Genomic DNA, 60,948 nt, shown 5'->3' on the forward strand with positions numbered 1-60,948 from the left:
TGACTTTGTACCTAGACTTTTCTCATAACTAATAGTTAGTTAAGTGTGAATTAATATAATTAAGAGTTAGTAAGTTAGATTTCTTTGTGAAAGCAAATTACGGTATTTTAATAGATATTTGCAAAATCAGCCATTTTTAAATATCATCCATGCATTTTACTGGAGATAGTCGTGATCTAATACACGGGATCGAGTTCAGGCTGATATCAACAAGAAATAGTGGATCAAATATCAGCTTAAACAATCACTTATCTGATTGTGTAACAAATAGAAATGATTTGAATTGGTTTTGGAAACTATAAACATTTACATATAAAAGACATATTAGTATTTGTATATTAGAATTGATTTTGTTGTACTTTATACTTTCTTTTATCGCTTATACAACATATAGCCAAAAGTGTGTGGACACCTGACCATCGCACTCATATATGGTTCTTCCCCAAACAATGTATAGAAAGTGGTTCAGTCAAACATCTGGCGCTTTGATGTCCAATTGGTCCTTCTTCAGCTTGAAACATCAAAGTTTCAGAGTCTGATGCTTGAGGAAAGTGACACCAAATTATCATCTAAAGAACTGCAACATTTTGTCCATCTTTATAGACAATAGGCTAAATAAAAAACTAATTACATGTTTGTTTACAGCACCGAACAATTCCATGTGCTTGTAATTTTCATGAATTGCTTTTCTACTTGTCTCCACACCCATGTGTGGTTCTTCTCCAAACTATTGCCACATTGTTGGAAACACACAATTGTATGTAACATTACGATGTCACTTCACTTGATTTGGAACTAAAAGAAGCACAAACCTGTTCCAGTCTGACAATAACCCTGTGAAATCCACAAAGCCAGCTCCATGAAGACATGGTGTGTTTAGGTTTGAGAAAAAGAACTTGAGTGTCCTGCACAGATACCTTACTGAACTCAACCCCATTAAACCATCAACCTTGGCATGAACTGAAACAGAAGCCTTCTCAACATCCCAACATCAGGACATAAATCTAGTGGAATGCCTTCCCAACAGAAAAGGGTGAAACTATTATAACAGGACAGGATGTCTAGATCTCTAATGGGATATTCAACAAGGACAAGTGATCAGATGTCTACAAACTTTTGGCTGTGTAGTGTATAATCAAGTCATTTTTTAACGCATTAGTTGTGCATATTCTTAGTCATTTTAAAGCAGTACATATCAGAAGGCTTCACAAGGTTGCACGAACACAGTCACAGGGAGCACCGACCTTCATAAGTTAGTGTGCCAAAAGGCATCGTCCTGTGTACATCGGGAGCTGTGCACATGTGCTGTTCTTACCATGTGCGTTACCACGTCTGCTATTTCATCATGGACAGCAAGTTTGACATTTGACATGATTTGGCAAGTTTACGATGATGCTGCAATGAATCGTTCGAGGTGTTTTGAGTGGCATGCTCACTCTAAGAACAGAAGAACATCACAGGAAGGATCATTACCAGTGACGAAACTTTGCTGTATTGGTGCATCACCTCCATGACCGAGAAAGACGTGGCACTGCCACAGCTCAACCAAGTGCATGTTCATTGTCTTTTTGGACATTTGAGGCATAGTGCATCGAGAAGTCGTCCTTAAGGACCAGACTGTCAATAGCGAACTCAAAGTCCAGCTTTTGAGGCATCTGAGGGAGGACATATAGCAAAAGCGACCCGATCTGTGGCATGAGAATCTTGAAACTTTTTGATACCCCTTCGTGTCATTATTGGTGTTTGGGGGTAAAAAATTTTCTTATCTCTTATTCTGTCCATGATAATTTTGCATGTTTTACTATCTTATACAATACAAAGTGATTCAAAACACAATGTAACTGTGTGTCATATACACAGCGTACATATATGTAGCGTCTGTTTCAGAAACTAAACAATGTGACAAGATGTATAAAGTGAGTGTGTGATGATGACGTTTTTAGGCAAGTATAACAAAGAATTCCCTTGATACTGGACTTGCATGGAATGTTCTAGCATTCTGTGTGGAGGACAGTGTGAAAGAGAAAGCTGTGTAAACACACACACACACACACACACACTCCTGTTTATGGGTCTTCTGATAGATCCCTCCTAGGCTTTAGACTGGGAATGGGTGGGAAACTTGCAACCAGTTCAAACAAACACACACACACACACACACACACAGGGTGGAGACTAATCAGACTTTGGGTAAATATAGCCTCAGGCTTGAGACTCCCCCAGCTGGAATCCATCCCACTGTATGTGTGTGTGTGTGTGTGTGTGTGTGTAAGTACGGGTGTGACCCTGCAACACTTCCAGATAATGGCATCTCCCCAGTGGGTTAAATGCCAGCACCGTATCCAGCCGACTCCTTACACACACACACACACACAGGATGTTTACTGTAGCACTGTCTTGCTAACTGCTAATCTCACATCACAGTGGCACAATGTGTCAGCTTTAAAGACACTTTAAAATGAGCACACATCTTGTTTAAGCTCAGTTTTCTAACCCGAGCACCTTAGAGACCCCCTCCTACAACACTACTACACTGTACACAGGCTCAGAGATCACAGCGCTAAAGTTTATCTAGCGTCTTAGTTCAGTTAGCGGTTAGTGCTAAGTGGAATGAGAGTGGATTTTTCTGTAGTACAGAGCATTTTTTCAATGATTTGTTAACACATATGAGGTAAATGTAGATGTTCCCGACAACTATGTATGGCTTCAAGTATTTTTTATTAACGTGAATTTTTATAGCACACAAATTACAGTCATCTGTCCAGGATCACCCAAATGATGAGGGCTTCCACTTCTTGAGTCTGGATCCTCTCATGGTTTCTTCCTCGTGTCATCTTAGGAAATTTTCCAATGGCTTCAGCTCGCTCATTTTAACATTTTTGTTTAAAAGAATTTTAGTTCTGTAAAACGTCTTTGTTACAATGTTTAATTGTTTAAAGTGTTATATAGACACGATAGAATTGAATAGACGACAGAAACATGTTTCTCATTTGTCACATATTATTAAACATAACTATAAATAACTGTGAGTTTATTTCCTACAAGCTAACAAGCTACTGGATTTAAAACAGTACTGTTACTGTAAACTTACTAATGTACTAGAATATAAAATATGCTAACAAGGTATGAGTTTATTACAGTAAAGCTGTACCTCAGACTTACCGCATAAAAGTGGAAATTCCTAAACTCAGGTTTTAACGGACCTTCCTGAGTTCCTGAGTAGATTTTGAAGTTGAGGAAATGTTTTATTGTTTTTTTTTTTCTAGTTGGAGTTATGACCTTTAGTCGAGAGCGGCACATCTCCTCGCGGAAGATCCAATGTGTGATGTGGATGACGTCCTTTGATCTGAACAAAGAGGAAACAATAAATCAAATATATAACAAATAAATGTTTTAGCTTCTTCTTCCCCACAACCGTTTTTTTTTTTTACTTCTACAAGACATTTTCCCAATGAATTATCTTATCTTATCTACTGTATCTTATCTATCTGTCTATCTGTCTGCCTGTCTGTCTGCCTGTCTGTCTGCCAATCGAAAGGTCCTGAGGAATTTTAACGAATTTTAACAGGGTTTTTTGCCTTGTACTCTCCTTTATCAGTTAGTTTGCTTTTTTAATTAATTTAGTAATCCTTCTTACTTAGATTTTATTAGTTCATTTGATTGGTTCATTGTACTTTCACATCAGTTGTGTGCTTTTGCCAATCAGCGATGCATTGGGGGTAAATTTATTTTACAACATTCACAAAGTCAAATATAAAGATCCAGAAATGGTTTCGGCACCGTAGTGTCAAGAGTTTGAGCTACTCTCTGGTTTTGATCCACATGTGTGTGTGTGTGTGTGTCACACTGCTATCACATGACTTCAGGACAGGAGAATACAGCTTCTGTTTTCAGAGCAGAGACCATGTTTCATAAATCTCCACGAGCTCTCCTGCTTTCTCTCTCTCTTTTTCGCACATTCTCACACACAGACCTCTGTACTATCTTGTACCTTTAACAGAACAACAACATGTCACAACTTTCCTGTAAGTCACCAGAATATTGGCGCTGAGTTTCATCATCCTCCTGTTCATGAACCCACACTGATAATTTTTTTTTTTTTTCTTTTAAAGAGACAGAATCTTTTAAAACTCCAGTGCGTTGTCCTTCCTATTTCAGTTAGTGAACTTCTCTCGAGGAGGGGTTGCCCCCGCTATATTAGTTGTAATAAAGGCTGAAATGTAACAAAGTCCACGGGACAGCAAGAGTGAGATCACCGGTAAATTCCTGCTTTTTTAAAAGCAGGGGTGACACCGAATTCAGGAAAAGTTTTCACTTACACTGAGCTTCCTCTTGCAATCTTTTTAAGAGAATGTTTGATTAATTTACAAGCTAAATTCATTTTCTTCTTTTTCTTCTTCTTCTTATTATTAGCAGTAGCAGTAGTAGTAGTACTAATATTCCTACAAAATAAACAAAGATTATAGTTAGAATTAGGGGTTAGTGTAAGTACATTTCTATATAATTAAATGCGCAAAACAAAATTTTATTTGTCAGCTTCAAATTCCTTAAGAGTTACAAGACTTTCTATAGCTACACTCAAAAATGTATAATAAAAAGATTAGACTTTAGTTTTGGTTTCCAGTTTAGTTTGTTGCACAGTAATGTTCCTCATGTTTTCATCAGAATACCAAAGAATTATTAGTGAAGAAGAGCTAGACCTCATCGTGGAAGGCACTAGACGGAAAGACAAGTTATTTGTACAGAACATAAGGCAAAGATTAATTTTGAAAAACCAAATAAATCTATAAATAAATAAATAGATATTTCTTACAATTTTATTTTTATAGCACATCTGACAAGGTACAATGGCTACGTCTACGTGCACAATATTTATTTTAATAATTCCCCTTCTGGAAACTCAACATGGGGCAAACATGCGCAGGAAGAATATATTTATCCCAACAACACAAAAATGATCAGCTCAAGTCTTCACAAGTATTGAATCGGATTGGGCCGGTTCGGATCAGACTGTTCTTATTTAAATGATAGAGTTTTATAATATTAGGGTTCAGGTAAATGCACCAGGTGTAACAAATTAGCTTTACAGAAATTAAAATTCCAGATATACTGTATACCAAAAAATGAGAAACTTATACGTTTATAAATGTATAGCTTTATCAATTTGTCCCCAATGAGCTGACATGAGAAAGATACCTTGAGAGGAACCAGACCAAAAGGCAACTCAACTGTATTTAATGATATGTGATATTTAATTAATTAAAATCTTTAAAATATTTGATGGATATCTAATGAATTACAGTTACTAAATGTCAGATAACTTGTGCAAACGTCTTGAGTTCCTGGAGAGCTATTCCTCAAGATTGCATAAAAAAAAAAAGAAAGTCTGACTCTTTGGAAGCAAAATATGAAGAAAATTCTTTCTTTTAGACAATAAAAGAAAACCCTCATTTGACCTGATCCTGACTTTTCAAGCAAACAGAAGTAAAGCAAATCCCTTTTGCATTTTACGACATCGATTTGTTTATTCTGATCGTCTGACATTCAGACACATCCAGGTGACAGACTGCTTGTCACCCGGCCTGTAAAACACAGACTGCCATTCACAGGATAATTACGCGCTTACACACACACACATACACACACCAGTGCTGCCATTATACATGAGAGGTGGACAGACTCCAAGCCTCTTATTACCGCTTTTCCACAGCCTGTAATTAAGTAAGAAACAGCTTTACAGTTTTGACCCAATCCTAAAATAGTTATTATTGTTCATTTATGGTTTTTTTTAACTAGGCAAGGAAAGACGGATGAAAGAACACTTGAAAGCTGGGAACAAAGAGTGGGAAAGTAACAAAGTAGGAAGGTAATAAAATAATTTCCTGAGTAGCGGAATTCTACATTTAGTTCAAAAGAAAAATTATTTCAGTAAATGTGTTACCCACAAATTATTTCTTTTTAAACCTTATCTCTTTAGATAAATCAGGAGCAAAAGTACAACAACAGCTCAATCAGTGAAGTGCGACCTTTCCCACAAGCTGATCACTTTCCATTCACACTTTATCACCTTGTTAGGGGTTGTAAAACATATTACATACATGTTCTTAAACAAGATTAATTTAATCTTGTCCAAACTTTAGGCTACATAAAAGAAGGTATGCAGGAAAAAAAACCTGTTAAAGATGTCAAGATTCGAAGTACTTTAGTAATCCTAGAGGGAATTTCTTTGCCTTATTACAAGTTGCCACTTTTCGGAACAGAAAGGAAGAAAGCAAACACAACACAAGAACGGTTCAGTAATACAATTTTTTAAAATAAAAACTAAAGTGAGAATCACAGTTTAAAGCTGTTATACAGCAGAGTGAAAGTAAACTGAAATGAAATGACATATGATGGTAGCCAAGAACTGGCTGAACTGGTAAAACTTAAATATAATAACCTAATTCTCTCTTGAGTGTATCTGAATGTGTGAGTCTGGATATGTTCCAGTTTATAGCAGTTAAATTCTATATTCCCTCATCATCCTGTTTTTCAACCCTCTTTGAAGACAGAAATACTGCCTATTATGTACCACAAAGCTCTTTGTCCTGAAGGCTTTATTGACTATTATAAAGCTCTGAAACTGGAGACTCCTTCCAAAAACGCTTCATCATTCCATTCTTATCCATATCAATGATGACCGCATGTGTTTTTAACACACAGACGTGCAAAAAGGAAACACAAGTTTTTACAGCATGGATGAAGATTCGTTGATTTTATTATGACTATTGAGTGTTTTTTTTCCTTTTCTTCCTGGAATAGACCCATCTTTAAGCTTGAAAATACAAAAGAATTGGGATTTCTTTAAAGAGAGGCTGGTCAGTCTGAAGGTGTCCAAGATTCAAATAGCGAGGGGTCTTATTGTAAAATCCCAATTTCTACTGGTAACAGACTCATAGTTCAATTTAATGGAAATGGTAAAAGAATCAAGATCTATGAAGAATAAACATCTTGTTCTATGCCTAGGCGAGTTATTGCTCTTAATGCTACTAAAGAAAAGCTAACAACGTAATAATAATATATTAATAACTAAACATTACTCTTTCATTATTTCAGATGCATTAAACGAAGTGTGTCTATTTTATGTATGTCCGTACAAGTAGGTATTCAGTCTGTCACTCAATCTCTACACCGCTTATCATGTACGGGGTCGCGGGAACTTGGAGCCTATCCCAGGAGCCTTCTGGCACGAGGCGGGGTACAACCTGGACAGGGTGCCAATCCATCGCACACAGTCATTCACACCAATCGAACCATCGTCCATGAAGGCGCGAGGTCATAGTGCTAACTATTACATCATCATGCATCCAGCCAATTAGCCTACTAGCACACAGATACGAGGCGGGAATTGAACCCGGATCTTGGAGGTTCAAGGCGACCGTGCTAACCACTACAGCACTGGAAATGGACATTTTTGGGAGAGATTTTAAATATATTTTATATCTGATGTAGGAAAACTTTTATGTTAAAAAAAGCATTAATGTTTTTAGCAATAATGTTATGATTAACTATAACTGGATAAAATTGCTTTACTTCTTACGTGTCAAATCTTCCCCAAAGTTAATCTAAACCTTAAACCAGAAAACTAGCAGAAATAAATGATGCAATCTGACGAAATAGTGCACAAAAACAGTAAACATCAGAACTAGAACACTACCGCACTAAAAAGCATGCGCACTTTTCTGTGTAGTACGGTAGTAAGCAAATTCCCATTTCGTTGAATGTAAATTACATCAGGTTTTCCGACCAATAGGGACCCGGAATGGGAATGACGCAAACTCGCTCAGCCAATCAAATTGCACCACGATAGTAGATATACAAAGCCGACTGACGCCGCCCGGCATTTTCTGTGGAGCAGGAAGAGGAGCAGCGAAGGAGTCGAAGGAGATTTGATATCCTCCTTTTTTTTATTTTGAAATAATAAAATCGGGTTTTTGAGATCCCGACGACATTCACACGATGGTTGTGGTGACAGCAGGGCCCGGAGGAGCCCATAAAGTGCTTCTCATTTCTCCTTCTTCCTCTTCACACTCCAGCGAGTGTAATGTCGGTGCGCCTCTACGCAAAAGGCAGAGACTTACTCATCTCAGTCCTGAGGAAAAAGCACTTAGGAGGTAAGATTAGCGTTTAAAGTAAATGTTTTATTGAGGAGGTTAGACATTGACGAATGTGTCACAGCGAATCAAATCCTTGATTTCGACACATTGGGTTGCCAGATTGTGCGGAGTTGCGCTCTTTATAAAAAAATAACAGAAGAACAGTTTTTTTCTCTCCCTACCTACAATAGGTTCTGTTCTATAATCATCATATTATTAATATGTATATGACACGTATAAGCGTGTAACCGTTTTTTAAGTAAATGTACGGCACATTCTGTGGTATTTTTCCTTTAATCGGTTCTAAATAGGCTTTAAACCCATTTATCAGGGTTGCCATGTTATTCCCAAAATGTTTATAAAAAAAAATAGGATTAGTTTTCCACACCCACATAAGATCACTAATAGTCAGTTCTTTATTTTGGAATAGTGTTTACTGTGTATGTATATTAAAGTAAATGTATGATAACAGCTGGGATTCTCCTGTAAACGGTTCTAAATAGGCTTTAAATTCCACTGGTTGCCAGATTATCTGCAATCCTTTATTTATTTATTTTTTTTAAAAACGGGTTTGGTTTTCCACTTAACCCTAAAACCTGAGCTTACTATAGTTAGGTTTTTATTCTGAAATATCACCTACTGTGTGTATTTAAAGTAAATGTAGGATAAAAAGGGGGAATTTTTCCTTTCAAATGTTTTTAGGCTATACATTCCTTTGACCAAGGTTGCCAGATTTATTTTAGACAACGGTTAAAAACTTTATAATTTTGATTAAACGCTATATGCAGAATTTAAATATTATGTCCAACCTTTTTGTGATGGAGAAACAGGAATCAGAAATGTCTTATTTAAAGAGAAAAAAAAAAACTTATGTGGCTTGGCCCCCTTCCCCCCTATTTGAACTTGAAACCAGACACGCATAGAATACGTTGATGTATAGTGTTGCCAGATTAAGTGCTTCCCCCCGTACCTTCCTTTCTTTTATTTTTTATTGCTATAATATGAGATGGTTCTACAACAGATCTTGTGGAGGAAAAAGGTACAAAACTGTAGATAAAATTGGAGATAAAAAGTAGGGATAGAGTGGGAGGTTTAAAAAAATAGGATTAAGGTGTGTATAATATGTTAATCTGGCAACCCTCCGTGTGAAACCACACCTATTGCTACAGATTGAATTCTGCCTGCGTGGCACAGACATGGACGAGCATCACCCTGCACTTAGGGTTAATTATGACGTCACTGGATTTGTCTGAGACCATGTATGTTAATGTGTGTTAAATAAATATTGTGTGTGTGTGTTTATAGGAAACTGAAAAACAGGGTCGCAGCACAGACAGCAAGAGACAGAAAAAAGGCCAAAATGGGAGAACTGGAGCAACAAGTCCTGGAACTGGAGCTTGAAGTAAATACAGTTGGATATTTTTAAATGTATATATATATTTATAGTCATGCTTGTTTCTTTGAAATTGTAAAGTAACGTGATTGCTCTTTCTCTCCCAGAATCAGAAACTCCATCTGGAGAACCAGTTGTTAAGGGACAGGACAAGCGATCTGATGAACGAGAACGTGGAGCTGAGACAGAGGCTGGGGTTGGACACCCTGGTCAGGAAAGAGAAGGTAAAGAGGATTTGGACACGGAGTGGGAGGGGCAGTGGTTTAGGGATTAATTGATGTAATCTCTTAAACTAATAATATAATGCAGTTATACATTTAGTGCATGATTTTATTAATTTATTAGAGCTTTTAAAAATGGCCCGTATTCTGCTTTTATTCATGGAAATCATTAATATTATGTTTTGAATGAATAGGAATTCTGAGAGGTTACAGACTACACTGCATTAGTTTAAGTAGTTTATCATGACTGCGATAATGAACAGCTTGTTGCATCTTATAGCCATAAGTGCTAGAGAAGTAACCGGATTAAATATTCTACATCAGCCAATCCATAGCATAGCTCTATCGATGAAAGGAAACCAAAAACGTTCCTACCGTATGACTCCAGCTAGTAAATAATCGCCGGGTCGTGATTGTGATGTTATTGTGTGTAAACTCTCACTCGATCTGTGATTAAACAGTGTGTTTGTTTCCACAGGTGCAGGTGTTGGAGTCCGGAGCGAGCGATTTGGTTTTGCTGAACGGGTCTTCTGAGTCAGCAGCACTCAGGCTACGTGTGCCTCCGCAGCAGGTGCAGGCCCAGCAGTCATCAAAGCCGAAGAGTTCACCCTGGATCCTCACACTCCTGACACTGCAGACTCTGAGGTGAGCGGTTCAGGATTACACGTTAAACCGGGCCTAGTTCTGCCCAGAAACCGTGTTTGGGGTTGGGTTCAGGTTTTGTGATGTGACAAATCGTCACGAAAGTGCCCGATCTACTTTTTTTTTTTTTTTTTTAAGGTACTGATGCAGTTTTATTTTAATTGTTCTTCTAAAGGCAGACGAGTCAATCCAGATAATCGGGTACGCCAGTTATTACAGAGTAGCAGGTGTGTCTTCCAGAAAGTTCTCTTTTTAAGACAATGGATATGACGATCTTAAGTTTTAACTTTAAGAGTTGCTCTCTTCACCAAAAAAAAAAAAAAAAAAAAAAAAAACCGGACACAAAAAAAAATAATTTTAAGGAACACTTGATCCTGGTTTGACTCAAGTCACACATTCACATATGAGGGGTCTTCGAGTTAATCTGGGACTAACTTTTTTGGGTAAAAAATGAGGGATGAAGTGCAGGCCTGTAATGAAGATACTGTAGCCCTATAGGAGGAAAATACAAGGGGTCGAGCCAGCTGTACACGTTGGCCATTTCAACAGCACATGGTCATTATCACTGGAAAAAAAAAACATTAAACTTGGTTAGTTTCAAATCTTGTTAAAAGTTGAGATCATTTGAGTGAGAATTGGGACACCCTGTTATAGTTCCATACTGGAGCTTTTCCCACTTCCTATTTGCAACCAAACATTCATTTATTAATAAAAAAAAATGAATAAAAGACAAATTTGATTAGAAGTGCTGACATCTTGGTTTCAGTTTCTGGATTCAAATCTAGCAGGAACTGGTTTTCTCACCCAGTCCTGTTTAGCCGGTTCAGTCAGCACAACCTAAAAAAAATGGTCCAAGGATCGACGCAGCTGACGTTTCTGCTACGCGATTATGACGGGAAATGCTAGTAACTTCTTGTTTATCTGGCTTGCTAGCTGTACGCGCGTTACGGTAATGTCACACTGGCATCCAGCCATGTGACTACCGGTACACGAGCATGTGGGTTTCGCAATAAGTTTCAGGAATCCGGGTCGTGGCGAATGACCGAGATAAGCCGGACATTTTGAATTTGGAGTGCGTGATGTGTTGTGATTTTTATTATTTATTTTTTTAATATATACTCCTGTCTGCTTTGAAGCACATGCTAAATGTTCTCATCTCTCCTCTACAGTCTGATCTCTTACTTGGCATTCTGGACATCATTGAACCAGAGCTGTTCCTCAAAGAAGCTCAAGAGCCGAACCTCGCTCAGCAGCTCCTTCAGATCGGATCAGCCTCAGGTCCGCTACCTGCCTCCTCACCTGGAGCTGTGGGGGCCGCACCAGTCAAGCTGGAGGCCCTTAATGAACTGATTCAGTTTGACCACATTTACACCAAACCGGTGGTAGTGGAGGAGGAGGATGAGGAGGGGCATGATGATGATGAGTATGATGATGATGAGGAGGATGATGAAGAAGAAGAAAAGGAGGGCAGCTACGAAGAAACCATCGCAGACCAGCAGGACACCATCGTCTTCTCGACTTCCTCCGAAGACGAGGAAGTGGAGGTGGAAGTCGAAACCGTGTCTATAAAGGACGAGCCGGAGGAAGTGACCATCCCCGCGATGGACACCGAATCGACCGGGGTCGAAGACTTCCTGTCCGAGGCGTCCTCGTGCTTCGGAGGCTATGACAAGACGGCGGCGTACCTGATGTCCGACGCATACAGTGACTCTGGATACGAAAGATCCCCTTCCCCTTTCAGCGACATGTCGTCCCCGCTTTGCTCCGACGGCTCCTGGGACGACGTGTTCGCCAACGAACTCTTTCCGCAACTCATTAGCGTCTAAAAAAAAGAAAAAAGAAGAAATGAATAAATAAACCAATCTTTTGGTTGTTAAGAGTAATCCTGGCTTCATCAAGAGATCTCTACATGTCTCTTTAATGTACAGTCGACAATTTCCTTTTTATTTTGTTTATAAATTAAATAAAATCCCCCCTCCTATTATCATAACGCAAAAAAAAAAGCTATTTGTTGTTTTGTGGGAAACAGACGCTACAGAATGTAGCGACAGGATGAATCCATGATACATGTACAGTATTCTTGTCTGAGGGAAAAGACTGGGAAGTTCCACGGGGGGGAAGATTTTCATATAAAAAAAGTATGTATTTATTTGTACCTTGTTCCAGAGTCCTGTATCGTAATCTTTCTGCTTTCTTAATTTTTTTAGTAGCGCCCTCCTTATGGAATCATTTAATTAAAGAAATTCTGCATCGCATCATGATGGTCTCAAGTCTTTCCATTCACACAAAATGGAGTGATGTTCATCCCAAGATGCCTTAACAATATGCTAGCATCCACAGCGTGCACACACACTCCATCCTGTAAGATCTGGTTACATGAGACACAAAGCACCCATGTTTAAAAGTAAAAACATGTTCACTTACACACACACACACACACACACACACACACACACACGAGAAGGATTTTACAAACTTGGGACTAAGCAGCTGTGGTTCCATGAGTTAAACACCTGTTAGGAGGAGACTCATTAGAAAGAAATGCTTAGTTTTGCTTGGGAGCACAAAGGTTTCGACTTTGGGACAATGAAGAAAAAAAAAAAAGGTCATGAGTCCAGATTAACTCTATTTCAGAGAGTCATTCAGTCTATTCAATAAAATTTATTAAAGTTTGGACTTGCCCTCCAAATAAATAAATGGATTTATTTTTATTTTTTTTGCATTCTAGAACAAAAACTATAAAATATCACACAGGGCATTAGGTAATTAAGTAAGAACTACAGTTGGTTATTTTAAGACATGAAGGTTATTGCATATTTTGAACACCTTCAGCACTGTTTTCTAGGGTAGACGGGATTAAAAGGGGTGTCAAAACTTTTGATTGGTAATCTATCTATCGCTAGACCTCTCTCATATACACTACCGCTCAAAAACAAAAAACTTTTGCTGCCTGGCAGGCCGATCCGAGGCATTCCAGCTGTTCAGGATGATGTCATGAGATTTCGCCCCATAGTGTTGGATTGGCCTGATGGTGTTTTTTTTATCTAAAAAAAAAAACCCTTAAATTTTACATAAAAATATTTTAGCTACATGCTAAGAGAGAACCGTCTTTCAGTTGAGGCGAGCGTTTCAGTTTCAGCAGGTGTATGAGGATTTAAATGACACCACACAGAAACCCATGACTGTTTCATACACACACACACACACACACCTCCCTAACAGAATGTTTCCACAAACCATACCATAGATTTGAATAACTTTTGGTAATTAATCATCAAACGTCCATCCATTATAATCGCTATGTTAATTCAGAGCTGAATGATCTCGGTCTTTACAATCCTGATGACTCGGTCACTTTGTCACGGGACAAACTGCTCTGTGAGACTCGGTCACATGTGTCCTGCTGTGGAAGAGGAGATAAGATAAACGCTGTGCCCGTGTATAAGACATTGATCAGGTCAAGATGGCTCCCCTGTTCAAACACCCACACACACACACACACACACAAGCAGATGAAAGTCTGACTTGCGTAACATCTGTGTTGCACTTTGGCTGCAGGGATGAACAGTAGATCCCTCGTCATGTCCGTAATGTATAATCGGTTACGCTGGTATTTTCTTCTTTTCGGTCACACCCTCAGTTTATTTATTCTCAGGCTAAATCTGTCAGTCTGGGTGGAGATGCTTTAGAAACTGAAGAAAGTGCAAAAAAAAAAAAAAAAGTGTGTCTTTGCAAAATACTTATAACTGTATATGACATGACATGACATGGTAACCACCTTTATGTTTGTTTAAGACCATATTCAACAATATTCCATACACAGTCGATGTTAGATCTTTAAAAGACCATGAACGTATTGTCTTTTATCATAAAGTTAATAACTGCAAGCAGATACTTCAGGATGTTTGATTGAATTATTTCTGCCGTGATCGATACGTCTCGTCTGCCTGCAGCAAGTCTAACTGATGAGCTTCTCAATTCAGAAAACAACCATGTCAGGGAACATATCCTGTAATCATGGGAAAAGATCTTTAAATTATTGTCCGTCATCGAGCAAAGAAAGCTTTGTGGTTTGGACATGTTCATAGGAGAGATGGTGAATATATCAATAGAAGGATGCTGAGGTTGGAACTGCCAGGCAGGAGGTCTAGAGGAAGACCAAAGAGGAGATTTATGGATGCAGTGAGAGAGGACATGAAGTTAGTTGGTGTGAGAGAAGAGGAAGCAGAGGATAGGGTTAGATGGAGGCAGATGATTGGCCGTGGCGACCCCTGAAAGGGAACAGCTGAAAGACAAAGAAGAAATCAAAAAGAAAACATCTAAAAAAATGACTGGAATTGTGTCCAACTGTCCAACGTGGTGTTATTATTAAAACCTGGAAGGATATCAATCAGAGATCAGAGATCAGCCAAACACTTGTGGAAGTTGCATCAACAGTAAAACCCAGAGCTATGTTTAATAGTGAAAGTAGGAGCATTTACATACACACACGCACACACACACTTACACACACAATGTGATGAGAACTCACAGGACTAAACAGCTGTGTGTCCATAAGAAAACCACTTGTTAGTGAAACTCATTAGAAATTAGAAAAAAAAGGCTTCAGTTTGCTATGGAGGATAAAAACTGGACTTTGGAGCATCCCGGCCATATCTTCCCGGCCATATTCCAGGATTCAGATTGTAAAAGAGTGGCACGAGGAATGATTTTCACACATGACCTGGACACCACACAGTCCTGACCGTAACCCTATTGAGAGACTTTGGGATGATCTTGGCCAAAAATTAGCCTGACTTTGGATGGAAATGAATGTTGTGATGTTGCACAAGGTGGTTGAAACAATGCATGGTGTAATCAAAGCTAAAGGTGGACCAGGAAAATATTAGAGATGGATGAGAGGTACAGTAGATGATCACTGTGGATCTCCTTTGTCCTTTTGACTCTTAACAAGGGAAAAGAAAAACAAGAAAAACCTTCTAGCATCTAACTCTAGATCTGGAAGACGGGGGTCTGGAGGCTCCCCCAGGGGACTCACGGCACAAGGCGGGGTACACCCTGGACAGGATGCACAAACACACATTCGGCCAGTTAGCCTAATCTGCATGTCTTTGGACTGTGGGAGGAAACCCACCAGGCACAGGGAGAACATGCAAACACAAATGCAAACGCACACAGACCTGAGGCGGGAACTGAATCCTCGACCCCGGCGGGAGGAGGCCGCAGTGCTAACCGCTACGCCTCCGCGGCGCCTTAAATTAGCATCTCTTTCAGTAAAGCTGTAGTGAAAAAACATCCCTGTTGACCTCACTGGAGATGTTTTTTTTTTTCTTGCTTTTTTTAAGTAGTGAACTTCCTGTGGCGGGAAATGCGGTTTGGTTTCTGACGCAGCGATTTTCACGTTGCTTGTGTATTCGAGAAGAAATACAACTGATGTGGTTTCTTTTCATCGCATATAAAGCCATATTTAAGTAAACCATTAAATCATCCCACGTTCTCGAGAAGTATTACGCCAATGGTGATGAGCGCCGAAGGACGATGTCATTCTATAGAGAAGGAACAAAAACTGCAGAAACACCAGAGAAAGATCAGATTTTAGAAGCGGAACTTTCTGTGCGTGCTGTATTTACCCTGCTCATACTGCCGTGTCGTGGAAGGTAAAGTCCGGGCTTAAATTAAAGCGTGATCCCAAGTGATAACATGGACGTGTCATCACCTTGAGTTTCCTGGGATAAACCCAACGCCGTGAAAGTGTCAGGTTTCTGTTTAGAACTTTACAGGAAAATCCCTTTAGAGTAAAAATGTTTTGGTTTTCGTTCCTGAGATATAATAAAGACACCTGAAGAATTACGAGGCATATGGAAATACTTGAGAAGGTGAACGTAATACGATACACTTACAGCTGCTCAGAGAAGGCAATAAACATAAAATATGACATCATGTCCAAACTAACAAAAACACCGGACAATTCCAAATCCAGGGAATGAAAGCTTAACAGCATTGGGTTTTGGAGTTGAGGATCTAAAATAGCAACAGTGGGGGATTTAGCGCGCATCCGAGGCAGGCCGGATCAGCCGTCAGGACACGGTCCAGTCTTGGGTTACGTTTCAGTACAGTTTTAACACACTCATTGCAATTCCTGCTAGGAACAGTCGGATATATTAACTCATAGATTGCACTACTCCACGTCTCCAGCTGATCCTCACTCTGTTCTCTTTATTCCTCTTGGCCTGCAAGCAGGACGCACTCATGAGACGTATCACTTTAGGGCATAGAGATGGGACGTCAATCGAGGGCAGTGTCAGAAAGCAGGGCTAAAAGAATAACCCTGAAGTTGGAATGCGTTCTGAAGTAAGTATCGTGTTTCTGTCCTCAGATGGACTACAACACACACTTACACTTTCTATTTCAGGGGCTGGTGAGGCTTCAGACATCATCGAGATTCCACCGCGTGCAAATGGGAAACTGATGCTGCTGGGCGTTGTTTTATTTCAAGTATTAATAAGGCTTTATAAATAGAAGAATCCAGGACAGAGCTTTTTGTTTCACAGAAAATCAAGCAAATTTGAAAGATATATAAACATACTGTATATAAAACATCTTCACAGAAATCTTCACCCACCATTATACCGTGTATCAGTGACAGTAACGTGCCGCACATGCTGTCAGTCAAAGACTTACACATTTACAGGGTACTGATCCAATAATATCCAATCTATTATTTCTAGCAGCAGTAACTTCCTTGGTATTGATGTGACTCCTAAAACCTGTCCTCAAGACTGATTGATTTCTGCCTCACTTTATGGCTTTGGATAAGAAACATCTCTTAGATAAACAGATGTTAATATACTGTATGTCTTACTTTTTTAAGGACTCTGCAATGCCCCGATCATGTCAGGTCCTGGAGCCATTCTTGACCACAGCCCTAATTATGGCTCTTTCTCACCTTCCATGGGGAAGGCCCGGGTTTGATTCCCACCCAATGTCCAAACCTCAGTCCCAAGACTGGAAAAATGGGAGGGTTGCATCAGGAAGGTCATCCGGCGATAAACCTGTGCCAAGTTGTTGTGCGGATCAGTTGGTCCGCTGTTGCGACCCCTTAATGGGAACAGCTGAAAGATTAACAACATACTGCTTATATTGTATCCTGCCTGGGCACAAAAAAGTAACCAATACAATAAGATCTCGCAGGATTGGAACTAAACAGCTGCGTATCTATTTTGTTAGTGAGACTCATCAGAAAAAAAGACTTGTTAGGAAACATATGGGGCGATGGAAAACGGTCACGTGATCTCCAGATTGAGTCTATTCCAGAGTGATGGACCAGTATGGACCAGCACGGTCATATTCCAGGACTCAGATTGTAAGAGAATTTCCAGGAGCATGAGGAATGATGTGACGTTGCATGAGGTTGTTAAAACGATGCTACAGCGAATACATGGCGTAATCAAACCTACTAGTTAATTAACTATTTTATATATAAATACAGCAGAGGTGCAAAGAAATGCTTGAAAAATAACTTGAAAAGTAACTATATCAAATACTACAAGGTCAGTGTTAAGTATAAGAACATTTTGTTGTTCAAAATATAATAGACTGAGATCTTGCTGTGCATTTTTATTTAATTATAAGGAAATTAGATTGTCAGCCTTATTTTTGGTATTTTTTTCCAGTCAGGAAAATCCTGAAAGCATTTGTTATTTTTTTTTGTCTAAAAAATATGGTTTATTATTGTAATATGTCCATTATATATTACTGATATATACAATATATAAATATAATCATCAAACCTCGACAACCTTTCTATCCTGACTGTCCTGAGTGACTGTCTAAGTGATCTTTGTCTAACTTAAGAGAGATTAGAAAGACATAGCAGCATATTTCTTCATTATCAGAGGAAGTGTAAGTGCGGATCTCAGCACATCTCTAAACCTCACGCTGCAATCTTCCTGTCTGATTTACCAAAAGATCCTGTGCAGCTTTAACCTCTAATACACACAGGGATCAGACTAACTACTGGTTATAGATATATATCAGAAAGACTAAACGCAGAAAGGAAATTAAAAGAAGTAAAAATATGAACCAAGAAGCTTGTTTCAGTTTTGAACACCTGCAGTGGATGCGAGAATAAAAAGTTTCAGCCTCATGCTTTGTTTTTTCATGCTTTAGAAAATGGTGAAGTGTGTATCAGTTGCTTTGAGAGCACACACCATCCTGGTCTGTATCAACATTGTGGTTAGGGTTTTAGTTCTGCTCTGAGGAACCAGTCAGGGCTGGTTTTACTAAAATGATCATGTACATGTATTCATTCGTTTTTTTGTTAATATTTCAGCTGTATAAGAGATCAAACAAAAGATCTGTGTAACCTTTTTTTTAAATAAGCAAACTGATCTTATGAAAACATCTTAATGTACATTTTTAAGATCATCACCTGATTGCTTTTATGTAATCTACTAAATAGATATGTAGGTCCTCTCTTTTGTCTATGTATCTCTACATCACTTGAGCGGTGTCTTTAATTGGAAAGCAATCAATAATATGAAGCTGACTTCCGATTGTCATCCTAAAGTTGATTACTTTCTGGTACAGTATATACACAGGCCGGCCAAAATAAAAGTCACACACTCTAATATTTAACTAGACCACCTTGTGCTTTGTTTACGGCACGCATTAGCAGTGCCATTATTTTGATAAGCTTAAGCAATGACAACATTTATTTCCACCCATTGGGTTAATTTCTCTCCAAGAACTTGAATTGATTGAGTCAGACCTCTGTGTAAAGCCTCAGTACATTCCCAGATTCGCAATATGGTTAAGGTCTGGACTCCATGTGTGATGATCTGAACGATCCATGTGTAAAAAAGTTGTTTCATGCTCCCCGAACCACTTTTCCACAATTTAAGCCTTAGGAATTCCGGCATCATCATCATTGGAATATGTCCGCGCCATCAGAGGAGAAAAAAAATCCATTGATGGAAAAACCTAGTCATCCAGTACATTCGGTATATTCCGTATTTTTGTGCTGGTCTTGATTTGTTCTGTACTTGTCTTTGTTCTTGTCCAATGTGATTAATGTCTAATGTTCAACATTATGGAGTCAATTGTCTAATCTTACATTAGTGTTATTTATTGCTGCTGCCTTACGGTAATTTTCCTCAGGATTAATAAAGAACATTTTATTTTATCTTCACTGTGCACAGTGCTTAAAAGCATTGCCACATCTCTTTATCATTTCCTTTAGATTGTGTGAAGTTTCCTCCATGCAAGTCGCTTCCTGTTTTATCACGTATATCAACTACTAATCAGATTTTAGATCATGTACAGTATGCCCTGAAACAGCATACAGCACTTCTTCGCATTTTTCCTCTGGCAGGAAATGCAGAAGCACAAGTTTGCAGGACGTTTCAAATGCACTATAAGTGAGAGGGAAAGGTGAAGCCGAGGAAAGAGAAATGTCAGACAAAGGTGTGGAGAGATAACAAAACAGAAGTAAATCACACCTACTCTGCGGTGAACCTGGTAAATTTCCATTAAGCAGCTTCGGCCCTTATGGTGAGTGACGTATTTGGGCCAGTGTGTGTGAATGATTCATGCCGGACAAACAGAGTCATCAGCGCTGAGAATGAGTAACTGCTGAATATAAACACTACGTGATGGAGACGTGGCATATGTCCTGTATTTGGATTTGGAAAAAATTAGGTTAATTAACGACACGTGTGTGTTAACAGCTGTCACTTCACTCCTTACTCTAGCTGTGTGATAAGGAACAGGATAATCTAAAATACACTATTAATGCTGTACTTCACTAAAAGCTGTAATTTATAACCAGGGAAAACACTCCCTCATGTCAGGTCAAGTCAGGTTAGAAACTCACAAAGGTTCATCAATCCTGACTTCAGAATCCACAGTATCACGTTTGTCTTTAGTTCATGTTTGAGGAATTGGATCCCGTCATGGTCTCATCATCCATACTGCTTTATCCTGTAAACAGGGTTGCAGGAGGCCTGGAGCCGATCCCAGGAGACCTAGGGCACAAGGCGGGGTACACCCTGCACAGTCACATGATGAGCAACTTGGGAACACCAATTAGCCTAATCTGCATGTCTTTGGACTGTGGGAGGACACCAAGCACGGGGAGAACATGCAAACTCCACGCACACCAACCCCGAGGCTTGAATCGAACCTGGAACCTGGAGGTGCAAGGCGATAGTGCTAACCACTAAGCCACTGTGCCGCCGGTAGATACGGAATCCATCATTAATCACAGTTAGCCAGCTTGATAACAGAAGACTAACATGGGGGAGTCAATATGTATATATATTTTTGTGGATCTAATAAGGTAAAAAAAAAAGATAATAAAAATAAATCACATAATTGTTTTCAACTTGAGGGTGTATGTGTCATCACAGCACGGGCTTTCTTCAAGTCTGTACTTGTCTATCACATGCTCCTGATCAGTTTTTATGCCTTGTGGCTGTATTTATTTTTTTTTCATTTTTGAATTTGAGTTCATAGGAATAAACTTTTACTGTTTAATCGGCATTTATGAAAGGAGTCTTCATTTTCAGCACTTTGTAAAAGTCAGAGGTGAATATGAGGGGCTTAAGGACCTTTGCATTTTTTATTGTAACAAAAAAAGTCTTATTTTAAATTCCAATAATTAATATTTAATTCAAGAAGGTGCAACAATTTTTTTTAAACCAGTTAAAAATTGTTCACTGTTGCATGATATTTAATTTAAAAGGGATGTTTGTGTCAAAATCGGGATTTTGATTGTGCAGAATAACAGAACACACTCATGAGAGTAAAAACTCTCATTATTTCTCTATGTAATCCCCTGCTACACTATTGCACTTATAAATAAATAAATAAATTCTATTTTTATTTATCACATACACAGTCATACACAGTACGATATGCAGTGAAATGCTTAATTTTTCGCATATCCCAGCTTCTTGTTGGTAGGCAGGGGTCAGAGCGCAGGGTCAGCCATTTTTACGGCGCCCCTGGAGCAGACAGGGTTAATGGCCTTGCTCAAGGGCCCACAGCGGCAACCAGGCGGAGCTGGGGCTCGAACCAGTGTTTTACTAGTGCTTGGACACAATCAAGGTAAAAAGTTGCTGGAGCTCCTAGGCAATAAGTGAGGTTCTGCAATGTGCAAGTAGTGTTGGTGAATGATTGTGTGTACAGTTGTACAGACATATGTGTCTCTTCAGCAGGTTGTCGACGTCGATTTTTAAGGACCAGACGTTTCACTCACTGAATGTTTACCGAAACGACTCCAGTGAGCTCCGAGCCACGTCGGCCGCGATCGTCAATTACAGACATACGGCTTTTTAAAAAAACATTTGCACTGTCCAAATGTGTTACTGCAGCTAGGAGTCTCATCATCGTATTGTGCTCTTATAAGTCTTCTTTAAATGTCAATTCATTTTATACCTACATTCCTAGTTTGACTTGAATGGCCCCACGTATAAGGAACAATTGGAATGAGCTGTCAGCTCAGAGCGACTATGTGTTTCTTTTTTTTTAATTAGGAGAAGAAAATAAATGTGACTGTGAACAGAATTTGCTTAAAGAGCTGCAAACATGGAAGAGGGAATAAAGAAAGAATGAAGGAGAAAAGAGTAAGGGAGGAGTTAAAGGGAGACAGAGAGAGGGAGGGAAAGACGTCATTTAAGACGTGCGCTGCGATCACCATGGCTTCACTTCCTGTCCATGTGGCAAGTCTCCTATACACCCTGCCATGTGGAAAATCTTGCATGCACACACACAGACATGCGCGCGCACACACACACACACATCTTGTTTTGATCATTCCTACAAGACCAAACATCTGCGTCCTCATAGGGAGAGCGAATACTGTCTAAAACAGTCTGAAAAATAAAATTATATATATATATATATATATATATATATATATATATATATATATATATATACTGTATACATTACAGCAAAAATTTTAAATACACCTCTAATTACTAGGATTTTTTAAAGTTGAATATTTACATTACAAATGGCTGGATGTAATGTTACATGAGCACCCCGACATCATTTTCACGCACACACACAGAGTGTGGTTTACTAAACAGTGTTGTTTTCACCAGCATGTGTTGGTCCAAAGCAAATATAAGGGCAAGATGTTCATTTCAACAACGGTCCTTTCCAGAACAAGGAAAGTAAAGTCTGGTCAAAAAACAAAGCCATGAATTGAATGGAGATCACCTGGTGAAGTTGCATCATGAATAAAAATGTGGGGTAGAAATCAGAGCTATGTTAAATTGTGTAAATAAGAGCATTTCAGTACGCACACAATGCGATGAGAATTCACAGGATTGGGACTAAACAGCTGTGTGTACATAAGAAAACAACTTGTCAGTCAGACTCATCAGAAAAAAAGACTTCAGTTTGTTAAAATAGCAACGGAAAACTTTGGAGCAATGGAAAAAAGTCATGTGATCTGATGAGCTCAGACCGAACCTATTCCAGAGTGATGGACGCATCAGGGTAGGAAGGGAAGTGCATGAAGCGATCGGGGATAGTGTCCACTGTAGGAGACAGTGTTATGATCTGGGGTTGCTTCAGTTCTTCAGGTCGGCTTTTGACGTTCACTTAAAAGATCATATCAGTAACATGCATTAAATACAGTCAAAGCATTGTGTATTCATACCAGAGGCTTTTGATTTTAGGAGAAGACACTGTTCTAAACCCAAACATGAATACAAAAAAAAACAAAAAAACATGTAAAGAGTATTCTTTGGATTATCCTGATCTATTATTATTGTTTAGTGTCTGATAAGCCACTCTGGGCCATGTGAAAATCAGCACAATGCTGTCTGCATTTCTTTAAAAAATTGTAAAATATAAAGGATTGATAGTTAAATATTAGCTAATTATTATTATCCAGAAAACTAGCTAGCAAACATGCTAGCAAGAACTATGATGCTTTTAAATTTTTTTTTATATTTGATTACTTAGAGAAAAAAACTCACAGTGATTTGATGTTAGATAGCTTTCTAAGAGAGTAAGCAAGCTAATTATCCAGCTTTCATGCTAGTTAAACAGTTAGCTGAGTTGCTAAATATTGTAAGTCAACTCTAGCATTGTCACTGATTAGCAGTCAACCTACTGTAGGTGTTTTGGCTAACAGAAATAAACGTTCACTCAGTTGATACTTACAACACATCCTTCCGTCTGCACTTCCTGCTTTATCATCAGGTCCTTCTTCTTTTAATAGTTGATTTGTCCAGAATTTGTTGATTTAAAAATGGGCAGAAATCTCCAGAAGTGTTTGTGCCGGATTTAGGGATGACTTGGAATAGTAAAAAAAAAAAAAACTTTAAGAGACAATTAAGTAATAATAAAAAACGAGCTCAGCTGTTAACTGCTTGTTTGGTGTATAAGATTTTGTATTTGAGTTAGCTAGCTTTGCTAGCAATTACTTGTGGCAACTTTATTTAGCTAGCCGAACTAGCATGTTCATGATTTTTTAAGCTTGATGAAGCTAACACTAAGTACCTACGTCATCTCAGAATCATACATGAGTGCCCTTTGGTTTTTTACTCTTTCAAAGTAATTAGTGAGAAATTTCTTCTAACAATTACATGTCTGTTTCACTGATGGTGGCACGGTGGTGTAGTGGTTATCACTGTGGCCTTGAACCTCCAGGGTACGGGTTCCATTCCCGGCCAGGCTCGATTCCGGTCTCTGTGTGCATGCAGTTTGCATTTTCTCCCCGTGCTTGGCGGGTTTCATCCCGGTACTCCGGTTTCCTCCCACATTCCAAAGACATATAGGTAAGGTTAATTGACATTCCTGCAATTTGGGAACGTCAATGTGCCCTAAGCCTCCTGGGATAGGCTCCAGGCCCCCAGTGACCCTGAATACAAGTTAAAGCGGTATAGAAGGTGAGTGAGTGAGTGTTTTACTGGTTTCGAGAAACTAACTGTCACACAAGCTTCCTGTTTACTTCTAGTTCCTGCTTTTGTTCCGCCCCAGCTTCAGTGTCCACCTGTCAGTGTTTGCACCTGCCCCTAGTAATAACTCAATAGTCTTGTGTGTTTTTTAAAATGTACCAATTATTCCCAGCGACACATTGTTTCTAATACCCAATAATTGATCACTATTAAATATGCAAATCAGTCTATAAAATCCTCTTTTAAGAAAAATCTGTATTACGTACTTTCCCCTGAAAAGCACTGACACCAGTGTGAGGGACGACTAGACGGTTTAAAGAGAATGAAAATGTAAATCATATGCTATGACCTTCACAGTCACCAGACCCAGCCCGAATAGACACCTGCAGGAGATTGACATTTTACCAAGACATGTTTTTTTTTTTTATCTTAGTTTGTCAGCCATCTGTATATTGTATCGTTACTAGTGTAACTGCTGTACCATGTTTATTCAGCTCAGCTAAACATGGACCTTGACCATGATCAACAGATAAGATACTTCTCGAGGACGTTTAAATTCTGATACTTGTGAGCCAAGGGCACGGTAAAGAATCATGCTGAAGAAAGTTACAACGAAATAAATACACAGTTAAAAGATAAAACACAACTTTCCAATGCTTAGTCACACACAAAGACTGTTACAGTATAAAAGACTCTTGTTAGATAGGGATTTATCTTAACTATAGATAATTAACCATATTAACTAGCAATAAAGCAACAAACGGACTAGCAAGCAGGCAAGCTAATAAAAGTTATGATTTTCAATATACTGTACATTCTAAGGACTACCCGAGCAACATAAATTTATTTAATTTTTTAATTTTTCAGATGTATTTAACTTTAGTAAGGTTGCCTGCTTGCTAATTTGTTAGGATTAGCATTTAAATTACAAAAACTGTGAAAAAAAAAAATTTAAATCATGGTACTGTACATTTTGATATTTTTGACCGATTTGCTGATATAGTGCATTTACCACACTATGATGCATGGTTCTATCATCGTGCATAATTATTAATATTATTTTGTAGTTTTACATTTTTACTGAGATATGAAGCAGGAAGTTGCTGACTTTTAAGTTCCTACCAGTAAAGTAAAAACAAGCTTTGCTGGTTCTTACCCTCATCTCATCATAATGTCAACTCCAGTAACCAGACAAAAGTTATTCACTCATTCAAAATAAAGTTTGTGAGCTTTGAAAAAAAAAACACACCACACACAACCACACACCTGGTTTTATTACCATCAATTAACCCAAATTAAAGCCTTATGCCTACAGCTTAATCTAATCTAAACCTCAAGCTGAAAACCAAACCCCCTGGCTATTTTCCTGGGGACATTGTGAAGACATCTGGTCGTTCAGATTCACGGAAATCACGTTAGTGTAACAGAATATTTGAAGGTGTGTGTTTTAGAGGAATGTGGGCCCTTTTGTACTCGCGCCTTTGTTACGACCGAACAACAAAAGAAACAATATGTGACATTTAGAATGACGTCCTTTCGATTCTGAAATTTAAAAAAGGTTCAGATACCGAGCTTTTCTTTGTCCTGAAATTTTACAGGTCAAACCAGAGTGCGACACTGCAACGTCCTGCAACGCTCCTGTTTAGTGTAACGTTTATGTACAGTATAGATCTTTAATCTCTCTCGGCTTTTAAAAAATATTTTATTAATACTCGGTTCGGCTAGCGGTTTGAAACCCGCAGTGCCACGGCCACAGTCCTACAATAGTTATGCATACATTTATGGCTTACTATAATTTTAACTGATGAGCTAGATTAAAATTTACCTCCCCATAAGTCTCCCTCTCCCTCTTCAAGTGTCATAATTGGGAAATCTAGATTTTTGTTGTACCATAAAAATAAAATAAATATTAAAAATAACTTAAAAATAAATATTGTGCCAAAATTCTTCAAACTATCCATGTAAACAAGTTGCAGGAATTTCCAATATATATATATACTTTATTAGAAATATAACACTGATATAGCCTAATGTCTATATTTGTTTTATTTGTATAGTGTTTTATTATTTAGTAATGTTTATACATAAATTTATTTTTATCTAAAGGCCAGTTTCATTTCAGAAATACATAATTTGTGGGTTGGTAGTTTTAAAATATACCACGTTTTTTGGTCAAAATAATGCTCCTAGTACTCCTACTGTACTGTACGTCTGCTGTTACGGGGGTGGGGATGTTTTTTTTTTCCTTTTTTTTTCAACTTTTTCCTTTTTTATAGTCTTTCCTGATATAATCCAGAAAAATAAAATGTACTGTAAACAAGTTATTTAAAAAAAAATCAATAGTGAGCAGTATAATCTCAGGGCCAAAGTCAGGGCCACCTCACATCCTGACCCGTACTAATATCAGTAAGGTCGCACTCAGTATGGTACTGTCCGAAAATCCCATTTTATCTTCATACTTATTTTATTCAAAAAAAAAATTCGCTGTAATTTAGTGCAGTTTCTTTTCAGAATCAATATAACATCATTTAGAGGTCAGACCTCTCAGAGGGTCATATGTACATATAAATATAGTGTGTAGAAAATACACTGTGTGTGTAAAGTATGTGTATATAAATATAGCACATGGTGTACAGTTTTGTACATATTAATGATAATTATAGAATGTGCGAGTTTGTTTACTATGATATACATGTAGACTTAACATTTATGAAATTTTACTATATTTTATTCATGAGGATAAATATTTGTCTATAATTTAACTATAGTTTTTATATACTCATATAAAAGTCTATAGTATATAGTATATATTTATCTTATCTTACACTAAACCTGGTAATAAGTTATTTGTATGTGACGAACAATGTGTATAGTTTATGCGTTGTATTTTACACTTATATTGTACAATCTATTTACATTACATACAATTATATACAACAAGTCAAACCAGGACTTTTCTAGTGAAAAAAGGGCTTTGACCGGCAAGTGGTAGGGTGTACATGAACATACACACATGGGGTTCAGATGGAGGATTATGGGTAATTTCATGTTTAAACACACACACACACACACACACACACACACACACACACACACCAGTGTGCCAGTAAGTGCTGAATAAATATTGAACTTTCCGTAGTTGTGTTATTGATATAGAGGGCAGAGAGACGGAGACCTGAGTACCAAGGACATGTTGAACAAACACACACACACACACACACACACACACACACATACTCATACACTCAAAGCCTCATTCAGACATACAAATGTATTTCTGTTCGTAAGAAAAGTACACAACTACCTGTGTGTATTGGGTGTGTAGTTATTAAATACATTAACAGAAGAGTTTTTTGTTTGCTCTCTCTTCCTCCCTCCCTCTGTGTGTGTACGCATTTGCAACTGATCAGGACAGTTTAGACGTGTTTGGTAGTAAATATTCACACTTTTAACATTTTCGTTTAAGCTTAGGGACGGTGTGATGACCCTACTGTAAGTCACCGTCATGACCTGGGTGTTGATTATTTCCCTGTAACAGCACATCCTGCGGGGGTTTGTTCCTCTGAAGGAGCATAGATAAGGTTTTTTAAATTAATTAAAGAACACGCAACTAAAAAATCCATGGAATCTCTGGACGCCGCCCGCTCCAGCTGGGAACCTGACTCACGCAGGCCAAACACTCCGACATGTTAAAACCCAGAACCAGGACGCAATTCCAGAGATTCCCCGGCCCTCGCACCCTCCCACTGCACCCCCCAGTGCACCCACCCCCGCCCACTCCCCCTCCCCCTCCCCCTCCCCCCGGGCTGCCTCTGTGACCTCTGACCACTTTGTTTTCCACCGCTCTCGAGGATTTGATAGCTTTAAAGTACAGCTTATCGAAGCTGGATAAGAAAAGTCACTTTAACTTTGGACATTGTGCTTCTGCTGAAGAAAAAAAAACAAAAAACAGGGCCGCTGTAACTCGTACGGTGGAGCGCAGGAGTGTGAGTGAAGCCAAGACAAAAGATTTGATTTTATTCTTTTTATTAGAGTATGCATTGTTTAAACAGAGAGGTTCTGTTGTTGTGTGATAAAGTGCATCAAAAACATGGGCACAGAATTACAGAGATAAGGCTATTCAGAAGAGAAGAGTCTGTCTGTCTGTCTGTCTATCTATAAGCCTATTATTATTATTATTATTATTATTATTATAAAGAGAGATGCAGTATTTGGAGAGATTATCTGAAGGCGTTTACACTCTGTGGAAGGTCGACTTTACTCTGCAGCCAGCAGTCGTAGTCCTCCGTCGACATCCTCACTGCGTTCTCTCTCACTATCTACACCACAGAGAGAGAGAGAGAGAGAGTGTGTGTGTGGGCGGGGGGGGGAGAGGGTTTGGTTGAACATAAATGCACAAAAACAATAAAATTTATTTTATAAATTTTAAAAAATATAAAAAAAAATTTTAATTTGTGATAGTTTTTCTTGTGTTTTTTATTGTTTAAAAGAAGACAGATGTGAAAGAGGGATGGTGTGAAAGAGGGATGGTAGGAAATGAAGAAGTGAATGAGATGACAGATAGAAGGAGGGATGAAGAGAAAGTAGGTAGTAAGAATGGGGATGAATTGAAAGAGAAAAAGATAAAGTAAATGAGAAGACAGAGAGAGAGAAGGAAGGTTGAAGGTAAGGTGATAACAGAGGACGAGAACGAGGGATGAAGTGAACGAGATGACAGATGGGGAGGGATAAAGTTAATGAGAAAAAAGAGGGAAGGAGGGATAAAATAAAGGGAAGAAAGAGGAAGTGAATGAGAAGAGAGGGGAGGCAATAGATATAACGCACTGTATAACTGCACACTACTATAAATGTCATGCACGTTTCTCAGGCAACAGTGTGTGTGTGTGTGTGTGTGTGTGTGTGTGTGTGTGTGTGCCTCTATAGCCACCCACCATAGCTACTCACAATAGTAAGTCTATAGATAAAGCATTTATTTATCTGTAGATAGGTGTGTGTGTTTGTGTGTGTGTGTGTGTGTGTGTGTGTGCGCGTGTGTGTATACCTCTATAGCCACACACAGTTCAGGACAGCAAAGCTCCCAGGGCTGGAGGGAGTTCAGGACTCTGAGGAAGACGTGTGGTCGGATACGCAGAGTTCTCTCCTGTGTGTAACGCTTCAGTTTCTTCAACACACACTCCAACTTCCTAGTCGAGTGTGTGTGAGCAGATAGGCTGCTAAGTAACGTTGAGAGCCTGGAAAGTCATCAAACACACACACACACACACACACACACACACAAAGAGAAGAGAAAAGATAAGGATAAGAAGACATTTAACACATAACAGGCATACACTCACACACACATGCACACACACACCAGACGGTACTGTAGGGTGTGTCTGGTATGTTAGAATCCTGCACTAGTGGACACGGGGTGACACACATCACCGAGGACATCTGACATGGGGAGGCAGACATGTTGGAGAGGGACTGATATCTCTGCACTCCTCTCATCCATCTCTTCCTACAGAGAGAGAGAGAGAGAGAGAGATTTTACTACATCACTAATATATTCTTGATTCTGATTGGTCAATCATCTCTGGCAGAATTACAGCTTCAAATGACATCGCTGAATTCAAAAAACAAGAGATTACATTTCTGTAAGGAGATTTTAATTTAAACGGTTATGGAAGGAGTCTCCAGTGTTAGTGCTTTGTAACAGTCAGAGGTACGTATAATGTGTAATATTATACAGGTAGTCCCCGACTTACGAACATTCGAGAGTTACGAATTTCTGCAGATACGAATGGACCGTAGTTGTACTTCCTCTTCAATGACGGAAATCTTAAGATCTCACAATTGTACAAAAAGTAGATCTGCAGTGTACCAAATACCAATATTTACAATTATATGCAATATTTTCAGTGTATAGGTGAATATATAAAATGTCTTTTTATATATATCGGTATCATTAAATCAGTCCGGGAGCACGATGATAGAAAATGTCTGTCTTGTAAATCTGCCCTGATGGTGAATAATCCAAATTTTTGAAACTCCTCAACAAAACAGAGTTTACAGTCTAAAATACAGTGGAAAACAGCTCTGAGACAAAATGGCGTCCCCTCATGATTTTAAGGTGCAGAGACAAGATTTTACTGTGAGATTCATTTCCTTAGGCGTGGTTACGGCTTTTGGCCACATGATGGCAATGTGGGGAAAGGGGACAAAGATGTAGTCAAGTGGATTGGTATGCTTTACATTGTATATTCGTGTCAAAGGCGTATAACTAACTCACTTTGCCCGACTTAAGAACAAATCGGAGTTACGGACGTGCATCCGGAACGGAACTCGTTTGTATGTCGGGGACTACCTGTACACTGGATAACATCAATAACAATACTGTTAGTTAAGGAAGTAACTCACTTGGCTTTGAGGTCGAGAGTGTCGGTTAAATTCATTGATAACTCGTGAGCTTCTTCTTTAAACATGAGCTTCATTTCCTCCAGCATGGCCGCCTTCTCGTAGCTAAACACCGTGGAGGCCAGAGAACGTTCTGAACTAAATAACATAAAAACATACACAGATGATTGGATATGTTGGGACAAAGTGTGTACAGAAAGTGTGTGAAGTGGTAGATTGTGTAATGGGAGAGTGTGTAATGGTAGAGTGTGTAGGGGTGGAGTGTGTAGGGGTAGTGTGTGTTTACAGAATTACATCACTTCCACCTCCATGATCTCTGACAGGCTTAATAGATACAAGAGTGTGTTTGGGAAAATTCTCACCATTTTGAGGTGTGTGACTCCAGTTTCCCACTGATTGTGCTGTCCTGTGTGCTATACAGAGTACTCAGAGTGTCAAAACTGTAGACACACACACACACACACACACACACACACACACACACACACACACACACACACACACACACATTTCAACACACAGAATTGCATTACACCTCAACAGTCATGGTTTCATCATCACTCTTTGACGTCCAACTTCACACCCAAAACCACAGACCACCAACACACCGCTCATTTTCTGTAACACAAAGCCATCTGAAACGGAGCGCAGAAGTTCGTAAGATCGTGTGTGGTTATTTAAGGTTTTGTGTGTGTTTTGTGAGAGCTGCCTTATACCTGATCGTATCTGTCTCAGGGTCTGTCTCTGTGGTTGAGCCGTAAAGCTCATTAGAAACACTCTGGTGAACCTCGTTGAGCAGCTTCTGCAAGTCTGAGACAAACACACACACACACACACTACTGTTTAGTATCCGGATGTTTCTAGGGAATAAAGTCACTAATTAAACCCACATTGTAAGGTTTAGTAAGAAATGGAAACGGCCGATCAGTACGAAGGCTTATTCTACAATTCAAAAGGCGTCCTAAATTATCCACTCAGTTAGTGATGGCTGTGCAGCAGAGGTGTTCTGTAAAGACAAAAGGTAGACACCTGGGGAAAATAAAAAGACATAAAAGGACAAATTTCGGGCCGGGACACGCCTGGCAGATACTTGTTGTAAGGGGTGATGGAGACAAGACAAAACAAAACCCAGGAGCCCTCCAGGAGTAAAAAAAAAAAAAAGATATATGTGAAGACAGACAGATGAGAAAGACAAACTAGAGAAAACAGCATTAAAGGAAACAAGATAGAGGACAGAAGGAAAACTAGGATTAAAGAGTTAGGAAGCAACGCAGGACGAAGGACAACAGGAAGACATGAGGAAAGATTAGGAAAAACACAACAGGTAAAGTCTGTGAAGATGGGAAGACATGAAGGCAAAGAACGGTAGGATGTGTGTAGGAAATCACATGAGGGAGGGAAACAAAGAAACAAACAAAAGGATAAAAGGAGTAAAAGATATTATTTGTGACATGAAATGTACCCCACTGTATAAGTATTTGGCCAAACCTGTTAATTATTGAATTCAGGTGTTTCTATCAATCAGGCCCCTTATCCCCAGTAAAGGACAATCTTAATGCTTTAGCATACCAAGACATCTTGGACAATGCTACGCTTCTATGCAACTTTATAGCAACAGTTTGGTGAATGCCATTACTTATTCCATCGTGACTGAGCCCCAGTGCACAAAGTAAGGACTATAAAGATACGGTTTGATGAGTTCGGTGTGGAAGAACTTAACCGGCCCTAACACAAAGCCCTGACCTCAACCCCATGAAGCACCTTTGCGATAGACTGGAACGGAGATTGCGAGCCAGGCCTTCTCGTCCAACATCAGTGCCTGACCTCATAAATGCTCTACAGAATAAACGGGCCACAGAAACACTCCAACATCATGTGGACGGCCTTCTGGAAGCTGTTATAGCTGCGAAAGGGGGACCGACTCCATATTGAAGTATACTGTATACATTCGGATACAACGTCTTGGCAGGTTTGGCCAAATACTTCTGTTAGATATCATACAACTTTACAATCAAAACTTAATTTCCGTTCCGTCGCTCCCTCCACTGGTTTCCTGTAGCTGTTCGCGTCAGATTTAAAACAGCTGTACCACACTCCACCACATACGAGGGGCGCTCAAGTCAAGTCAAGACAAGTGATGAAATTTACATTTATTTGGCAGACGCCCTTATCTAAAGTGGCTTGCATTTTTATCTCATTGTATATCTGAGCATGAGGGTTAAGAGCCCTGCTCGAGGGCCCAACACTGGCAGCTTGGTGGTGGTGGGGGTTGAACCTTCTGATCAGTAGTCCAACACCTTAACCACTGAGCTTCCCCTGCCTTTCTGGTGAATGACGGCATAAAAACAATTGACATTTAGAGAAGACTTCAAGCATGGTACGGTGATAAGACTCTTAGCCGCAGTAAAACTTCTAAACAGTGCAAACGTTTTAAAGAAGGCTGTACACCCGTGAATTATGATCCCGGCCGAGGTGGCTCGGAACCCACTGCAGTCGTTCCTGTGGATATTCACAAAATCTACAGCGCCAACTTGTGTAAGAGTCCTTGTGTACAGTCCTGACCTCGCCCCAAGACATTTCCACATGTTTGGGCCATAAAGGAGTTCCTGGGAGGCCGGGGTTTCAGATGTGAATCAGACAGTCAGTCAGGTCATGGCTCCAGCGGACTGAGAAAACTTTTTACCTTGACAGTATTCAAGCACTAGTGAAACACTGGGATATATTTATTGGTGTAAAGGTTTATAGATTTTGTTTTTAGTCCAGCCTTTTGATTTTAACTTATTAATTTTTAAAGTATTTGTCATGCTATGCTAAATGACACAATATACCTGTATAAATAATCTAGAAATACTTGCAAATAACTATATCAATCATTTAAACATCCATCTATTAAACTAGTTTTATTTTAATTCCTTTGTAAAATATAAACCGGAAACATATTTTAAAAGTCATGTTGAGGAAATGTAAAATAATCATGATGTTAGGTCGCCCTCTGCTGGTCAATCCCTGTAACACACGTCCAGTGTAACGTTGTTGTTTAAGGACAAATCTGATTATTACTGTAGAGTTTGGTTTTTATATGAGAAATGACTCACACCAGAGAATGCGCATACAGGTATGAAAAGCTGTTATATCCCTGATAAATTGAGCTTCGATTAATGATTAATTTATTATGAGGGTTTTTAAGCTCATCGTTGAAATCATTTTTAAAAAGATAAAAGAAACAAAGACATAGACAAGGCTGAATAGATAGATATAAAGATATAGATAGATAGATAGATAGATAGATAGATAGATAGATAGATAGACAATTATAGATAGATAGATGGATAGATGGATGGATAGATAGATAGATAGATAGACAAATATAGTTAGATAGATAGATAGATAGATAGACAATTATAGATAGATAGATAGATGGATAGATAGATAGATAGATGGATAGATAGATAGATAGACAATTATAGAAAGATAGATGGATAGATAGATAGATAGATAGATAGACAGACAGACAATTATAGATAGATAGATAGATGGATAGATAGATAGATGGATAGATAGATAGATAGATAGATAGATAGATAGATAGATAGATAGATAGATAGACTTTATTGATCTTGAGAGGGAAATCATTGTATCACAGCAGCAGGTTACACATACAATAGTGGGGGGGGGAGGGGGGCAGAATGTAATTGTAACTTATATAAATTAATACAATTTTGCAGATGTTATATAGGAAAAACAGAGTGCACACTGGCAATTCAAAATAAGAAGAGAAATGAAATGTGCAAACTTTCAGTGTATGTGTGTGTGTGTGTGTGTGTGTGTGAAGTGACAGTGAATAATAGGATCTGTATATAAGTCTCTATTGTCTCCTGTTACACGGAGGTGAGTTGGTTGGTTGTACAGTGCGATGGCGAACGGTAGGAATGATTTCCTGAACCGTTCTTTGTGACAGCGATGCTGTCCACGTGTTAGAGGATGAACTCCAATGCCACTGTATGAGATCATGTGGGTGGGATGGATTTCTTTGATTGACAGGAGCTTTTTCAGTGATCTGTTGTCCCCCACTGTCTCCAACCTGTCCAGTTTGTGTCCAATTATGTGTTCAGACTTGCGGGTGATTTTGTGTATAGCACTTATGTTTTTTGTATAGCACTTTGAACAGTGGATGTTGTCAGAAAGCAGCTTTACAGAAATAAAATTCTGGTTATAAATGAACAAATGCTACTCACTAATAAGAAAGCCAGAGGTGACGGAGGTGAGGAAAAACTTCCTCTGTGCCGCACATTATGGTTTCCTGTTATGAGTTGTCAACGTTCACACATTCACACCGACACACACACACTCACACATACACACACACCATACCTACACATAAACACACCCTACATACACACATAGTGTCATGTGGCCTACATTTAGAGATGGGAGGATCCGCCTCTGACATCACCACGCTTGGACACTCGCGCTCTTCTTCCGCGAAAGTGACGTCACAGGATGATGCGTTGCCTGGCAACGAGGATGTTAACACAGATGACGCCACAGTACTGAGGGCTGGGGACTTGTGGGTCAGAGAGGTGATGCGGGACAGTCTGATTACAGGACGCAGAGACTGAGAGAGAGAGAGAGAAGATATTAATACTACATGTCACAAACACTGGGAATAATGATTATAATAACTATACTGTATATCAAACTCATTCATATCTATAAACAAGTATTCATATCGCTTGTCACATTACAACCACAAACGTCAAAAAATAATTTTACTGTGATTTTTATGTGACAGACCAACACAAAGTGCCACATATTTGTGAAGTAGATTTGTGTTCAGCGCTCCTGAGTCAATCCTTTGTGCTTTTACGTGTGTCTCCACCAGCCTTGCACATCTACAGAGAGAAAACTTTGCCCATTCGTCTTTGCATAATAGCAAAATGTACAAACATTCACATTGTGGTTGTAAAGTGACAAAATGGTGAAAAGTTCAAGGGGTATGAAGTGATAAATAGGTAGATGAGTGATAAACTATGGGAGGATAGAGACCTTAGGTGGAGAGATGAACCGCTCCCACTTGGCCTGAATCAACTTCTCTCTGTTCATAGCCTTCAGACTGTTTCTGCTCTGCCCTGGTTCCCTGAGAGACAGAGAGAGAGAGAGAGAGAGAGAGAGAGAGACACACACATACACACATTATATATATATAACATTTATGATTTAATATTATTACTATTAACAATTCAGTACAAAGGGGCTGTAAAGGCATCCTGGCTGCCACCAGGGGGAGCACTCCTTCTATGCAGTAATTAACTGAAACCATTATCACAAAAGCAAATGATTACAGGAGGTTTCTGTTTTTGAGGACACTCCGACAACCTTCTTTCACACATACAGAGCCTTTAACAAATGAAATACAGATTATATCGAAATTTCCTCATTCTGCCTAGCCTTTAACCTATATGATTACACAATCATATGCTTGTTGCCATAGAAACAATCAACCATCAGGTTATGAACACGTTATGAAGATTTCCTGATATGTAGAAAAAATATTTTGTATAGTATGTACTTGACTTCTGGCTTCAATGAATGTAACACATGAACACACACATACACACTCGCACACAAGCTTTTGTGTCTTGAAGCTAAACTCAGTTACACACACACACACACACACACACACACACACACACACACTTCATAAAGCTCCTACACTCATTATATTCACCCTGGACTCCGAGGTCACAGTGTTATTAAGGTCAGTGTTTTGCCTCAGGGAAGAAGCGCAGTGTGCTACTGTGAGTTAGACTCACGCTTACTCTCAAACACACACTCAACACTCCGAATAAACAACACACTGATAATAAACTGATACGCCTATACTAAAAAAAATTAAAATAAAACCCACAAAGGACAGGTTTTGCATGCGCCCTGATTACTTATTGAATTATTTAAAGCAACAGTTCAGCTCTAATATAAAATAGACGTGTGGAACAGAAGGCAGTACACACCCTTCAACACACACACACACACACACACACACTACTACTACTGACACATGTAATGTCCCATTTACTGACACGTCTACTGGCGTGCCATTACATTTACTTACATGTCTACTGACGCATCCGCTGTTACGTTTACTGACATGTTTACTGCTATAATTATGACGCGTTTACTCACACGACTACTGTTGCGTTTACAAACATGTCTACTGACACACATGTTTTTGGTGGTAATGCAACCTACTGGATTACAAATGCCTTTAAACAACAAGTAAGAAGAGGGAACTGACTTGTTACATCTACTGACACATCTACTGCTATGACACTATGACACTATGACACAATAACATCTACTGACATGTCTCCTAGCACACCTGTGTTACATTTAGTTTCACAGCTACTGACACATCCGCTGTTATGTTTACTGACGTGCCCACTGACACGCCCACCGTTACATTTACAGACATACAGTATCTACAGACACACCTCTGATATGTTTACAGACACATGCTTATGCTTACTGACATGTCTACTGACACATCCGTTGTTATATTTACTAACAAGTCTACTGTCCCATCAACTGACATGACTACACACCTCTGATATGTCCCAGCTCTGTTAAGTTTACTGACATGTCTACTGACACACCTCTGATACGTTTACAGACATACTGTATCTACTGACACACCTCTGATACATTTACAGACACATCTAATGACCCAGTGCTGTCCCATTTACTGACATGCCAACTGTTACATTTATGGGCACGTCTACTAACACGTACGTTACATTTACTGACCTGTCTACTGACATGCCTAATGTTACATTTATAGACATGTCTATTGACACACCTTCTGTTATGTTTACTGACATCTACTGTTATGTTTACAAACATGTCTACTGACACATCTCTGCGGGAATGCGAGCTACTGGATTCCACCCACTGTTAACAACAAGGAGGAAAAAGACACATCTATTACGTTTACTGACATGTTTACTGTTACATTTACTGACACATTAACTGTCACTTCTACAGTCATGTCTAAAGTCTTACCTACTGTCATGTCTACTGACACATCTATTTTCAGGTATAATGTTCCATTAAACTGTCACATCCGATGACAATTCTACTGACATGGCTACTGACAATGTTACTGACACATTGACTGTCATGTCTACTGACATATTCTGTCATGGCTACCATCATATCTGAGTTTACATTTACCAACATATCCAGCTCTCAATTTATTGACACCATTTACTGACATGACTGAAACGTCTACTGACACATCTACTGCTGCATCTACAGTACTGTCATGTCTACTGACACGTTTGCTGACACATCCACTGTACTTTCATATCCAGCATTACATTTCCTGTTACACCTAATGACACATCTTCATAATGTTGATTGTCAAATCTGATCTCATGCCCACTGACAATCCTACGGTTACACCTACTTTACGTGTCTTGCAGACACACCAAGTAAATAAAACGTACAAAGCTGTACGTAAACGTATCACGTCGAAGCCGACATGATTGAAATCGTACTTAGGATCCCAGCAGGAAGCCACAGGTCCGAAGTTTCCAGGACGTTCCCGAGTCAGAGCCTCCAGCAACCAGCAGAGACAGCAGAGCTGCCGATACACATGTTCCCTACAAGAGGACAGAGCAGATATAGTGTTACATCTCAACTGTGTGTGCAATATGTACTGTACATCTAGACCAGGGAAACGATTCTGATTGGTCAGATTGCTCAAGGATTATTTTAATGCGCTCATTCTACTGCGTTAAAGTTGACATAGCTACAGATATTATATGGCGTTAAAAATATTAATATGGTGAGGAAATTTTAGTTTTTATTTTTAGTTTAATTTTAGTGTTTTATTTATTTATTTATTTATTTATTTGTTTATTTATTAAAGTGTTATTTCATAGTTTCAAGTTAACAAGAAGCCACAACATAAAAACTCCTTAGTCCTGAAAGGTTTCTAAAAAAAACAGAGCTGACACTGGAGACTCCTTACAAATATGTTTCATAAACTCATCTCTCTCTCTCTCTGTCAAGCTACAGATCCTGGATCTGTATCCTGGTTGCCAGAGACACCCTCTTCCATCTGAGCCTGTCTGACTCCTGACGCCCTGCTTCTGGTTGGGGTTCTCGTTGCATGGGCGCCTCTGGCTTCTCCTCTGCAGCAGAGGTCAGTTTTGGTCTTGCTTTCCTGGGAAGGGCTTCATGAGAGACAGTTTCATCATGGAACTTGATGGGTTCTTGCAAGAGGCTGAACTCTGTGTCGTAAAATAACAACTGACTGTTGTTGTTTTTATTGTTACATAATTATCTAATGCCATATGTGTTATTTCATAGTTTTTAAATCCCCAGTATTGTTGTAGAATGTAGAAAATAAATTACTAAACAAAAACAAAGAAATTTGCAAGTGACCCCAAACTTTTGAGCGCTAGTGTACGTCCAAACTTTTGACTGTTAATGCACAATGTTTTAGCATATTATCGTATTGTTTTAGAACTAAGGCTTGTGATTAATTATAAGTCTTTAATGCACTAAAATAATTAAAAACAAATGAATTTAAATTTCTCCAGAAGTTGTGAATGGAAAAACAAAAACAGTTCTGGGAACAGTTCTAAAACCAGGTTCTATTACACTGAAGCGATTCTGCAATTCTATAACTGTTCTCAGAACTGTTTGCATTTGTGCATCTTTAACTTCTGGTTTTAGAATCCGTCCAATCAGATGCTCCCTGCATCAGACTAAAGAAGTGCAGTCCAACTAATAGCAACTCAGACGCACCAAAGCTACAGTAAGAGCTACACACTTTGTCGAAGCCGGAAAAAAGAAAAAAACCAAAAAGCGTGTGCTAACCTGTTCATTCCTCAACAGCACAGAGATTAAAGCATTAAAATGATCTAGTGACAGCCCTGGGTATAACATTGTTTTACTGAAGACAATCCCTTGCAATACCACCACCGTCCACTTGGGGCTGCAGCCTGAGAAAGAAATCAGTGCCCTACACCATAACATGTACGTTAACATTGTGTTTATAAAGAGTAGTTTCTAACCATGAACACATCCATATTGATGTATATAACCACACAGAACCTGTATTTACGTCCTGTGTTTATTGTTGAAGGTTCGTTTGTCACTTCTCCTTCGAACACAAACCAAATGAGCTACTATTGAGCCACACCCCTTTAGAAAACTGCAAAGCTGAATTTTGCATAACAGATACGCTTTAATTGGCACAGTCCCGTTTGTGTTGAATGGCAGGTGGCAAGCTAGCGTAATGGCCTATAGGGGGAAAAAAAAGACCAAACTAAGAAAGATAACAAAGTAGAAATGCATTAGAGGTGGCCTTGGTTAACGGTGACAATCGCATGCTTGGTAAAGTGAGAGCTGTTGGAGCTGTTGGCTGTCAGATCAACAAGGAAATTTCGGTGTCCATTCTTTTCTTTTCAGTTCTGGTCCAGTAGGGGGGCGCCGTTCGGCTCTTTGTTACTCTCGGGCTCTCAAAAAACCAACAATTTTTCCTGAAAGCAATTTTTCCTGAGATATTTTCCGGAGTTTTTTATTCCTAAGTGATTTAGAGTGTGGTTACACACACACACACACACACACACACACATGCACGCACACCACTATTTGCGAGCACAGCAATCAAATGCAGCAACAAAACACCCACTGATGTTTTCAGCATTTAAATCCTCAGTGTGAGCACTTTAGAGAGAAACGTCATCGAAGCACAGAAAGACAATTAGAAAGTGTGTAGGATTGGGTATAAAGTGTGTTAGAACAAGAGGGAGAGAGAGAGAGAGAAAGAGAGAGAGAGAGAGAGAGAGAGAGAGAGAGAAACACCACAAGACGTCACAAGAGAAACATAGGAAGAGAACGGACACAAAGAAAAAAGATACAGATAGAGAAAGTTCGAGATGAATTACTGTAAGGGGAAGAGATTAGAGAAAGACACTGATACAGAGACAAAAGGAGAAGGACGGTGCGAAAGAAAGAGAGACCAGGGAAGAGAACTATTGTAAAAAAGACGCATAAGAAAGATGGAAAGACAACGACGGAAAGACAGAAAGAAATGAGGGGAATAAGAGAGACAGTTATGAAAACATAAAGAGGGGCACAAAATAAGGAAATGAAGAAAAGAGCTGAGAGAAAGAGATAAAAAGACAATAAGAGAAAGAGGTGGAGAAAGATACAGGAAAAGACAGATGGAGAGACACTTAAAAGAACAAAGACACGATGAGAAAGACAGAGCTGAGAGGGACAGAAAGACATTAAAAGCAAAAGATTAGAAAAAGTAAAAGAAAAATACAATGAAACAAAGAGGTAAAGAGAGCAGGACAGTCAAAAAAAACAACAACTGAGCGAGAGAGACGAATGAGAGAAAGAGATAGAACAAAAAAAGAAAGAGTGTGAAGAAATGGAAAGTTGAAGGGATAGAGATACACAAGAGAATGAAATAAGGAGAAAAGGAAACAGCAATAGGGGGAAAATGTTCAAGAAAAAATACAAGAGAAAGACATAAGACAGAAGAGAAGACAAGAGGTTAAAGAATGAGCAAGAAAGAAAGAAAGAAGGAAAATACTGTACAAAGAAAGTCTTACTCTGATAACTGCTGTGGCTGATCTGAAGCCAGTGATTGGTGGACCGGAGTAAACGGGCGGGGTCGTCGTCCCCGCCTTCTGTTGCTCTGCCTACACATGGATAAGCAGACTCCAATATTAACAGATGATTCTGGATAGAAAACAATATTTGTGTACAAACATGCAATCATCTTTATCTTCAACTTTATCTCAGCAATCCTGATGGAAACAGAGTCCAGTCCCATCATCCAATACTCACATCCTTCCCATGATCCCATGAAAATCTGTCTTTTTTAGAATTAACATTACCTCTCCTCCTCATTCTCTATCTCTGAGTCAGTAAGGGAGGATGGATGATGAAGAGCAGTGCGTCTCCTCTCTTCTTTTTTCCTCCTCTTTTCATTCTTCTGCTCCTCCTGCTCCTGAAGGAGTTGAAAATAACTACTGCCCTGCTTAACTGCTGCAACTAGCTTCCTGAGGGACAAAAGACATACTTTACGTTTATTAAACAAAATTAATATATTCTACAGCCATAGAGTGAATACTAGCTGAAATAATCACCATCAGCAGCAACACCACTGGACCACTAACACCATCAAACCCATTCACTACTGTATAGTATACTGCTTCATCCTGTATTCAGGGTCAAGGGTGGCCTGGGGTGGCCCATCCCAGGAGACTTAGGGCACAAGCACGGGGAGAACATGCAAACCTCATGCACACAGGGATGGGAATTGAGTCTGGACCCTGGAGGTGCAAGTGCTAAACGCTACACCAATGTGTCGCCCCATCAAAGAGCAACATTCCATTAAACGCCAGCATTGTCCAACAAAAATCACTGCAATTCACTATGAAACACCAATCGTTTACCAAAACCACCACCATCCACCAATAAACACCAGTGTATTCTTAATGTATCAAATCAACACACACCAATATTTATCTCCTGTTAACATTCTCCATGCCAACCTCCACCCTGCACCACTAAGCACAAGTGCATTTCCACAAGACATCACACATATCATTAAACCTAACATTAAACACCAACATTCTCCACTTATAATATCTCTATCATGCACCAATAAGCACCAGTACATTCTCCATGGGACATCACACACATTATTAAACACCAACGTTCTCTATCAAACACCAATATCCTCCAAACACTCCAGCATTCCACAGAAAAGCACCAGTACAGGTACATTCTTAGTAAAACATCATCACACACCATTAAACATAATTATTCTATATTACTTGCCAACAATTTCTATTAAACACCAACATTCTGCATAAAATACCTCCAACATCCATGAATAAGCACCCCTAGATTCACCATAAGGAATCATCACATACCATTATACTCTAACATGTATCATCAAGGATTTAAGCATTAACATTCATCAACATTTGCGATCAAACACCAGCAAACACATACATTTTTAAATTTCAATATCAAACATTCATCAAAATACTACACCATCCACCAATGAACTCATGTATCAAATGAACACACACAATCATCTAACAACACCAACATACTTAACTGGTGCCAACAATTGCCATCAAATACCAATGTTTTTCATAAAATACTTTCACTTTCATTCATTAGTAAGCACCAGCACATTTTTCATAAGACATGACACTCCAATATTCATCATCAAACACCACAATTTGCAATTAATCTTTAGCCATCAACAACATTTACCATTAACCACAAACACAAACCAATAAATCTTTGGAATTCACTATAAAACACCAAATTTCACCAAACACCAATAAGCACTTATACAATCCCCATCAGACATCATCACACACTATTAAACACTAACATTCATTCATTTAGTCATTCATCCCAGCAATACCCATCAATATCCACCACCAAATACCAGCATTCATCATCAGCCCTCGCATTTATCATTAAACATCACCATATGCATTTAAACACAAGGATTCATCAACATTCTCCATCTAATACTGCCATTCCCTACCAAACACCAGCATTCACCATCAAACAGCTCCATCTGCCTTTAAACACAAGTATTCAGCAGCATTCATCACAATCTCAATCAAATACTGGCATTCCCCACCAAACACCAGCATTCATCATAAACACCTCCATCTGCATTTGACCATTAGAATTTATCAGTATCGATCATCAAACAAAGCATTCACCATCAAACACCACCACCTGCAATTAAAGATCAACATGCACCTTCAAAACACCAGCATTCATCATCAAACACCTTCATCTGGATTTAACTATCAGCATTCATCAGTATCCAACATCAAACACCAGCATCAGCCATTAAACACCTGCATTCACCATCAAACACCAGCATTCACCATCAAACACCAGCATTTATTATCAAACACCACCACCTGCATTTAGACATTAACATTCGTCAGCATTCATCATAAAAAAACAGAATTCCTGATCAAACACCACCTTCTGCAACTAAAGATATGCATTCATCAAACACCACCATCTGCAAATAGAGATCAACGTTCAGTATCAAATACCAATTAATACTCACTGTCACACTCTCAAACACTGCAAACACCAAACCTCAAACACAACATCATCATTTACCATTAAACACCAACTTTCATTAAAACTCACATCAAACAGTTACATGGCAGTACTGACCAAAAAAAAAAAATTCCACATCAGTGGAACATTACTCTTTAAATATTTAACAAAAAAAAACCTGTTGTGACTAGTGCCTATTACACTCTAACATGCCTAATTGCACACCAGAGTTTAACCACACCATCAAACACAAGGATCCTCTGTACAACTTCATCACAAGCACATTTCCACCGTCCATCTATGCACAAAACTTCTGTACTGGTTCTCCTTACAATATTAGACCTCATGCTGCGAAGGTCATTTCACTAAGGGAAAGCAGAGCAGAGCAGACTTTTCCAGCAATGTGCAGTACAGATAATAAAAGCCAAATGAACGCTGGAGGTAAAGAAAGCAGCGACCCACATAAACAGTAAACTTATTCTATTTCAAACTGGATAAAAAAAGCCAGCCACGGTAATTGTGTTTTCCTTCTTTAAAATGCCAGACCACCGCGGCTTTGGCATGCATAATTCACAATTCTGGAATCTATCAGTGACTGTCATAAATGTCATCCATTTTGTGATGCCCAGAGAGAAAAAGAGAGAAAATGAGAAAGAGAGAGAGAGAGAGAGAGGCCCTGCTGAGAAACAGTGTGTTTTATTCTCCCACATGGACAGACGAAATGCCAGCTATAACACGTGCCAGGCTCACATTAGGTACGAGAATGGAAGAAACAGAAATTGAGAGCAAAAAGGGACCAAGGTAAAAATAAAAAAAAAAAAACAAAATGTGATGTCGGTCAAAGTATTAAATGCCTATCTTGGGTAGGTATTCGGCTGAAACTTTATCTTCTCTCAGCCAGACGAGCCCTTATAGAGTTTACCATTTATTCTTTCATTCATCGTCTATACTGCTTATCCTGTGTACAGGGTCGCAGGGGAGGCCTGGAGCCAATCCCAACCTGGAAAGGGTGCCAATCCATCGCAGAGCACACATACACACACTCACACTATGGGTGAATCTGAGAACAATAATTAACCTAATCTGCATGTCTTTGGACTGTGAGGGTAAACCGGAGTACCCAGAGGAAACCAAACACTGGGAGAACATGCAAACTCCATGCATACAGACCTGAGGCGGAAATCAAACCTTCAACCCCGGTGGTGCAAGGCCACAGTGGTTACCACTATAGCAGCATGATGCCTTCAGTAGCATTTAAAATAAGTATAATACAGCCTATTGACTACAATTATAGCCTGTAAGAAGCATAATAACTTGTGTTATTGTGTGAAACGTTTATGTTTGGTTGGGAATCCTGGTGTTTGCTGGTGAACGTACATGTTTTTTGAATAATGTTGGTTTAATTGGGTTATTACTGTACATGTGTGTGTAATTGGGTTAGTAATTGGATTAATGTTGAATGTCATTTGATGCTGAATGCTAGTGTAGGTGTTTAATGGTGACATAGGTGTTCGTTGTTGAATGTTAGGAGATGTGTTTGATGGTAAATGGTGGTGTTGGTATTTACAGTTTTTTCTGATTGCTTAAACAGTAATAATGATTCCTGTAGCACAATTTCTAAAATTATTAATAGTTGTAGAAAAACTATTTACTGAGTTTGCAAAATTAAAAGCACAAACACTGCTTTGCACACAGTTTGCACTTTTATAACACACAATTTGCAAATGTATAAATACAATCTAATCCACAGCACTCCTTTTGCAGAACTGTAAACACAACTCAGTACTTTACACACAATTTCCAAATTATCAGAACACTCCTAGTAAAACTATACACATTTATGGACATTTTTTACACTTTTTGTGTAACTGTTTGACCACACTGCACATGTGAAAACAGTTTTATATAATTAGTTCACTTTGCAATCAGCTTGAGCACTATAAATAAGCCACAGGTAAGCTTTCAATGTGGAGAACAATGGAGGGCAGACTGAGAAGAGTGAGAATTAGAGGAGGGCGAGGAAGAGGAAGAGGACGAGGACGTGAAGGAGCAGGTGGAAGAGGAGGAGGACAAAGACTAGGAGGTGAATTTAGAGGAAGAGGACAAGGAGGTGAAGAGGAAGGAGGAAGGATAAGAAGAATCAGAATTCCTGATGACATCAGAGCAACAATAGTAGACCATGTAATCAACCATGGAATGACCCTAAGGGAAGCTGGCCAACGGGTTCAGCCTAACCTCAGCCGCTACACTGTAGCAAGTATCATAAGGACATTTCGAAATGAGAATCGGTTAGTACAGTTACTTCATACTACAGTAAGTTTTCTAGTAGCACCATACCCTAATGAAAAACAATACAGTACTTGACATGTAAAAACTGAATTTGTTACTTTACAGAGTTGCTAGAAATCCAGCATCTGGGGGCAGACAAAGAATGTTCACTGAAGAACAAGAGACTCATATAGTCAATATGGTGTTGGCCAATAATTCCATTAGGCTGCGAGAAATACAGCAGCGCATAATAGAGGATACCATCACATTCCAAAACATAAACAACGTGAGCATCTCTGCATTATCTCGTGTACTGGCACGAAATAGAATAATAATGAAACAAATTTACAGAGTCCCTTTTGAAAGAAACAGTGAGCGCATAAAACAACTGCGATATGAATATGTTCAGGTAAGCTATAATATCATTGGTACTGAATGTGGAAGTCCATCCTGTAGTGCTGTGTATGAACCTGCTGTGCTGCATTTGTTTTGTCTTTTCCAGAGAGTGATGGAGCTAGAGGCAGATGCCATGGGTCATGAACTGATTTATGTAGATGAGGCAGGTTTTAACCTAACTAAAACAAGGAGACGTGGCAGGAACCTTATTGGACAACGTGCTATAATCAATGTGCCAGGACAGCGTGGTGGTAATATAACTATGTGTGCAGCTATGAGTCAAAATGGTGTTGTGCACCATCATGCAATCCTGGGCCCATATAACACTGCACACATTATTACATTCCTGGATACCCTATATCATACACTCACTAATGTTCAGAGAGCAGAGCAGATGAGATATGTTATCATATGGGACAATGTTAGCTTCCATAGGGCTGCTTTGGTCCGCAACTGGTTCACAGATCACCAACTCTTTACTGTACTAAACCTCCCCCCATATTCTCCATTCCTGAATCCAATCGAAGAATTCTTCTCTGCCTGGCGCTGGAAGGTCTATGACCGTCATCCCCATCAGCGCATGGCTCTTTTACAGGCAATGGAAGAGGCATGTGAGGATATTGACCAGGCATCATGTCAGGCCTGGATACGGCACTCAAGAAGATATTTTCCACGGTGCCTTGGACAAGAAGACATTGCTTGTGATGTCGATGAAATTCTGTGGCCGGACCCAGAAAGACGACATGATTGATATTTTTTCTCTCTCTCTCTTTCAGTGAAATTGTATGTTTTTTTTGTGCTTCGTTTTGATATGTATGAATAAACATTCATACTTACAGTAAGTAAAATTTGAATCCTTGTGTGTTTGTATGACAAAATTATGTCAAAAGTATTACTTCAAATTCACCTACCTTGTGCACAGAGAAAGCAAAAGCCAGATGTGTTTTTTATTTATACCATCAGTGTGTAGTTGGCACTTTGTGTGCTTATAAATATGATGGTTAGTGTTAACTGTTTGGTACAAAAATACCATTTTTACAAAGGTTTGTAGAGTTAAACAAGATGTATACTCTTTTGCAAGAGAACTAAAATGTTTTGATAATTGGGTGAAAGGTTTTCTTATTTGTGTGTAGAGTTTTGCAAAAATAGCCAATAGTTACAAAAAATGTGCTTAAGCAATCAGAAAAAACTGTAATACTGAATGTTAGTGTAGTTGTTTTTTGTTACTGTATGTGTTTGTTGTTGAATGTTAGTGTAGGTGTTTATTGTTGAATATGAATGTATGCGTTTATGTTAGTGCTGTTTGTTGCTGTTTGTTGTTAAATGTTAGTGTATGTGTTTGTTGTTAGCATAAGTGTTTGTGTGTTAAATGTTTGTGTAGGCGTTTCTTAGTGTATATTTGTTGTTGGTATAGGTGTTTGTTGTTGAATGTTGGTATAGGTGTTTATCGTTACTGTAGGTGTTTGTTGATTGTTAGTGCAGGTGTTTTATTGTTAGTAGGTGTGTGTGCTGTAGGTGTTTGTTGTTTAATGTTAGTTTCTTTTGTGTAGGTGTTTGTTGTTTATTGTTAGTGTAGGTGTTTGTTGAGTTTGATTGTGAATGGTGGTGTTTGATGGTGAATGTTGGTGTTTGATGGTGAATGCTGTTGTAGTTTTTTTGATGCTGAATGTTAGTTTGAGTTACTATTCTTCAGCTCCAGTTCTGGAGGGCCAGTGTTCAGCACACATTGGTGATTCTTCTGCTAAAACTCAACTGATTCAACTAATCTGTTAATTACCAGGCTTAGTGGTTGTGTTTATGTGTAAATGAATTATTATTGGTGTTTGATGGTGATTGGTGGCATTTGATGGTGAATGTTGATTTTTAATGGTGAATGTTGGTGTTTAAGGGTAAACATTGGTGTAGGCTGTTGATGGTAAATGTTGGTGTTTAATGGTGAATGTTAGTGTTTAATTGTGATCATTAGTATTAGCGTTTAATGGTGAATGTAAGTGTTGAATTGAGAGTGGTGGTGTTGACAGTGTTATAATAGAAATTCTAAATTTTTAACTGGATAGACTGATTAAGGTTATTTATGACGGTTGAGAGAGAACTCTCTACCTAAACCGTAGCTATATGTTGAGAATTTGCAGACCAAGACTTATAATTTTTTATAGTTTTTGTTTCATTAAAGCAGAGAAAAATCTGACTTGATAAAACATTCACATCTTTATACAACTAGTGGAAAAAAAAAAAACACTTCAAGGGTAATATACCTAAAGATTGACTTTGAAACACTTTCCAAATAGTGTTTAGCAGACATCGAAAAAGGGCACAAAGATGCTTTAATTCCATTAGAGGTTATGGTGGACATGGTTGACATTCTGCCATGACACTGAAAGGCTAAAATGTTCCTGAAATTAAGTTTTAAGTCCCTGAGCGGACTGGCTATCTTTTTTTATGTCCCACACATTGCAGGGCTTAGCTTTTTATTTTCAACTATTATGTTTATACTTTCAAAGGCCATTACACGTTCATTCTAGCCGGCTCTTTCAACTTATGAATGGGTTGAGCCATAATGACTGGCTGGCGGCTGTTTCTTTCAACTCAGGGGGGCCTTGAATCAAATGCAGACGGATTTCCTGCATCATAAAAAAACAAGACGAATCCTTGCAGCAGGCAAACAACAATAAACAGTATTCCTATAGGAAATCTGAGCTGCTGATTATTTAATCCTTCAGCCTTAGTGGCGAGCGCTAAAATTATTCATGCTTGGGTTTTTGCAGGAGAACCAACCTGGAGCGCCGTAGATGCTTCCAGAGGTTGTCAGTGTCTCCTCTTTTCTGAGACTTTGACCTCTTTAGAGGCAGATCCTAAAAGAGATAGAGAGAGAGAGAAAGAGAGAGAGAGAGAGAATCTCAGGTAAAATAAAAAATCGTGTAAACATACAAAACTTGCAAAGATAAGGGCCTTAAATTTGACTAAATAAAAAAAAAAATGTTGTTTAAAGGGAAATTCAATATATGTTCTAGCCGAAAGTATAAATATTCAGAATAATTTTACTTTATGTGTATGTAAATCTAGAAATTATTGCATACACATAAAAACAAATAATCCTCAAATGACCACCAAAGTCACTTTAAGGTCACACAGGCGAGCACCCAAAGCCTCAAAGTGCCACATTCCAAGTAGAAGCTCCTCGATAAATTAATTGTCGGTGTTTTAATTATCAAAAGGTTTCACACCCCCTCACTACATCTTCATGTATGCAGCAGACTGAGCTGTGAATCACGCTGACCTCCTACCTTATTTTGGTCCAAAGAGTCTGAAGCAGTCGAGTGGCAGACAACTTCACTGGCTATACAGATTTCTATTTTTGGTGCCTAAAGAAAAAAGCAACACCGCTGAGTTGATTTGTCTTCATCTGTGCTATTTCCTGACCTGTTTTGTCAAAAGGGCAAAATCTAGCAAAGTCACACAGTACAGTAACTCCCCTACATATGAACATTAAAGTTACTTGAGAACTTTTAAAAATACAACAAGTTAGATCACAATTCTAGTACATTGTCACGTGCATGCAGGATATCTGGAAGCAAGTGTAAAAGCAGTGACAATGAAGTTGGTATTGCTACAGTAAGAAGTGTCCAGGAATAATGATAGAAACAAAAGAGAAAAGAATCCAGAAAATAGAGCAAGGTGAAAAGATGGCAGATATTGCCATCTTTAGTTTTTTAAATTTAAATTCAAGTTCAACTATTGGTCGTAGCACATAGACCGTGATGGTGGTCTTACAAGCAAATTAGACTTACGAACAAGCTCTCGGAACAGAACTTGTTCGTATGTAGGGGACTTTAGTAAACTTTGATTAGTTTTTTTATTTTGGCTTTGTGTCCTAAATTGTGCTTGAGTTTAGCTATATATTTTATTTAAAGTCATGCTTGTTTTTTTTCTTTTGCACAGGTTTCAACAAACTGTACAAACTACTAACCCCCAAAATGATATGCTAGCTAGCCAATGTCATATTTAAAGTAGAGTTCCCCCTTGATGATTAAATGTTAAAGTTACTTAATACCGAATGATTATGTTATTCTAGGGCAAAATAACCAAATTATTTACAACATTTCCATTTGTACTGTAAGTGTGCTAGCTAGAGTTTCACCACTACAGCCACCAGATTAGCTTAGTCTAAGTCTGAGGTACTTTATCTGTTGTTCAAAAGTTACAAAGTCACTAATTAAATAAATGAAATGTTACAAAATGTAAATTAAGAACAGTAATCTACTTGAAACTTAAAAACTCTCCTAAATATTACTAAGATATCTCAAATCCACCTGCCTAGCCTACGATGAAGCTAACATTAGCATTTGAAAGCATTTATGGCTTATATGCTCTTACCCAGAGGAACTTACATTTATTTCATTATACAACTGAGCTCAAGGGCCCAACAAGGGTAACTTGGTGGTGGGGTTTGAACCTGGAACCTTCTGGACTGTAGTTCAATGCTGTAACCACTAAGCTACCACTGTCCCTCAGCTTTCCAGTAAAATGAGAAAAAATGGAGCATTTTTTTGCTAACACCATACCTTGGATAATTATTATACTACACTTTATACAGTACAAAGTAAAATTTGATCAACCAATTGAAAACCTGATCTCATGACTTTGCCAATAGTCTTCCCTTTTATTTGTTTGTCCCAACATACTTTAGCTTAGGGTAGCTAAGCTAATGAATTTCTATGCTTTTGACTGATTAAGAAAACATTTTAGTAAGAAAAAATGACTTTTCTTGAAATTATGGTAGTATTTACTCCATCATCAATAAACACAGACATGTTTATATTTGTAACAATGACCTAAACTCGTGATCGCTAACATCATCGGGCTAGCTTGTTGCTACTAAACACACTATTACAAGGACATGTACATGTTTTACTTACGTTGTAGCATTGCTAGCTACGTAGGTAACTAAGGTTAGGTAAAGAATTGTAGCAATCTTATCAGTTTTGAATGTGGATAATAAACATATATACTGATATTACCCTGTACAAAACCAAGAGAATGGGGTTTATGCTATTGCTAACATAAATTTCAGGTAGGTGATGATGTGAACAGAATAAGGTTAAATGAATACATATTTTACATAAACAGAAAATGTCAGCTATTCATTATACATTTATTCCTTTCCCCTAGTGTTTTACCCGAAACCCTGCCACCGGATGGTTGTCTAGAAGTGTGCCTGTATCAGTGCTGTCATGTTTGTGGAAAAATGTTCCCATGGATTTGCCAAAGGCTTCTTCGTTGACAAAAAAGGCTTCTTTTGAGACGAAGGTGTCTCCTCCGGTTTCTCTGTCGATCCTCTCCTCTTCACTGTGCCTCGACTCTCCCCTCTCTCCCTCCCCTGACAGATGATCCTATTTGCAGTAAATCTGCTCGTGTTCAACATCATAGCCTAGAAAGCACTTCGGGTTTCTCCCAACTGACTACAAGTAGTGTGTTAAAGTGCGCTAAACCATCTTGTCTTCTACACTTTTACACAATGCAATGCAATAACACTGAGTTCATACCCTGTCTCAAAGTTACTAGGTGAGGAGATTAAATGTTGAAAACTATATGCTCAATGATGCCCGGAAAAAGTCTTCATTCTAGTCCTACAGTACAAAACCTTAAATTGAACTCTATCCTAGGTAAATATGAACATAAATAGTCACTAAATTTAAAAACTATATAGAAATATAAATTAAATAAATTTTAATGCAACATTACATTATAACCTGAAACACCTGCTATGCATCAAATGTTGTGCTGAAATGTTACGTAACTTTTATGGAAGGAGTCTCCAGTGTCGGTCTTTTTGCAATTCCTCATTCACATGACTAGGAAATGATGTGGTGAGGGTATTAATGTAATTGATAACAGGAAATAACATTATATGTAACAGGTAAAAAGTATAAATATGTTGTTCATCAGTAAATTAAAAAATGCTTTGAAAGGTACAGACTGCAGAAGCTTCAAATTAAACGCATGAAAGTGGGGTTGTGGAATTTGGCCCCGATTACTTACTTGGATTCTGGATGCCAGATTTCACAGTGTGTGTGGAAATGCAGGAGTGCAGGAGAATTTATAACAACCCCAGACCTATTGTAATGTACTTATATGCACCTCTTTTTTTTAATTTTATTTAAGACAGAATAAACAGTCCACAGGAAAACTATGCAACCAGAACTTATAATTTTGCAAAATATTCCCATTTTTAATTTCAGATTGTCAATTGCTTTTTTTTTTTTTTTTGGAATGTGTGTTTAAATGCTTACTTAATATACTGTATTGCATTGCTGGTAATAAAGCACTTATTAATTCTGCTGCTTTAGTTAAAAAACTTTAGTTTTTTACTAGCAGGGGTAGGAGGAGGCAATATGAGCATAGTTAAAAATTTAAAAAGACTTAAAAATGACAAATACCCTTTTGATCCAAAGTGATAACTGAGAGGGGGGAAAAACATTAGACAGAAAATAAATACTCAGGATTGTCTTAAATATTGGTTTAAAAAAAACTACCTTATCTGCTTTGTTAGTCTCCAGATGAGACACTTCCTTGACTTCGCCAAACACCTGCTTGTGTTTGTGGTGGAATTTCTCCCAGAACTCCTCCTCCATGTTCGGGTTCACATAAAGCTCTTTAATCCTGAAAGACTGTACAGGGTCTGAAATCTGGCACGGCTGAACAGTTTGTTGCATTGTGCTATGTTTCCTAATCCAAAACAATGGAAGGGGTTCAAGTCTTAAAGAAAAAAAATAATCAGAACATCATATCTACAGAGAGCACGGCGTGCATGTGGAGCACAGGAGGCCGAATTTCTCTTGAGCGCACACAGAGGCTAAAATGGCTCTGGTTCCTGTTGTGTGTCTCGTCTCCAATAGCAACAAGGCCGTTGAAAACCGGTTCAAGTAGGGGGAAAAAATGTTTGCCTTCTGTCCAGGGGTTAAAGTGCTCAGTGTGGTTGATAAAACAAGAAACAGCTTATCTAAAACAAATCTGCAACCTGGAAGCGTAATATACATTACGTCACATTAAGTTTTTGATTCTGTACTTTTTTAATAGATTTACATTTTGCCCAAGTTTTTTCTTTGCTGGGCTGAGACTTATCTTTGAAAATGTAATTTTGACCCTAATATTAATTTGCAGTATTAATATAAATTCAAGATTAAAGATTTATCAAATACACCATAAAAATAATCATTGTAATGTATATATGATGTCTATATATATATATATATATATATATATATATATATATATATATATATATATATATATAACAAGTACAATTTGTGCAAGCTAACAAATTTGTGCAATAGTCCTTTAGGTTGTATCTTGTAATATAATGTACACTACTGCAGATTTATAATTACAATATAGAAAATGTACTACTGATTATAAGAAAATGAAAGGTTTGCATTCAGCTCACACCGGGTAAGAAATTCACATTCAAATTTGCAATCTGGTAATAGATGTAGATATTCGATATAAAATACAAAATAGCCTACAATGAAATTTAAAAAGTATATACTGTATAAATATACAGTAGAAAGAGTAAAATACTAAAATAAAAACAAATGTATTTCATTAAAGCAGCACTTTCTGAAATTTAAACCTTAATAAGAATAAGGCTAAGGTCTGGCTTTTTTACAAAGAAGAAGAAAAAGAAGAAGGCTAGACTTTGGCTGATGTTAAAGCTCACATGAAATTTTAATGTTCCAATTTTAATATTTTCCTCTATGTACTATCTATCTACTAAGAAACCATGTTAAACATTTTAACTTACCGTAATAAAGGTCAGTAGCAAAAATTAAATAGCAAATCTTTTAAATGGTATTTGTCTTAGCAGAAACATTCTACTTGTTCCACTTTAACTATATGCTACTTTCTGAAGTCACAAAAATGTTGGTTAATGTTACTTTTACTTTGGGAAGTAAAATAAATACTTATTTAAAAATTAAATATTTCCTTTTTACTAGATTTCCACAAAACATTTCATTTAGCTAATTAACCCAGGTGAATTGGTCATTGTGTTTCTATGCAGTTGAAAAAATACAACAGGTTGTTTATTAAATAAAAAATACACTTAAGTGCATGTGATAAAATTTCTGGTATAAATGTGATTGCTATTTTCAGAAAACTTCAAACACAGTGCAGTGATGAGACTCTTAGCGACAGGAAAACATTTGAATGGTGCAAACGTTTTTAAAAAGGCCGTACAGAAAAAGTCACTTTTTCTATGCATAGTTGCACACCATTATAGTTCTATTTGTACAGTATATTTCTATTTTTAGTTTCTATTTTTAGTTCTTTTTTTAGTTATTTATTTTTAGTTTTATTTTTCCTAGTTAAATTTTTTTTTAATTTTTTTTTAAATTTACATTTTCTATCGTATTTCTTTTATTCATATTTATTACTTATTTAAGCTTTAATTCTCTTTTTAAGGTCACCGGCGGTTGTGTAAGCATTTCACTACATTTCGTACTGTGTATGACTGTGTATGTGACAAATAAAATTTGAATTTGAATTTACATCCGTGAATGACGATCCTGGCCGAGGTGGCTCGGAGGCCACAGCAGTCGTTCCAGTAAACATTCAATGAGAGGAACACCTGATCCTTGAAAAACGATGGGTAACTTGTCACCAACTCGTAAAAGAGACGCAACTGTATACAGAATCACCAACACTATGATATGGTCCTGACCTCACTCCAAGCTATTTTCACTAAGGGAGATCCTGGGAGGCCACCATTTTAGACATGAAGCAAGCAGTCCAATCATGTCTCTGGCATCCTGAGAAAACGTTTTACCTTGATAGTGTCCAAGCACGAGTGAAACGCTGGGATAAGTGCATTAGTGTAGCAGGAGATTATATAGAGAAATAAAGGGAGTTTTTACTTGGAGAATTGTGTTCTGTTATTCTGCATCAATCAAAATCCTGCTTTGACTTGAACACCATGTAATCATTGCCAATTTCATGTGATATAAGAGTCTTGCTGTTATAGAAAAATTAATAAATCATATACAGTATATTTTAAATCCACTTAAGGCTGTGAGCAGAAACACAAAGTTTATCACTCCATGCTGTTGTTTATTATTTTTCTATAACAGCGCAATGCAGTGTGATCAATTCCTTACATATGAATCTATGAAAATAGGTCTGAATTAAAAATAGGGATATAAAAACTCCACCTGTCAAATTCTCTCATGAAAATTACCCTGACACATGCCCGGGGTGATCCCACTGAGGGGCTGAAAACTTCGCTTCTGCTTAGTCATTGTCATAGTCTTCCTGCCAAACCAAATTTCACAGTTAATTAACTAGCATGCGGCTCCTGCTCGCAGTTGGCGTGATCTCTGTAGCATGCTAATGATCACTGCTAAGTGAAAAAGCTCATCTTGGTGTTAGTTGGAGATCACATTGGACGTCATGCCTCATTCCTCAGCTATTTGCTGCTTTCCATTTAACATCTATAAATATCTCTAAATTAGCATCAATAGCAACAGTGTGGCAACAGTTCCTGCCCGCTCTCCGTCACCAACACCATAAATTCTCCTCTCTTAGCATCAGCAGAGCTACTCGCGACGTGCTAAAAGGCTCGGTTGGCGTATATAAGGAGGTGACAGGAAGTCCACAAGCAGCACTCTGCCCCAGATAAGAAGAAGTTCAAGCAAACCCACACTTTCACCATGGAGGACACACCCACCAAAACTACAGTCATGAAGGATGAGACTCAGATGTGCCATGACTCTGTGTCGCACCCACCAGCTTACGGCTGGCAGCCCAGTCTGCTCTACAACCAGCACTTCGGCCTTCCTCCATTCCTAGATTTCAGAGATCTGAGCTGGATGGAGAGCGTTTTTAAAAGGCTACGGTCCTCCTCATGGCCGGGATACACCCAAGCACCTGGGTTTGCCCCACTGCCGAGCGTGAAGATCCACAGAGAGGTGGGCGGAGGCGTTTCTGAGGTGTCGACCCAGTCGAGCAGATGGAACGTGAGTCTGGATGTGAATCATTTTGCACCGTCGGAGATTGCGGTGAGAACGCACGGTGGCTTCCTGGAAATTGAAGGTCAGTGTAAATGCTTTATCAGAATGATCCAGTGAGTTTTTATGAGTGAAGTGAATGATGATGATGATGATGATGATGTTTTCTCATCACAGGAAAACATGACGAGAGACAAGACGAACATGGCTACATCTCCAGATGTTTCATCAGGAGATACAAGTGAGTCTTGCGGCTGCGATTCATAAACTCATCATCACTATAAAGACAGATGTCAGTATTGATTATAAGATGCATCTAACTTTGCACCAGGGTTCCTGCTGGAATCGAAGCGGAGAGTATACGCTCCTTCATAACTGGAGATGGCGTTCTTACCATTGAAGCGGCGTTACCCAGCATTGCACCACCAGCTGATGTTACAATCCCGGTTCAGGCAGGTTCTTTAGTCTTATTGTGGAGTTTAAAACCTCTATGTCGTTCTGTCTAAAAATCTATCAAAAAAGTGTGACATTCTCAGTGTTCAGGTTTCAGGTATTGGTGTTACTGAATTACCTAATTTCAAATGTGGTATTTCATTTCATTTGGAAATCTCCAGTATTGTTCTAAAATTGTAGAAATAAATAAATCACTAAATTATTGAATTAGAAATTGTGTCCAAACTTTTGCCACTATAGTGCACTGTTTAGAGTATAGGAGTCATTGTCACGAAATTAAGTCCCATACTGGCTCATTATCAGATATCTAGTGCACTACCTCGGTTGCAGATTTTTTGCAAAAACAGTATCCTCTAAAACTATTTCAGTGCAAACATCATTTTAATTGTTTAAAATTTCAGAGGCAAAATATACCTTTCTATTCGAAGCCAACAGAATTTGGTAATTAGCAAACCAGACATCTAAATCAGCAGAGCCTTTTATGAATTAATCGCCTTTTCCAATTTTCTGCTTTTTCCAATTACAAGGCACATAACTGGCCAAATTACCAGCGGTGATTAAACAGAGCCGTATTCATCCTGTACAGGGACTGCTGCCATTGTTTACCAACTGTTTTCCTTCAGCGCTTTTGGGATTTTATTAAAATTTTTCAAATGAACATATTTTTCCATTAATCTTCTCCTGTATATATATATAATTTTATTTTTTTTTGCTTCAGGTGGAGATAGAGGCAGTGGATTTAAAAGACGAAAAACAAGATGGCTCCCAGCCTGGAAAGCCTGAGATAGAAGACACAGTCATTCCTCCTCCTGCAGAAACGCCCGAAGGCGACACTGTAGGTGCTGATGAGAGGATTCATCACACAAACGGTCCACCTGATGCTCCGGAAAGTGTGGAAGCAGGAGAGGAAACGATTACCCAGCAAGATGGAGAGAAGAAGGAGGAAGAGAGTGTGGATGTAGTTGTAAGTAACTTGAAAGAGTTTAGATTAGATTAGATTAAATAAAATTTGATTTAACTTTATTGTCATTGTGCAGAGTACATGTACAGAGTCAATGAAATGCAGTTAGCACCTGACCAGAAGTGCATAAGTGGTCTATTTACAAGAAATGATTACAATAATTATTACAAGTATATTTATTATTTGTGTGTTGAAGTAAAGGTGGCCAATGCTAGATTGCTAACCTAGGCACTTAAACTAATACCTTGTAAAATAGATTGGGCATCACTGAACTTTTCATTTCTTTAGATTCGACATGCATGTAAATATAAGTAACATTGAGAAAATGCTATGAACCAAACTTTTAGCAGTTCTGTTTACTTCCTGGAAGCATCCATATTGCAGATCTCTAATTATTATTATTATTATTATTATTATTAGGATTCAGAGGGAGCCAAAGAGGAGGTGCTGGATTCACAACCTAAGGCTGCTGAAGCCCCCGAAGCTCCTGTAGATGCTGAAGCTCAAGAAGCTACCCACACTCCAGAAGATACCCATGCTCCAGAAGATACCCACACTCCAGAAGATACCCATGCTCCAGAAGATACCCATGCTCCAAAAGTTACCCAAGCTCCAGATCATACACACGCTCCAGATGATAGCAAAGCTCCCGAAGATAGCAAAGCTCCTGAAGCTCCAGACACAGTGACAACCGAGATGGAATCAGAGATCCAAGATAAGGAAGAGGACAAAAAGATCCAAGAAGCAGAGGTGGAAGGAGATCTCCCAAGTGCCGAGACTGATGCACAAACTCCCGTCTCAGAGCAAACTCAGGAGGAGATTCCATCCGAGCTGGGCGTCAAGGAAAAATAAGCTGTAAAGCAAACTAAGTGAATCAAGTGGATGAAGACGACTGCTTGGAGAAATCGATGCTCCACTGCTCATCCTTAATTCAGCCGTTTCATCAGTTTAGTGGCCATTAATAAGCGTTATCTGTGAGGCAGTTTGCTGTAACCTGTAACTTTAAAGCACTAATAAAACCAGAGCACTTAAATATGTGATTCTTTTATTCTATTCTCGTGTCAAAACCCCTGATTTAAGACATTGATTCATTTACAGTGGGGCAAAAAAGTATTTAGTCAGCCACCAATTGTGCAAGTTCTCCCACTTAAAAAGATGAGAGAGGCCTGTAATTCTCATCATAGGTATACCTCAACTATGAGAGACATAATAAGAAAATAAAAATGCAGAAAATCACATTGTAGGATTTTTAAAGAATTTATTTGCAAATTATGGTGGAAAATAAGTATTTGGTCAATAACAAAATCTCAATACTTTGTTATATACCCTTTGATGGCAATAACAGAGATCAAACGTTTTCTTTAAGTCTTCACAAGCTTTTCACATACTGTTGCTGGTATTTTGGTCCATTCCTCCATGCAGATCTCCTCTAAAGCACTGATGTTTTGGGCCTGTCGCTGGGCAACATGGACTTTCAACTCCGTCCAAAGATTTGACTGGCTAGGCCACTCCAGAACCTTGAAATGCTTCTTACAAAGCCACTCCTTCATTGCCCGGGCAGTGTGTTTGGGATCTTTGTCAGGCTAAAAGACCCAGCCACGTTTTATCTTCAATGCCTTTGTTACTTTGGTCCCAGCTCACTGCAGGTCATTCACTAGGTCCCCCCGTGTGGTTCTGGGATTTTTGCTCACAGTTCTTGCGATCATTTTGACCCCACGGGGTGGGATCTTTCATGGAGCCCCAGATCGAGGAAGATTATCAGTTGGTCTTGTATGTCTATAATTGCTCCCACAGTTGATTTCTTCACACCGAGCTGCTTACCTATTGCAGATTCGGTCTTCCAGCCTGGTGCAGGTCTACAATTTTGTTTCTGGTGTCCTTTGACAGCTTTTTGGTCTTGGCCATGGTTCAGTGGAATTTGGAGGGTGACTCTTTGAGGTTGTGGACAGGTGTCTATTATACTGATAACAGATGCCATTAATACAGGTAATGAGTGGAGCCTCTTAAAAAAGAAGTTACAAATCTTGCTTGTTTGATATTGACCAAAAACTTATTTTCAACCATAATTTGCTAATAAATTTTTCAAAAATCCTTTTTTTTTCTTCTTATTTTGTCTCTCATAGTTGAGATATACCTATGATGAAAATTACAGGCCTCTCTCATCTTTTTAAAAGGGAGAACTTGCACAATTGGTGGCTGACTAAATACTTTTTTGCCCCACTGTAAACTCATCGTGAGGTAAAGAAAGGAGAAAGTGGAGATAAATTTAAAAAAATAAGGAAAATATTGTATTTATATTTTAATCACAAATAACTTGTATGAGAAAGTTAAATGGATTTTTATTTTGGAATATTAAATAGTGCATATTATTATTTACCTTACCTACAGCTAGAAAGAGTCTTTACATCTTCAAATTAATTTGAATTATACTGTAATAAATAATTTAATTTAGATATAAAGACACTTTCTGGCTAATTTGGTGTTAAAAATATACAAATTAAAATATTTTATTGGTCTATTAAGCACAAATAACTTTAGCTTGTACCGTATGAAAAGTTAAATGGATTCAATTTTACACACAGATCTGGCAAAAATATACTAATTAATCTGTTAATCATGTAATAAATTAATTTTCTATTGTTCTATTTTTGTAGACTTACTTTACATACGAGGTGGAACTTTGGGTCGATAACTTTATTCACACACTCTTCTTCAGCTCCCAAAACATAATGTAAAATAAATAAATAAGTTTATAATAAAAAAGTTTTTACAACAAATCTGCATTTAAACCAATGCTTACAGGAGCTAATTGTTGTTTTTTCCTGTAGTTTAACTCAAAATAATTCAGTAAAAATAATCTGTTCCTCCATGTTTATGTCGATCTTCTACATAAGAAATTTTAATATCAAGCGATCCATGTTCTTGCTTACAAAATGTAAAAATGACTTTTAGTGGTTAAATTTACGTGTATAGTGTTGCTAGGCAACAGTCAGCAATTATAAGCTAGATTGTAACCT

The 60,948-nt window shown here is 38.3% G+C and overlaps 3 protein-coding genes across 3 annotated transcripts; 2 read left to right on the top strand and 1 right to left on the bottom strand.

Moving 5' to 3' along the window:
• Positions 1–7,878: 7,878 nt before the first annotated feature.
• Positions 7,879–12,646, top strand: xbp1 (X-box binding protein 1). The gene is given in 6 exon segments (XM_053481322.1): positions 7,879–8,153; positions 9,441–9,537; positions 9,636–9,752; positions 10,228–10,284; positions 10,287–10,394; positions 11,561–12,646. Coding segments are annotated over 6 exon segments (1,191 nt in total). The 5' UTR covers positions 7,879–7,998; the 3' UTR covers positions 12,218–12,646.
• Positions 12,647–28,449: 15,803 nt separating this feature from the next.
• On the bottom strand, positions 28,450–53,327 carry LOC128509039 (coiled-coil domain-containing protein 60-like). Its single transcript, XM_053480562.1, has 14 exons — positions 53,050–53,327; positions 49,801–49,878; positions 49,292–49,368; positions 41,632–41,796; positions 41,344–41,433; positions 38,266–38,370; positions 35,756–35,846; positions 35,129–35,324; positions 31,426–31,519; positions 31,072–31,149; positions 30,713–30,847; positions 29,667–29,813; positions 29,352–29,541; positions 28,450–28,629 (listed from the first exon to the last, which is right to left on the bottom strand). The coding sequence occupies exons 1-14, from the start codon at positions 53,227–53,229 to the stop codon at positions 28,531–28,533; spliced, it is 1,725 nt and encodes a 574-aa protein (XP_053336537.1). The 5' UTR covers positions 53,230–53,327; the 3' UTR covers positions 28,450–28,530.
• A 2,783-nt stretch (positions 53,328–56,110) lies between these two features.
• On the top strand, positions 56,111–58,982 carry si:dkey-1k23.3 (heat shock protein 67B1). The gene is made up of 5 exons (XM_053481484.1): positions 56,111–56,602; positions 56,695–56,758; positions 56,849–56,969; positions 57,689–57,934; positions 58,352–58,982. Exons 1-5 carry the CDS (start codon positions 56,221–56,223, stop codon positions 58,781–58,783), a joined length of 1,245 nt encoding a protein of 414 aa, XP_053337459.1. The 5' UTR covers positions 56,111–56,220; the 3' UTR covers positions 58,784–58,982.
• Positions 58,983–60,948: the final 1,966 nt, after the last annotated feature.

The sequence above is a fragment of the Clarias gariepinus genome, chromosome 21 (genome assembly GCF_024256425.1).
Source record: "Clarias gariepinus isolate MV-2021 ecotype Netherlands chromosome 21, CGAR_prim_01v2, whole genome shotgun sequence".
Classification (NCBI taxonomy): domain Eukaryota; kingdom Metazoa; phylum Chordata; class Actinopteri; order Siluriformes; family Clariidae; genus Clarias; species Clarias gariepinus.

Coding starts and splice junctions, on each gene's coding strand:
- si:dkey-1k23.3 (XM_053481484.1), top strand. CDS start 56,221: ATGGAGGACACACCCACCAAAACTACAGTCATGAAGGATGAGACTCAG. Junction 56,970..57,688: donor ATGTTACAATCCCGGTTCAG/GCAGGTTCTTTA, acceptor TTTTTGCTTCAG/GTGGAGATAGAGGCAGTGGA. Junction 57,935..58,351: donor AAGAGAGTGTGGATGTAGTT/GTAAGTAACTTG, acceptor TATTATTATTAG/GATTCAGAGGGAGCCAAAGA.
- LOC128509039 (XM_053480562.1), bottom strand. CDS start 53,229: ATGCAACAAACTGTTCAGCCGTGCCAGATTTCAGACCCTGTACAGTCT. Junction 49,369..49,800: donor ACTCTTTGGACCAAAATAAG/GTAGGAGGTCAG, acceptor TATCTCTTTTAG/GATCTGCCTCTAAAGAGGTC. Junction 29,814..30,712: donor ACTCTCGACCTCAAAGCCAA/GTGAGTTACTTC, acceptor CTCTCTCTGTAG/GAAGAGATGGATGAGAGGAG.